The 72,089-nt window shown below is 40.7% G+C and overlaps 3 protein-coding genes across 7 annotated transcripts in view; 2 read left to right on the forward strand and 1 right to left on the reverse strand.

The window, feature by feature from the left end:
• Positions 1 to 20,877: 20,877 nt before the first annotated feature.
• Positions 20,878 to 37,130, reverse strand: fbxo8 (F-box protein 8). Of its 2 annotated transcripts, none has more exons than XM_068726650.1 (8): positions 36,814 to 37,130; positions 35,079 to 35,181; positions 33,117 to 33,200; positions 31,537 to 31,681; positions 30,935 to 31,061; positions 30,576 to 30,694; positions 30,100 to 30,296; positions 20,878 to 23,846 (listed from the first exon to the last, which is right to left on the reverse strand). In XM_068726650.1, exons 2-8 carry the CDS (start codon positions 35,179 to 35,181, stop codon positions 23,659 to 23,661), a joined length of 963 nt encoding a protein of 320 aa, XP_068582751.1. In that variant the 5' UTR covers positions 36,814 to 37,130; the 3' UTR covers positions 20,878 to 23,658. The 2 variants fall into 2 exon arrangements, with proteins under 2 accessions (XP_068582751.1, XP_068582752.1); XM_068726651.1 differs by lacking the exon at positions 36,814 to 37,130 and adding an exon at positions 36,300 to 36,386.
• A 102-nt stretch (positions 37,131 to 37,232) lies between these two features.
• On the forward strand, positions 37,233 to 46,387 carry cep44 (centrosomal protein 44). 4 transcript variants are annotated; one of them, XM_068726645.1, is made up of 11 exons: positions 37,233 to 37,338; positions 37,476 to 37,573; positions 38,862 to 39,009; positions 39,170 to 39,307; positions 40,731 to 40,805; positions 41,642 to 41,836; positions 42,698 to 42,826; positions 43,874 to 43,972; positions 44,626 to 44,694; positions 45,613 to 45,650; positions 46,025 to 46,387. In XM_068726645.1, exons 2-11 carry the CDS (start codon positions 37,482 to 37,484, stop codon positions 46,107 to 46,109), a joined length of 1,068 nt encoding a protein of 355 aa, XP_068582746.1. In that variant the 5' UTR covers positions 37,233 to 37,338; positions 37,476 to 37,481; the 3' UTR covers positions 46,110 to 46,387. The 4 variants fall into 4 exon arrangements, with proteins under 4 accessions (XP_068582746.1, XP_068582750.1, XP_068582748.1 ...); XM_068726649.1 differs by lacking the exon at positions 41,642 to 41,836; XM_068726647.1 differs by lacking the exon at positions 37,233 to 37,338 and having other exon boundaries at positions 37,488 to 37,573; positions 38,944 to 39,009.
• An 18,889-nt stretch (positions 46,388 to 65,276) lies between these two features.
• Positions 65,277 to 72,089, forward strand: part of dctd (dCMP deaminase) — a 21,973-nt gene continuing 15,160 nt past the window's right edge. Inside the window, exon 1 of the mRNA XM_068726652.1 lies at positions 65,277 to 65,411. Within this exon, the coding sequence (XP_068582753.1) occupies positions 65,380 to 65,411 (32 nt within the window). The 5' untranslated portion in view covers positions 65,277 to 65,379. The remainder of the gene's footprint in view (positions 65,412 to 72,089) is intronic.

The raw sequence follows: 72,089 nt of genomic DNA on the forward strand, positions 1-72,089 counted from the left end.
TAAATACAACAACCAATACTACAGCTATTACTATGACTACTTCTACTACTTCTTCGAATTACTAATACTTCTACTACTAATAATACTTCTACTACAACTACAACTTCTACTACTACTTTAAATATCTCTATTGCTACTAATACTTCTACTTCAAACAATACTTCTACTACAACTACAAATTCTACTACTACTACAAATATCACTACTACTACACATTGTTTAAGCCACAGAAACCATTCAAATATCAAAATTTTCAGCTCTTTCAGGAGAGGGTGATATGACTTTTCATATTTATAATCTTTACATTTTTGAATTATTAAGCTTTTTGCAATTTGTTTTGAATAAGATATCTATGGAGAAAATCTTCAAATCCTGTTAAACTTCAACTTTCAAAGCCTTCTTCTTTCTCATATTTTCAGCTACTGACACCATAATTAGATGTGTCAACTAGAAGGGTTTTCAGCAGTGCAGTTTAAATGCTTTTGGGCTTCAACATTTTTCAAACAGGTACTCTCTCATTTCTGTATTTTCAGCAATGTTTTTGCAATTCATTTCAGCTTTCAGCTTTCAGCATTCCAATGCATTTTCAACAGGAATTGCATTTTCTAGTTATTGTTGGAATGCTGATTCAGCATTCCAAGTATTGTTATCCTAATCTTTATTGTTGGAATGCTGATTCAGCATTCCAAGTATTGTTATCCTAATCTTTGTTGGAATGCTGATTCAGCATTCCAAGTATTGTTCTTCGAATCTTTATTCAACTATTTCTTCCGTACGTATTTTGGCACTTAATAACTTCCACATTTCTTAAGCTACAGAAACCATTCAACTATATAAATGTTCAGCTTTTTCAGGAGAGGGGTGCTATTTCTCATCATTTTTCTAATCTTTCAACTTTTTGAATTATTAAGCTTTTTGCAACTTATTTTTTGAATGGGATGTCTATGGAGAATATTTTTAAATCCTCTTAAACTTGTTCAACTTTCAGATCCTTCTACTTCCTCATACTTTCAGCTACAGACACCATTTAAACTTTCAAATGTTGAGAAAACCCTGACCAATGATTGTATGTTATAATCATTTTGATATCTTTTACACTTTTTGAATAGTAGCATTTTTGCTTTCATGTGTTTTTCAGTCCTTTTCTGCTTTTATAATGGGTGTGTATTGCGAAGCTTAGAGTGCGTGATGTCACCGCTAGAGTGAAGAGAAGCCTGAGATTCCTGTGAAAAAAATATTTGTCTTTTGCGACTGACTCCTCAATTTTCACTCTACATGCATAAATTTTGGATGGAAACGTAGCTAATCTTGTCCTTGTCGTAGACATATGACTTTGGAATCCCACAGGTTTACACATTTGGCTCAAAAGCCTTTACTTGAGAGGAAAACCAACTTTCTCATCCATAGACCCCAATGTTAAAACGTACTTCAAAAAAGTCTTGCACAGACAACCGTACCCCATTTGTAAATCGCCATTGAAGCCACTTTTTTTTACACTACAGATCCAATATTCGCATGATCTGTTCTTCAAGTCATCCTTGCACTTCAGTCTTAATATCGGATCAATAGGGGCTATGGTTATGGGAGTTTTGTGGTTTTGTTTGACAGGTGTTTTCCAGTTTTTTTTTCATGAAAAGGCGGCAGGCTCACAGGTGTTCGTGCTTGAGCTAATTACTAATGTTTATAAACACACAGACTCACAGACTCTCCAACTGCTGTGTCGTCACCATGGGAACCAATGACACACACACACACACACACACACACACTCTCTCTCTTTCTCTGTCTGTCTGTCTCTCTCTACACACTCAGGACATATAACTGTCTGTCTGCCTCACTCACTCACTCAGTACATATAACTGTCTGTCTGCTCTTCTCACTCAATCCAGATGACTGTCTGTCCACCTGTCTCACTCACTCACTCAGTACATATAACTGTCTGTCTGCCTGTCTCACTCACTCACTCAGTTCATATAACTGTCTGTTTACCTTTCTCACTCACTCACTCAGTTCATATCACTGTCTGTCTGCCTGCCTGTCTCTTTCTCCCAAACACTCAGTCCATCTGATTTTCTGTCTGCCTGTCTCTCTCTCCAAATAACTCAGTCAATGTAACTGTCTGTCTGCCTGTCTCTCTCTCCAAATCACTCAGTCAATGTAACTGTCTGTCTGCCTGTCTCTCTCTCCCACTCACTCAGTACATATAACTGTCTGTCTGCTCTTCTCACTCAACCCAGATGACTGTCTGTCCACCTGTTTCACTCACTCAGTCCATATAACTGTCTGCCTGTCTCACTCACTCAGTTCATATAACTGTCTGTTTGCCTGTCTCACTCACTCACTCAGTTCATAGAACTGTCTGTCTGCCTGTCTCTCTCTCCTACACACTCAATCCATCTCACTGTCTGTCTGCCTGTCTCTCTCTCCCACTCACTCAGTACATATAACTGTCTGTCTGCTCTTCTCACTCAATCCAGATGACTGTCTGTCCACCTGTCTCACTCACTCACTCAGTACATATAACTGTCTGTCTGCCTGTCTCACTCACTCACTCAGTTCATATAACTGTCTGTTTACCTTTCTCACTCACTCACTCAGTTCATATAACTGTCTGTCTGCCTGCCTGTCTCTTTCTCCCAAACACTCAGTCCATCTGACTGTCTGTCTGCCTGTCTCTCTCTCCAAATCACACAGTCAATGTAACTGTCTGTCTGCCTGTTTCTCTCTCCCACTCACTCAGTAAATATAACTGTCTGTCTGCTCTTCTCACTCAATCCAGATGACTGTCTGTCCACCTGTCTCACTCACTCAGTACATATAACTGTCTGCCTGTCTCACTCACTCAGTTCATATAACTGTCTGTTTGCCTGTCTCACTCACTCACTCACTCAGTTCATATAACTGTCTGTCTGCCTGTCTCTCTCTCCCACTCACTCAGTACATATAACTGTCTGTCTGCTCTTCTCACTCAATCCAGATGACTGTCTGTCCACCTGTCTCACTCACTTACTCACTCACTCAGTACATATAACTGTCTGCCTGTCTCACTCACTCAGTTCATATAACTGTCTGTCTGCCTGTCTCTCTCTCCCACACACTCAATCCATCTGACTGTCTGTCTGCCTGTCTCTCTCTCCCACTCACTCAGTAAATATAACTGTCTGTCTGCTGTTCTCACTCAATCCAGATGACTGTCTGTCCACCTGTCTCACTCACTCAGTACATATAACTGTCTGCCTGTCTCACTCACTCAGTTCATATAACTGTCTGTTTGCCTGTCTCTCTCTCCCACACACTCAATCCATCTAACTGTCTGTCTGCCTGTCTCTCTCTCCCACTCACTCAGTACATATAACTGTCTGTCTGCTTTTCTCACTTAACCCAGATGACTGTCTGTCCTCCTGTCTCCCTTACTCACTCAGTACATATAACTGTCTGTCTGCCTGTCTCACTCACTCAGTACAAATAACTGTCTGTCTGCCTTTCACACTCTCTCACACTCATTCATTCAGTCTCTCTATCTCTGTCTTCCTGTCATTCTGTGTTTCTCTCTCTGTCTTTCTTTCTGTCTCTCCCTCTCTCCCTCTGGCTCTCTCTCTGCTACCACTACTGCTGCTATTCATGCTACTACCAGTACCAATACTACTACAGCTATTAGTACGATTGCTACTAGTACAACTTCTACTACTACAAATATCACTACTGCTGACATTTTTTAAGCCACAGAAGCTGTTCGAATATCAAAATATTCAGCTTTTTCAGGAGAGGGGTGATATTTTTCATATTTGTAATCTTTAAACTTTTTGAATTATTAAGCTTTTTGCAATTTGTTTTGAATGGGATATCTATGGAGAAAATCTTCAAATCCTGTTAAACTTCTTCAACTTTCAAAGCCTTCTTTCTCATACTTTCAGCTACAGACACCATAGTTAGACGTTTCAACTAGAAGGGTTTTCAGCAGTGCAGTTTAAATGCTTTCGGGCTTCAACATTTTTCAGACAGGTAGTCTCTCATTTCTGTATTTTCAGCAATGTTTTTGCAATTCATTTCAGCTTTCAGCATTCCAACGCATTTTCAGCAGGAAATGCATTTTCTAGTTATTGTTGGAATGCTGATTCAGCATTCCAAGTATTGTTCTTCGAATCTTTATTCTTCAACTATTTCTTCCGTACGTATTTTGGCACTTAATAACGTCCACATTTCTTAAGCTACAGAAACCGTTCAAATATGAAAATGTTCAGCTTTTTCAGGAGAGGGGTGCTATTTCTCATCATTTTTCTAATCTTTCAACTTTTTGAATTAGTAAGCATTTTGCAACTTATTTTTTGAATGGGATGTCTATGGAGAATATTTTTAAATCCTCTTAAACTTGTTCAACTTTCAGATCCTTCTACTTCCTCATACTTTCAGCTACAGACACCATTTAAACTTTCAAATGTTGAGAAAACCCTGACCAATGATTGTATGTTATAATCATTTTGATATCTTTTACACTTTTTGAATAGTAGAATTTTTGCTTTCATGTGTTTTTCAGTCCTTTTCTGCTTTTATAATGGGTGTGTATTGCGCAGCTTAGAGTGCGTGATGTCATCGCTAGAGTGAAGAGAAGCCTGAGATTCCTGTGAAAAAAAAATTTGTCTTTTGTGACTGACTCCTCAATTTTCACTCTACATGCATCATTTTTGGATGGAAACGTAGCTAATCTTGTCCTTGTCGTAGACATATGACTTTGGAATCCCACAGGTTTACACATTTGGCTCAAGAGCCTTTACTTGAGAGGAAAACCAACTTTCTCCTCCATAGACCCCAATGTTAAAACGTACTTCAAAAAAGGCTTGCACAGACAACCGTACCCCATTTCTAAATTGCCATTGAAGCCACTTTTTTTTACACTACAGACACAATTTTCGCATGATCTGTTCTTCAACTCATCCTCCCTCTCCAGTATTAATATTGGAGCAATAGGGGCTATGGTTATGGGGTTTTGGGGGTTTTGTTTGACAGGTGTTTTCCAGTTTTTTTCTCATGAAAATGCGGCAGGCTCACAGGTGTTCGTGCTTGAGCTAATTACTAATGTTTATAAACACACAGACTCACAGACTCTCCAACTGCTGCGTCGTCACCATGGGAACCAATGACACACACACACACACACACACACACACACACACACACACACACACACACAGTCTCTCTCTCTTTCTCTGTCTGTCTGTCTCTCTCTACACACTCAGTACATATAACTGTCTGTCTGCCTCACTCACTCACTCAGTACATATAACTGTCTGTCTGGCTGTCTCTCTCTCCAAATCACTCAGTCAATGTAACTGTCTGTCTGCCTGTCTCTCTCTCCCTGACAGTCAGTCCGTCTGACTGTCTGTCTGCCTGTCTCTCTCTCCCACTCACTCAGTACATAAAACTGTCTGTCTGCTCTTCTCACTCAATCCAGATGACTGTCTGTCCACCTGTCTCACTCACGCACTCAGTACATATAACTGTCTGTCTGCCTGTCTCACTCACTCAGTTCATATAACTGTCTGTCTGCCTGTCTGTCTCTCTCTTTCCCACACACTCAGTCAATCTGACTGTCTGTCTGCCTGTCTCTCTCTCCAAATCACTCAGTCCATCAAACTGTCTGTCTGCCTGTCTCTCTCTCCCACACACTCAGTCCGTCTAACTGTCTGTCTGCCTGTCTCTCTCTCCCACTCACTCAGTACATATAATTGTCTGTCTGCTCTTCTCACTCAATCCAGATGACTGTCTGTCCTCCTGTCTCCCTCACTCACTCAGTACAAATAACTGTCTGTCTGCCTGTCTCACTCACTCAGTACAAATAACTATTTGCATGCCTGTCTCTCTCTCCAAATCACTCAGTCAATGTAACTGTCTGTCTGCTTGTCTCTCTCTCCCACACAGTCAGTCCATCTGACTGTCTTTCTGCCTGTCTCTCTCTCCCACACAGTCAGTCCATCTGACTGTCTGTCTGCCTGTCTCTCTCTCCCACTCACTCAATACATATAATTGTCTGTCTGCTCTTCTCACTCAATCCAGATGACTGTCTGTCCACCTGTCTCACTCACTCACTCACTCACTCAGTTCATATAACTGTCTGTCTGCCTGTCTCACTCACTCACTCAGTTCCTATAACTGTCTGTCTGCTCTTCTCACTCAATCCAGATGGCTGTCTGTCTGCCTGTCTCACTCACTCACTCACTCAGTACAAATAACTGTCTGTCTGCCTTTCACACTCTCTCACACTCATTCATTCAGTCTCTCTATCTCTGTCTTCCTGTCATTCTGTGTTTCTCTCTCTGTCTTTCTTTCTGTCTCTCCCTCTCTCCCTCTGGCTCTCTCTGCTACCACTACTGCTGCTATTCATGCTACTACCAGTACCAATACTACTACAGCTATTAGTACGATTGCTACTAGTACAACTTCTACTACTACAAATATCACTACTGCTGACATTTTTTAAGCCACAGAAGCTGTTCGAATATCAAAATATTCAGCGTTTTCAGGAGAGGGGTGATATTTTTCATATTTGTAATCTTTAAACTTTTTGAATTATTAAGCTTTTTGCAATTTGTTTTGAATGGGATATCTATGGAGAAAATCTTCAAATCCTGTTAAACTTCTTCAACTTTCAAAGCCTTCTTTCTCATACTTTCAGCTACAGACACCATAGTTAGACGTTTCAACTAGAAGGGTTTTCAGCAGTGCAGTTTAAATGCTTTCGGGCTTCAACATTTTTCAGACAGGTAGTCTCTCATTTCTGTATTTTCAGCAATGTTTTTGCAATTCATTTCAGCTTTCAGCATTCCAACGCATTTTCAGCAGGAAATGCATTTTCTAGTTATTCTTATTCTCCATCTTCCACATCAGAGTTTGCCGCGAAACTAGTCCCACAGCGTTGCCAACACCTGCTCAAAAAGTAATTCAACACGTGCGGCTTGATCGGGAATCGTGAGCTATGACTTTTATAAGAAATTCGTCCAGCGGTTTCCCCGAAAATCGCGATCTACGATGAAAAATCGGCCCATTGACTTGAATGGGATTTCGGCGTGAAGAAAGCAAAAAAAACACTTAACTTTGGACCCATGTTGACCAGCCATACTTTAACGTAGAAACATGATTCAAAGTTTAAAACGTAGACAAATTGATGGACGTTATTGAGCCAAATGGACATTTTGCTAGCTAGCATAGTTTTCATGAAGTCACCGATTTAGTTTCAGCAAAACTTTGGGTCTGTTTCAGATTTTATAATGGGTGTGTATTGCGCAGCTCGTTAAGTGCTAGAGTGATGACATCACGGTCAGAGTGAAGCAGAGCAGGAAAATGTTCTGTGATTTTTCCAAACAAATTGCTCCCATTCCCACAATTTTTACTCTTTATACACCATTTTTGGCCAAAAAGCTTGGAAATCTTGTGCTGGTCGCAACAAAGTGTCTATGGAATCCAACGGACTTACACATTTGGCTCAAACAGCCGTAGAGCGACATGAATTCCAACCGACTGCTCCATTAGACCCCATGTTAAATCAGAAAAGAAATTTGTCAAAGAAAGCAGACGGTACCAGTTTTGTAACTTGCGCTGGCGCTCACATTAATAACACTATGAACATAAAAAACATACCAGGGCGTTCGGCAGAGTCTTATCTCTCTCACGGTGCACTTATTTTATTGATTGGACTCATGGTTTTGGTATAAAGTGCATTTGTTTGACAGGTGTTTTCCAGGGTTTTCTCATGAAAAGTCTACCAGGCTCACAGGTGTTCTTAATTCAGCTAATTACTGATGTTTATAAACAAACAGACTCACAGACTCTCCAGGCCCTGCGTCGTCACCATGGCAACCAGTGACACGCACGCACGCGCTCTCTCTCTCTCTGTCTGACTGTCTGTCTCTACACAGAAGGATTTACAAATAAATGTGACTCACAAATGCACGCAGAACAAATATATTTCTGCATTTGTATGTATTTGTGTGTGGATGTTTTCTATTTGTTTGTGGATTTGTGTGTATGTGTTTGTGGATCTCTTCACATTTGTTGGTGGGTTTTTTGAGACTCCCCTGCCTGGCCGAATTCACAAATACGTTTTTTTTAACATGGACCTATCTGTAGCCAATCAGATGTCAGCCTCATTTTCAAGCAATCACATGAGCGCAGCTCCCCCCTCCCCTCCCCACGAGGCTGCCAGCTGTGTTCACATCAAACGCAGGGCGAATTATTCGCGCGATGAGATTACATACAAAGTCTTTGCACGGACACGATGAGACTGCAGTGACACAAATTTTGCGCGGCGCGTTTGGGGCGTTTGGAGCGGCGCGTTTGGAGCGGGGCGTTTGGGGCGGCGCGTTTGGGGCGGCGAGTTTGGGGCGACGCGTTTGGGGCGTTTGAAGCGACGCGTTTGGGGCGTTTGTGGCGATGCGTGTGGGGCGTTTGGAGCGACGCGTTTGGAGCGACGCGTTTGGAGCGATGCGGTTGGCGCGATGTTCCTCCTGTCATCACTGACGTCCTGTTGTTGTTGAATCAGGAAGTACAAACTGTAGCCATCTGTGTTCACCCAGAGCTCTACGCAGGGACGTGCGGTCAGGGTGTGATGATGAAATGTAAAAAACAAATAATGCTAAAATAAAATAAATATTAATATTTCTCTACTGATCTGCGCTATAAATGTAATTTCTGTATTATTCCAAACATTTTTATAATCAAAATCTCTGAATTAGCGCATGTCCTGTTCAAACAGAGAGGAGACAGTGAGGTGAGGCAGTGACCAGCTGTTCCTCACCTCAGACTGTGAATCCCTCACTAACTGGGTTGAACGCGTGCCTTTTGCTGTCTCATTCCTGCACACACTGTAATATTTGTAGACACTTTTATTATATGTCCTTTCTTTCCATATAATAGGTACTGTATTTCACGTCTGTGTAGAACATATTTAGTGTTGCTGATCTGACATTAAGGGGAGGCAAACACTACTCTGCCTCAATGAAGGGTGCGCGAGAGCCCAAGGCTCGGGTTTATTGCCTCAATTAACACAGAGCAGATCGACCCAGGCAGGAAGTCAGACACCGATAAGGGATAGAGCATCCGGTAAGTTTTCAAAATAAAAGCATCAGCTTTAACTTGGTTTAACTTTTTCAAGAGTATGAATCTAAAATGCAGAAAAGAGAGAAGCATTATCTCAATCGAACCTCAACGATACTGCCGGTAACATCAGCGTTTATGTATATATTGCGACGTCTTCGGGCAGTAGAAGCCACACTGTCAAAATTTCTTGCGAAATTTTCTAGTTTTGTTATATTGTTTGTTTACAGTCACTCCTCATCAGAGATTGAGGATACCAGCCAGATGCTGCAGTCAAGTCCTCTTTCAAGGTCAAAGGTCAAATCACGGCAAAACCCAGTTATCCTATGATCATCCTACTGTAATTCAGTTTCCGGTAAGATACCGTAAAAGCAAATTACGGTAGTATGCCGTAAAAAAGTTAATTACTGGCATCCCTGCTGCCAGTAAGTTACCGTTAATTTGTGGTGAAATAATTTAGAGTGTACGCAGAGTAGCCTTTGGAAATGTACATAGTAAATGCTATTACAAATGCAGTCTTACTGAGCACAACGTATCAGTATAACCCTACAGTGTGTGTGTGTGTGTGTGTGTGTGTGTGTGTGTGTGTGTGTGTGTGTGTGTGTGTGTCAGGAGTGAAGTTAATAAATTGCCAGTGAGCTAAGCCCCTCTGAGAGTTTTTTTTTTTACCCATAAAGCATCTCTGCACCACTTAGCTCAGCTCACCTCTCCCTCCGCCAGGGGAGGGATCAGAGAGAGAGTGAGAGAGCAACAGAGAGACAGGGTGAGAGGCACCATGTGAGACATCATTCCACAGCTGGTTAACAGATGGCTGGAGCTGACACACATGCATGACCTTTTCTCATCTACGATGTATAGCTAGCAGACTACAACTAAGACAGCAGCTAACTACAAACACTGTCTGGTAACATATCTGCTTACCGTTGATCGGCGACAAACATTGAACTGTATGTCTGAAAAAATGGGCTGTCAGGGTTGGCAACTTTCTAACTAGATTTAGAGGCTTTTGGAGCTAGCACTGCTAGCTAATTTGAAAAAAGTTGGCAACACTAGGCTGTTTTTTTCAGTTTGATAATTTTTTTTTAAATCTAGCGTACTCTAGTTTGTTTCTACAATGTTACCTACCCAAGCTTTAAGTGACACTTTTCAACGGAGCTTAACTGTTATCTGAATAAACCTACATTTTCCAAGATAGGTCAATGAAGGAAATGAGGCTACCTGTCTTCCATGATCCCAGTTGGATGAAGGTGCCTACATTTTCAGGAATGCCAATGGCTCTAATGGCATTGTTGGTCTCAGAAAACCACTTTGGTTCAGACTAAAATATCAACAACTGATTTCCCACATTCCCACCCTGGCATGCTAATGTAGCATGCTAACACTAAAGAACCAGACTAAATCTTAACTAATATGGGGAACATAGTAAACATTATACCTGCTGAAAATCACCATGTTAGCATGCTGATGTTAGCATTTAGCTGAAAGCACTGCTATGTCTAAGTCAACATAATCTAACAAAAATACATATTTACACATTTTTGTGAGATCTGGCATAAGTATAGACTCACAGAGACACTAGCACAGCTGTAGACTTTTTTTTGTTTTGGTCATCCATATTTTCAGTTAATTTGACTGGTCCCCAGTTGATGAATAGTAAGGATTTTTAATGACCCCTGACCTTTCCTGTAGCACTACCATTAAGCTAAGTACCAAGAAGTACCAAAATAAGCAGATTCCCATTTAGCTTACTGAGCACTCATGCTCCCTAGAGAAAGGACCCTTTCCATTTTGGACACTTCCTGAGCTTCCCTTTAGTCTCATCTTAATTAAGGCCAAAATGTCAACATTTACACATTTGATATATTTATTTGCTAAGTATATTCATGTTCCCAAGGTGAACCCCTTTTTGATTTCATAGCCAATGTGTCCTTTTATTGAGTGCCACCTTTACATTTTCAAACATATTGGTGGCACTCCATATAAAATTCTCACTACATTGTATTGCAGCCTTCAGTCTTCATTTCTTCTGGTGTGGTCATCTATTTCACACCATCTATGACACAATCTTTTTTCTGCACTCCAAGGCCAGATAAGTACACAATGTGTGCAGTGAATACGTTTTTCTGACTTCACAACTTGAGATGCAGTTGTAACAATGTTGGAAGCAGTGCTGGATTAGGGGGAGTGCTGTATTTTGCTTGGTTGGCTTCAGCCATGAGCAGTCCAATCATCTCTAACAGTGCACTTATGCCACAACTCAATATTTCTGTGATGGAAACAAACAGTCTGGAGTGGATCTGCTAGAAAAACGTCTCCCAAGTGGAAACTAGGATTTATTCAGCTTATCCCACTTAGCACTCCGTCTGGCCTGGAGCCCTTGTGTTGCATCAACTCACAATGCAGAGCTTTTCTTCTGCAGTTATTTTTAGTGTTTACATTTATTTTTGACTTTGTATTATTTCTTAGTGTTACTTCATTTACATTTTTTAACTTGCATTTTTTATGAAGTTACGGCATTTTTTTTGAAAATATCTACAGAGAAAAAGATGGAAAGATATAATAATAAAAAAAAATAATCCTTCATCAGACAGCATCAGCTGCTGTCTCCCTTCTCTGGTGTTTATACGTCTCAGCCTAATCACAGGATTTTTTTTCATTCACATAATGCTCAGTGCTCACCTCGTTCAATTTCCTCCTTCCTTCCTGTGACTGTGATGAAAATATAAGCTAGCAGCTCTCTGCTGTCCTGGAGCTGCACTTGGAGCAGTAAATCTACCGGTAGACGGACACAGGGAGACAGAGAGAAAACGTGATCTAACAGTGTTCATGTCCTTGTGCGTTTTCTGAACTAATAGATCATCATTTAGAGCGTCTCCGCTCGAGCTGCGTGGCTCTGCCAGCTGCTGCTGAGTGTTGCAAAACATCTGACAGTGCTGGATTAGGGGGAGTGCTGAGGCATGGGCAGCGTAGTCCTCAGCTGAGAGCAGAGAGTCTGGACAACAATGTGGATAACAGCTGCCCAGATGGGCAGACAAAAACATTCTTTCAGTTTTAATCTATACACTGATAATTTTGTTTGAAAATTAAGATCAGTAGCCATGCTTCTTTCAAGTAAAGGGAGCAAGACCTGGTTGTTTGTTTGCTGACAGTGTCTTGCTCTATGTGCATGGTTCAGCTCAATGTCTGGTCATTAGATTGTTCCTGGTGCATTAAGGTTGGTAAATACATATTGATTCATGTTGATGTGAATGACATACCCATCCATCTCAGCAAAGCTCCCATCACTGTTGTGTCTAGATAAGGTAGCTGCTTTGTGGAGATTAAATACATTTTTTATGCTTATCAATTGTTCTGCACTATTTAATTTGATGATTTCTATTTAATTTCACTACATTTTAAAGAGACACATGGTGCATTTTACTCTTCTATGCCATTGTGATGTTAATACTTTTGCATGGTTTTAATGATTTAAAAAATTGTCTGCGGTTCTTATTGGAAAGTTCATCAACAGGACTGAACAAGTCTTCACTCCTTCACAAGCAGTCAACGTTTTTATATTGTATACCTTTTCTTTCTCTTCTCTTTGATGTTCTTTGTCTCTCTCTTTCACTGACTCCTCTCCTCTCTGCTCACACTCCGCTGCCTGTTATTTTTCTCTCTCTCTCTCTCTCTCTCTCTCTCTCTCTCTCTCTCTCTCTCTCCTTTTTAATGTAATTGTGTAATTCAACAAGATTAGGAATCACAGCGGGACTCCGAAAAAATGTGAAACTAGTCAAAAAAGTGTGAACACTGAAAACTAAATAGAAAGTAGGCCAAACTCATATCAAGTTAGACTATGCTAATGCAGTTTGGTCTCCACGTTGCATTCATTTGGCAGACACTTTTGTCCCAAGAGACTTACATTTTAATTTTTTCACTCACTATAATAAATATGTGCATAAATATCTACATAAAATAGGTAAATTATTCTGTAGGAAAATGTAGCATTGTCCTGTAGACAGTAGACTCAGAAACTATGTCTCTAGCTCAATTGATATGGTTGACAACAGCAAGCTTCCACAGTTTTTTATCATTTCATCTGGTGGTTCGCAAGAATTCTTTGAAGAATTTCAGCTTAATCCAAAAACTTTAGCTTGCAGGACCTTTTGACAAATATCTTCATTAAATTATCACAGCCTGGCAAAAATAGAGGGGATAAAATGTAAAACATTAACAGTATCCTAACAATAATTTTCAAAATTACAGCTGAAAGTCAATAGGATGGTACCACAATGGACGGTATCTATACTAATTTATACTTATACAACTAAGAGTATGGCAGTGCTGAGCCTGAGCCTTATTTTAGTGTCTCATATCACTCTGTGCTAAAATTAGTAGCTTAATTAGATGATTTTTTTCAATTAGATGAATGTTACCAGACTGAACACAAATCAAATACAAGGCACAGTTGATGCAGGACTCATTGTAAATGTCACAGAAATGAAACCGTATCTGTAGGGGAAGCTTTGTGTTAATATGTAGCCTACAGTACGTATCTGAACATACTGTCAACATGAGCAACCTGGATTGAGCACTTTGTCAATATTTTAGTCAATTGAACTTTTTTGTGCAAATACATAAGCTGATATGACTTACATTATAGTTTGTGTTGATACAATAGCTTTTCACAGAGTACACTAAATAGAGTCACCAATGTTCTGTTTGGCCACATAGAAATGTTTGCCATGTAGATAAAAAGTTACCCTTGCAGTTACTGGACAAAATGCAAAATTAAAAATAACGATATAAAGAGTACAGGCACAGGACTCCTTTGGAGAGGCCTGCTGATGGTGGTCACATCATTATATTTACCATCAGTCACACGACATGAGGAGGACGTTCAGGATGTGTAGCATAGAAACTCGCCACATATTACAGAAAAGGCAGTTTATTACCTTAAAACAGCTACAAGTGGGAAAAAGGAATTTATAGAATGAAATCTTGATAAGACTGTTGGCAGTCATTGATGTACAGCAGAAAAGTGACTTTCTGGATCATCAAATGAATAAACATTCTGATATCTCAACGTTACAGTTTAATCAAATCAAACTTTTCCCTTCATACCAAACAATATTTTCCATCTGTTATCTACATAAGTGGCCTCCATGCAGAAAAAAAAGAACTATGGCTCTGATGTTTTGTTAGAGGACAATTCACTAATAATCTGTTGTTTCATTATTTGTATTCAGTAAATAAATTAAAGTGTGTCTCTTTGATTCATTTGAAAGCCTTTTCATTTTGATTTTTGTTTATGCATTCTTGCCTTTTAAGCACAGTATTGCACACTGATGAAATAAAACATTTAAATCACTCTCAGAATTGAAATTTATTTTACTCTGCAGTTTCTTTCTGTTCAGTAATCGTCACACATGCTCTAAAAATGTAATGAGAGAAAATAATGAGATTTTATAGGATCTGCACAAGGTTGATTGGATATTGGCACAGATGCTGTCTACTTGCACCAGTGGCATTTTCATTCACACTTTTTGAAATGCAGAAATTTTGACTTGTTAGCTATTTTTCCATTGCAGAAAAATACAATATGAATCATCAAGATTAAGTTGAGTTGGAATGTTTTCTAATATTTCCTACTGGCACAATGGCTATGCCAGCGGTAATGTTTTCTGGTTCACCAGTATGGGTCTTACTGGGTTGGACTCTTCTGCTGTGCTGTAATCAACAGGGTAATATCTGTTGATGCATATTCATATTTAAATTATTATGTAAATAAGCTAATATGAAGTTAAACAAGTGAATACATTTACACAAAGACCAGATCACTGCTGCTACTCTGGAAAACCAAACTGTGTAACTGTAAAAATGTAACCTACTGGCATTACAGTTTAAAAATTAACCATTTATTACTGAAATACTGTTATCCATCAGATTTGATATCACTATTTACAAGGTTACTATCGCTGCAAGTAAATACATTATTGGACCTGTGCCCTATAAGAAGTTAAGTGTAAGCTTTGTTATCTATTTTTAACATAATATTGTTCCACCTACAGCCTGTTGTTAAGGCTTTTTTTGTCCTAACTCACCTTAACTACAAATACATTCGTCAGAACCATATTTAACATCTTTATAACCACTTTTACTAATCATAATAACAATATAACATGAGAGAATGATCGCATAATGAAAGTACATTTATTAGAGAGCATATGCAGTAAAAGCTGTGCCTTGCAGAAGGCTGTATAATGACTGAATGACAGAAACAAGAGCAGCAGCAGAGAGACAGAAAGCAGAAATGGTGTAAATCTTCCTGTGTTTGGAGGACGTGGTTTCTGTGGTTTTGATGGCTCTGTTTCAAGGGCTTTAGCTTTGATTTAGCTCACAGTGACAGAAACAGCAGTTAAGTGGCCAAAGGTGTGTGAGAAATACTTTATAACCTAACCTGGAATTTTAAACTAATAGAATATATAATATAATATAATTTCACTAAGAGTTTGATTTGAAAATACACAACAGGTCAGTTTTACTATTCTGGGCTTGTGGAATCAAGGGAGTGGAGACAACAACGCTCATTAAATATGTAAATATAAAAAAGGAAAACCACACATTCAAAGCAAAATAAGAATCTAAGACATGAAATCAAGTTAAATAGATAATAATTACATTCAAAATAGAGGGCTACAATATAAAGATGAATAGAACATAAAATAAAGTAAAAATGTGTGGTAGACAGTATTTCATTATATATAAATATATATACATAGCATTAAAGTTTCACACATAAAAGAACAAATAACAAATATATTTGATAGTTGGTGATCATAAAAGCACAACTATACGTATACTTGTGCTTCTATAATAACGACTTGATGGGATATATATATATTTGTGCTTTTATGTGTGAAACCTTTATGCTGCTGTCTTGGCCAGCACTCCATTGGAAAAGAGAGTTTAGATCTCAACGGAACTATCCTGGATAAATAAAGGTTAAATTAAAAAGAAATTAAATAATTAAGTAATATTATTAATAATTCATATTCTCTCACTAGTGCATGTTTTTGTATATATACATATATATATACTGTGTATATATATACTGTGTATATATATATATATATATATATACTGTGTATATATATATATATATATATATATATATATATATATATCAACTTTACACATTCTCGTTCAACTCAAACACAGCCTTGTGGCTTCAAACAGCTTGCTAAATTGTCCTGTTTAGAAATGGTCACAGTGTGGCTATTTTTACCTCTGTTTGTTTCAATTGCTAAGTCAAAATATCAAATAAAATTTGTAAATGGTTAGATCCCTGGTTCAAATGAGAATTTTTTTTACTGTTTTCTCCTTCATAAATAGACTCACATTCACATTATTCCAGTTTATGAAATATAAAAACGGATTATCAGTTTTGTCTAATGTATTCCTCTGTTGTGAATGTGTGCGCTTTCCCCCTTATTTATGTAAAAATCTTCACTGTCATTTTTTATCTATGTGATGTATTATGTAATTGTGTGATCAAGAGTTGATGCTGAGCTCTGAACTTTTAAATCCACCATCACAACTCACACACACACACACACACACACACACACACACACACACACACACACACACACACACACATTTACACAGACCATCTGTTTATACACACACTACTGTCTGTTAGTATTCATATAAAATGGCCAGCAGTCATTCCAGGCTCACAGCTGGCAGCAATGTGACATACATTAATTCTGCTTTTTCCCCACATTTTCTTTGTTCCACTCTCTCTGTAAATCCTCTGTAACTGCATCAGCATCTCTCTGTCATGTCTCTCATCGTTCCGTCTTAATCCTTTTTTTTTTTCATTTGAGCTTCTCCATCTCTGCTTCATGTGGCTGTGCTTTTCATTTAGACGTTGCATTTTATTAGACTGCCTTAAGTGGCTGCTGGATGCTAAAGGCTTGTGTAGTAACCCAATTACAACGTCTATTTACATGAGATCTGATGTAGCACCAGGGACAGTTATTCCACCATATCCTGTGTTCTACACAAACATCTTAACTTTAATTATATTTTGCAAATGCTGCAATTTAGTAAAACTTTCAGTCTGAGGCCATATGCACTACTTAAATCTTCTGCCTCCCAAGAACTCATCACACTAGAACGCTCCCTGTAAAATTCACATTTAATCATTGGAAAAAGCCAAAATTTGCTTTACATCAGGTTCTGTACCATCAACAAAACCTCTGTTTCTGAAACGCTGTTATTTTTCTTCTAACAAAAAATATATAAGCATTTAAATAATATAATATAAATAATTCTTAACATTACTTTTTATATTGTATACATATGTATAATTTGACCTCTGCATTGACTGAAGCACCAGGTAACAGATTGAAAAAGTATTCAACATTCAATAATATAATTGTTTTGAAATTAAATATTTTGTTACAATGTTTTAATATAATAATGTTTTGGGCACTGATTTGGTTTGGAGATTAGGGTTTGATGTATGTTATGAATTTATTTTTAATTTATCTTTTATTTACATACTGCAGTTTGTCTCTTTTTTGTGAATCATTTCAATGTATTTTGTTAACTTGTTAAATGTAATTTAATATGTAAATGTACATAGATACAATTTAAAAAGTTTAGGGTATCACCTTTCTTTTTTATTATCAAAATAATTCTTATCACAATAACAATTTTTAACAAAGCCTTTGTATAGAAGCAATAATAATTTAATGTGTCATAATAATGAAGCTATTTGTATGTATTATTATTACTTGTAGCAGCAACAGTAATAGTTAGTACCGTAGGAGCATAGGAGCAGTACCTGTAGTGTCAGCACTGTGTGAACCGACCTGCAGGTTGTGTGTGTGTGTGTGTGTTGCAGTGTCAGCAGCAGTGGCTGCTCATGCTGATGAAGTGCAGAGGCTCTGGGGCTCAGGAGGCCATCCATCATCTCCATCAAGCTTAAGTGAGGCTCTCTGGACGGGGACGCCACCAGACGACGACCTGGGCCACCGGTCTGAGCTGGACTAAATAAACACCAGCCCCTTCATCATCATCATCATCATCATCATCCTCCTCCTCCTCCTGTGATCCAACTTGGGTCAACAGCAACAGCAGAGAGAGCTGGTGGGTTATATGGTATTGGGTGGATGATTTTTTCATTCATTTTGAACATCCGACAATCACTCCACCAAATCACAAGCTCTGACAGAATTTTATACATCCTGGGAACATGGCATTGGCATTGAACTTTTTTTTTTCAACTAAGAGTGAGCCTTCTTATATTGTATTGCTGTTTTACAACTGTACAGCACTTTGGTAAACTTTTCTTGTTTTTAAATGTACCCTATAAATAAACTAAACTTGAAACTGCAAGTCGGCACGCGCTCAGTGCCGACTGGCAGCAGTATGAAGGCAAATCACTGTCAAAATCCGAGAGCGCAAATGAGATTCACGCGTGCGGCTGTTTGATTTGTGCGTGCGTGAATCTCATTGGCGTTCTCGGATTTTGACAGTAATTTGTATCATATATTTTACCTTGACGAGCGCTTTTACATCACTCCGCGAGCGAAAGTCACTCTCGCGAAACTTTACTCTGCTCGCTAGCGAAACTTGTAGCTGCTCGCTCACTCACAGTTTTTCTTTTTGACAGTAAGTGGGCGGACCCAGTCTCCATTGTATCTCTACATCTATTGGTTACAATCCTCGTCTTTGGACAGGCCAGAAAGAAAAACTGCTCGCGAGCAAGCAGCTAAAAGGCTCGCGAGCGAGAAGGTTAAAGTTTTGCGAGCGAGCAGAATAAAGTTTTGCTCGTGGAGTGATGTAAAAGCGCTCGTCAAAGTAAAATATGTGCGCGGCTGTTTGATTTGTGCGCGCGTGAATCTCATTAGCGCTCTTGGATTTTGACAGTGATTTGCCTTCATACAGCAGGTAAGGACAAAGTGTATGAGCTGAAGTGCAAGCAAGCGTTTCAATTATCCTGTAAACCTGGACAAATCCTGGAGTTTAGTTGGGTGGCGTTAGAGAGGATGTGAGCAGTAGGTAGATTTCTGAACCACTTACCCAACCGGGAAAGTGAAAAACAAAACATTAATGTTGAACCCTGGCAGGTCACTTCAATACCTAATTTAATTTGTGAGGAATTTAAAGTTTAGAAGCATTCCTAGTATGTTTTAAAGCACTCCTAGTGGTGGATATTATATGTCAGTGTTTACTTAAGGTTTAAACCAAAGGTATAATTATTATATAATATGTTTGTTTGTAAGTTTTGAACCAGGAAGTGTGGTCATTTCATACATTGAATGTATATTGAGTGTCTGTGAGGGGGGTTTGAGGAATGTGAGAAGGTGTGAACCTGCGGGGGATGGAAGCGTGCTGGCCGAAGGAAGGTGTCTGCCCAGGACAATGGGTCAAGAGCCAAGGAGGAGCTCATTGGACTTCAGCCAGTCGTGGAGCAGATCGATAGGCTGAGGAATGTGACTCTTGGGAGACAAAGAACTGTAAATCCCAGGAGAGAAACATACCTTCTCTTGACCATGATGCAGATATACGTATCTGTCTCGTGGCCCGGACGGGGCCTCACTTTCATGAAATTATTATGTTTGTTTTGTTATTAATAGTTTACTTCAGTTTGTAATGTTTCTGTACTTATTAAATTGATTTGATTTTAACTTGGACCAGCTGATTTTTTGGCCCTGCTCTGCTGACGAAAGACGCAGCAGTAGGAGACATGCGGCCTCCTACTGCAGAGAGTTGAGACCTTAACACATTCAAACATAAATTTGGAAAAAATAAATGAGTCAAATGTTTCATATTCAAACCAGTTCATTACAAAAGTGTGTCAATGTAGCGTACTGCTTGTTATGACTGATAAGCTGTAGGTGAAAGTCTTGATGTTGCAGTATGAAACATAATGAATACTCCTTTGCACGCGCACACACGCACGCACGCACGCACGCACGCACGCACACACGCACACACGCACACACACACACACACAAGGTCAAGAGCCAAAGGTCATATTGTGTCTGAAGAGGATTTACTCTTTTGGCTGTTTGATCTCAAACATCCGCACACACACACACACACACACACACACACACACACACACACACTGAAATAACATTACGATCCGATTCCGGATTCACATGTGCTGTTGAATGACCTGGACCAGACTAATACATATCTGTCATTCTGTTGGTGTCCTTTTATTAAAAAAAGGGATCTGATTGGGTCTGATGATGTAAATATATATTACTTGGTTGTTTGAAGACCTTTTCTGGAATTTGAATGTATTCTCAAATTTTTGCTTACATTTAACATTGGATTTTTTAAAAGTAAATAGTATTTACTTTTATTGTATTCTCGAAGTGTGACTGGTTGAAAAGTACATATTCGCTACTGTTCGGCCCGTGACTGCTTATATTTTTGTGATTATGGAACATAATCAAAAAAGTTTGATGGCTGCATTATAATTTTAGAGTTTAGTATTGACATGGAATCGTCCTCCCAGCATCAGTTTTGATACCTTATATATTCCTTTGTGTTTTATTAAAACGATAGAAAGCAGAGAATCTTGAAATGTCTGTAATCAAGCTTTACTGTGAGCTATCACCATCATCTAGTGAGGAAGAAGAGCCAGATCAATCACTGAACTAAATGTGCATCACTCAGTGATACAATGAGTGGTGAATGATTACTGTGTAAGAACTGACTCTCTATTTCTACCTTTTCGACCGTCGAGCTGTAGAACTGCAGGTGGTTGAAATGTGTCAGTAAAATCAAACCCAGATTTAATGATTCAGATAATTGAAACAATTTCTCAGTACATTTTGTCAGTCATAAAGTCTTCTGGTAACCACAAAGAAAGAAAAACACACAACAGGAAGTGCATTTTCTTCATAATTTAAAGAAAACAATGAGGTTATAGCTCTAAATCAGAGATAAATCAGCAATAAAGAATCGTCAACACTATTAATGTTGAGAGTTTAGCCACGGTGAGAATTTACAATCCAATGAAGAGGCTCTTATTATACAGAATTTACCTAGAAAACAAATGAATACATGTTGGTTGGTATTGCAGCTAGCTTTCTAGGTCGGGATATAGAACCTTGATCTAAAAAACTGCTTCATGTTGTCATTCTGTTGGTTCCTATGGTTACATTCAGTGACACCTAACTGTTGCGGCTACATACTAGCTGCTGGGACTCGAAGCCACTGGCACAGAGTGACTATTATGCTGCATTCAGGTCTGATGGGCACCATTGTTGAACTGATTTAATTTTTATGAAAATGTCATTGTGTCATCAATACGTCTTGATCAAAGTATTTTGTACAATTCCATTTCTCCAGATTGGCTTTCACACACTAATACCACTGTAGCGTCAGACGCCACATCTTCTCACCTCTATATGCTCCAGCTTCCACTATTTCAAAGAAATCCATTGAAAACAACTCGCACATATTCCTGCACTGACAAATGTAATCCATCATTTCACATTACACATATACAGTATATGTGCCCATTACTTTACCACGCTACTAATTGTGGTGATAAATAAGAGTATTTTCTCTTTTTTCATTTGTCACTTCTGGAAGAATCACACTTTTTTTGACAGCTGTAGTGGTTGAGGTGTTTTACAGTCATTATAAAACTACATGTCTAATGTAAATTGATGGATTGTGCCTATGCCATGGCAGCAATAACTTTATCGCTGTGGTAATTAGGGGGATGAATGTGTGCATTGTGCAAAATATGAAATTCTAGCAGGATTATTCTGAAAACACACGAACTTCATGAACCTCATACAATTTACTGCACAGGCTTCAGCCAGTGATATTGTCCTTCTGTGACAATTCAAGAGTCAGAATGGTTTACTTCACTTAACATCGTCTTTCTCTCCACTGGACTTCAGCCATTTCCTTGATGATGAAGCCAGAAATAGAGCCAGGTCCATCACAAACCCGACTTCCCAAATACTACAGTATCTACCATCCTCATAAAGCAGCGTAACAGAGCAGCTGCTGTGCTCTATCTGCTGCACAAGAAGCATGTCACCTCCAAAAGCAAAGCACTGTGATTACAAATGCCCCTAATGTAATGTGTGAGTAACCACTTTAATACATTCAATTTTAATCATAATCTGGACAAAAGCTCACACGAAATATTAGCTAGTCGGTTCCTACAACACTGAAAATACTATATGTCACTTTGCTTTTACCTACATGTGCGACGATCAGAATTATTATGAAACCATCCATTTTAATGAATGCAGTGTTTAGGATTTACATGTACATTTCTCATACTTGGAATTTTCTCTTTAAAATTCAGGAGTGGACCCGTCATTGGAGTCATAAACAGATAGTGTGACTTTCTCCACAGCGGAAGAAAGCGCTCATCTGATTTATTAGTCATACATTTCTTAATCTGAATGAATTTGGAGTTTTAATATGAGACCGAAATTAAATAGACTAAGACGAACTCATACACATAACCAACGCTGCAGCCAGGATAATTGGTCAACCAACACACAACCTCGCAGAGCTTAACAATAAGCATTGCTAGCATTCTAACCTCAACAGAGCAGGAAATCACACACCCACTCAATCACCAGCTTACCCTCCTTTCCTCTGGGTGCAGGTACAGAGCACTGAGGTGTAGATGGACTCGTGTTGGGTAAAGCCTGATCCCTGCAGCCATGCAATAAACAACAGGCCTCGCTGAATAGACCTGAGTATGTCCTGTTGTCTGTCATTGTAAGTTGGTACTGTTGAGCTGTTGTAGGTACGTGCTGTGGAGAGAAATTTACCCTTTCGGACGAGAAAGTCCAAAGTTTAAAGTCTTTGTGCAGTTTGGTGAATTGGAACACATACAAGCAAACCTCAAATGAAAAACATAAGAGAGATTAAGGATAGGAATAAGACAGTTTTCTTGCATGAAAGTGTGTAAGATGAAAAAAAAAAGAAAAAGAAATTCAGTATTAGCCACAGAAAAACAGATCTAGTCACTTAGACATTCTGGTTATTACCACTTGACAATGCATCAAGGTCATTTGATTTGCCGAATAGCTCTAATGTTATTGGAAATGCTACTTGATATATTAGTGAGTGGAATTAGCGTCCCCTGTGTCACTTGTCCCACTGGTGAACGTGAAGCCGCTGTCCAAGTGGAAAACAGCAGCACTGTCCCGGGATCTGTGAGGGCTGTGCTCCTCCTCCTCCACCATCAGTAGTCGCCATCCGTCAGTGCAGTATCAGAGCTCGTCTTCATTGTGCCACAAAAGGGCTGAAAAGGTTAAAAGCCTCCTTTGCAGTGACACGGTTTGAAAGACTGATGTTTCACACCTTTGATTAAAATCAAATAAGCACAGTCTCCCTCACAGTGCAGTGGTGAATTTCATTCCATTTTCTATCCTTTATCGTAAGATTTATTGGTTGTTGTGAAAATTGTTAAAATCCATTTCCACAGTGTTCCATACTTTCATGTACAGCAACCCAATCACCGGTTCCGATTCTTCAGTGCAGTGTGAGGATCTCTGGGACATCTGGTAGGTGGAGCTACGCGGCCACATGGCCAATCAGGTATATGTTGTCGTAGAGGTGGCCTACAAAGTCATCCGAGACGTTATGTGCCGCTCGGCGAGTGTTCCTGATAAACTCCCTCTTGGACATTTTGTTTTTGACGTGGGGGCTGGTCAGGTCGATGGACAGCAGGATCAGACTGTAGCACAGCACATACACCGCATCTGCAGAGATGATAGAGGTTGTTTTTGTTTCTCGCCAGCTTTCACGCAAACTCAGGAGACTGAGGCTCTAAAGAGAACAGGTCATTTCTGTAGTGTTCACACTGAGAACTCAAAGTCCCACTAGAGTCCCATAAAGGCTGAAGTTTCACTGGTCAGATAGAGAGACTACCCTGTCATGGATTTCAAGCATGTTTAATAAAGTCAGGACCTGAGCCTCACCTCACCGTAAACCAAAATATTACTGAAGGAAGAGCCACAATAAAAGGGGGAGAAAAGGGGCAGTAAAACCAACAAGATTTATCAAATGACGTCCTAACATGATGAATAAGACACATACATCTATACTGTGCTACTTATAAACTGCTCTCTAAGGAGTGAAGGGGTAGAACAGCAGTGAAATGAAAGAGATGACTTGAGAAAGGCAGCCATCCATCCATCTCCAGCCTTGGGCTCGAAACCATTTCACTAATCCTACTAATCATTTGAGAAGGTCCAAAGAGTTAACAGTAACTTAGTCAGGGATTGGTTTCTGTACAGTCTGCTGACATTAGCCTAGCCCTCAATTGGTAGATGCACGGTCCAGTGACAATACTGAAGCCAGGGATTACTTGAAAATAAAACCTTGATGGTTTCCCCCTCATTTTGTGGTTGGGCCAATGAGTCAGAATTAACTTCAAAATTATTTCTTCTGTCTGAGTTTTTGGCCCTCTGACTTCAGGGTTAAAACATAGTGACGTCCAGTTATGGTCAGGGTAGGTTGCTATTAATAATCCAAAGAGGACGTTTCTGAATATTCCGATGACCCTCTGACCTCTCTTGTAACATAAAATCAAAATTCTGACCCAAACACCAGAAATATAAATCAAATCACTCTTTCGAATAGACTGAATGTATTTATGTTCTCCAGAGGATAAAGCCTCTTTCATTTGGGACAGTCCATGAGCTTTCCTCTAGCGCCACCTTCAGGTCAAAGTGTCACTGTACACAACTGTGATGACAGTTTGTTTACACGGTTGTGTACAAATGGATTGCTTTAGCTTACCACAGATGTACTGTGTCTGAATACATCTTGGCCACTAAGTAACAAGAAATTGCAGGATAGAAAAGCCAAAAGCCTGTGCAATGTAACATAGATCCATTCCGCCCAATTCAAAATAATAGTTCTTTGGTGTGACAATGGTTACGAGGCTAAGTGGAAGGAGATGGAAAATGAATGCAAAGGTATCCCAGTACAAGCAATGATCGCAGACCACAAATTAATGTTAACTTATCGTGCCCATCTGAACCCCATTGTCTCATTTACCCTGCACACCTGGTTTGATGTTATAAAGCAATTCAATTTGTGGACCCAGTTAAGAAAACTCAGATGGCTTGCATATGACACAGAATTTAAACCAAATTGTATAGATTCTAGATTCAGGCCCTGGACCAACCAAGGTATTACTGCTTTCTGCACAATAACGGAGAAAAACACATCACACAGTTTTCAGATATTGAAGGAAAAATACAATTTAGAAAAGTATGATTTTTTCAGATCATACTTTTTTTAACCCTATTTACAGTTACGGCAGTACTTTATAAAATAAATTAGGAAACATGGGGTAACTATGGAACCTAATGAAATAATTAACGAATAACAATTAATAGTATGGGCATACAATGGCAGCTCCAAATCAGTAATTTCAAAACTTTACCAGGGGATTACAAAGGGCAGAGGAACTACCAAAACATATATCAAGGAGAGATGGGAGAAAGAACTAGAAGATAAAATACCCAGTCAGCAATGGGAGAATATGGGAGAATATGTGTGAAACCGCGTTTTCTACTTCCTGTTCTATGTATCGGCGTGAATTTGGCTGGAAGAACCTTGTTTGTTTCTTTACTACTCCTAAAATGAAGACATACTTAACCACAATAAACCATACATGCTGGAGAAATTGTGGGGAGGGGAGTGCAAACCACCACCCTATCTTCTGGTGCTGCCCCAAGATTCAAACATTCTGGCAAAACATTTGGAGAATTATGCATATTCTTGGCCAGCAGATCCTATTCACATGCAAGTCACTTTATTTGGGTGATCTACCAGAAGGAATAACAGGAAAAGACAGGTACCTCCTGAAAATATTAACGGTGGCAGCAAAAAAAGCAATTACTCGAAAGTGGCTACAAAACGACCCACCCTCAGTAGAAAATTGGACTGAAATCATTAAAGAACTTCACGATATGGAAAGGCTAACTTTCCCTAAGAAAAGACGCATATATAGCAAGATGGACAAAATGGACCAAATATTTGTCAGAACAAGGAAATTGGCTGGTGACTTGCCCTCCCTAACCTCACACAGGTTTTTTTACTCTGTTTAGTGTTGATGCTCATCATCTCTTAAGATGACAAGTACTCTCTTCAAACAGGATGCTACTCCATGTGTAATATATTTTTTGATATCTGTCGTTGGGCTGAATTTATGGTTGACACGAGTGTCGAACAACGTTGTTGGTGTGTTCCATGGTTGTTTTGATGTATTTCTTTTCTCTTATTTATTATTGATGTTTAATTTGTTTTCTTCCTGGTCTTTCTTTGCCATTTGCATGGTTTGTTTTTATTTATTTTTCTGTTTGTTTGGGATTGGTTTTGGTTAAAATAAAATATTTAAGTATAAAAAAGTTTAACATAGAAAGTGTCAACAGTTAGCGATAACACATTTATTTTAAAACTCTAAAATGTAAAATGTCAGCAGCAAATATCTTGGTCAAAATTTCTAATCTAAATAAATGTTTCTGTTTTCAGTTAGGCTTTACATAAGATATTAAATACTTGTCCTGGCATGAAACATTTCATGTGTGTACATTTTGAAGATAAATCCTCCCTTGACCTGGAAAATGTCCACTACAACACAACATCATTCACAATCTGATTACAATGAAACTTACTATACATGCTTCCTAGATCACAATCCTTTGTGGTTAATGCATGGCATTTCCTTTTTTGTTACTCTTTGGCCACCTTATCAAGACTGTCTAATTGACATGAAATCAATCTTCTGCCATCCTCACATCAACATTTCTATTTTACAGTAAATAGACTTTGAGATCATAGAGATTTGTCAAGATGTTGCTGCACTGTTTACACAGAGTTACCTGTTCCTTTATTATCTCTGGTTGTATTACATAGTGGACAAGGATTGCTTTATGAAAGACGCAACATAGCTCAGACTCAGTCATTTCTGTCCATGGCTGCACACAGATCCTGTTACACACATTTGTCTAAACCAGACTTGATTGTAACATGTTGTTGTCAGGCCTGCTGCATACTAGTACTAAAAGTCCTCAAGTGGTTCAGAATGCTGCAGCTACAATTTGACCTAAAACTAGACATTTGACCACATTACACCAATCTTAGCTTCCCTACCTCTGTCAGATCAGTCTTTAAGGTGCTTCTGAAGACTTACAACATTCTAAATAGACATGCACCATCATACCTGCATGAAGTCCTTTAAGCTTATATTTGTCCCTGTTTCCGGAGTTAAAAAGCAGACATCAGACAGTCCAGCTCAGTAAATTTGAATTCAAACTCATAACTCATCTTGTCTCTTTTGCACTTTCAATTCATTGCTTAACGGGCCAGTGAATATCATTTCTATGTTAACTATGTTTTATTATTGTATAATCATCTGAAACTAAGAATCGTTGTGTTTTCGTTAGCTTAGAATGAGCTTTTCATATCTACAGTGCTGTGAAAAAGTATTTGCCTCCTTCCTGGTTTCTTATTTTTTTGCATATTTGTCACACTTAAATGTTTCAGATCATCAAACAAATTTTAATATTAGACAAAGATAACCTGAGTAAATACAAAATGCAGTTTTTAAATGATGATTTAATTTATTAAGGGAGAAAAGCTATCCAAACCGACTTGGCCCTATGTGAAAAAGTAATTGCCCCCTAAACCTAATAACTGGTTTTGTCACCCTTGGCGGCAACAATTGCAATCCAGCGTTTGCGATAACTGACAATGAGTCTTTCACATCGCTGTGGAAGAATTTTGGCCCACTCTTCTTTACAGAATTGTTTTAATTCAGCCACATTGGATGGTTTTCGATCAGAAACGGCTTGTTTAAGCTCATGCTACAGCATCTCAATCACATTTAAGTCCAGACTTTGACTAGGCCACTCCAAAACCTTAATTTTGCTTTTTTTGAGCCATTCAGAGGTGGACTTGCTGGTGTGTTTCGGATCATTGTCCTGCTGCATAACCAAAGTGCACTTGAGTTTGAGGTCACGAACTGATGGCTCCACATTCTCTTTCAGGATTTTCTGGTAGAGAGCAGAATTCATGGTTCCGTAAATTATGGCAAGTTGTCCAGGTCCTGCAGTTGCAAAGCAGCCTCAGACCATAACACTACCACCACCATGTCTGACTGTTGGTATGATGTTGTTTTTATGAAATGCTGTGTCAGTTTTACGCCAGATGTAACGGGACGCACACCTTCCAAAAAGTTCAACTTTTGTCTCGTCAGTCCACAGAATATTTGCCCAAAAGTCTTGGGGATCATCAAGATGTTTTTTGGCAAATGTGAGATGACCCTTTGTGTTCTTTTTGGTCAGCAGTGGCTTTCGCCTTAGAACTGTCCCATAGATGCTATTTCTGCCCAGTCTGTTTCTTATTGTTGAATCATGAACACTGACCTTAACTGAGGCGAGTGAGGCCTGCAGTTCTTCAGATGTTGTTCTGGGGTCTTTCCGGACTGATACATGGCTATTACTTTGTTTCTCATCTGTTCTTGAATTTCTTTACATGATGAGCATGATGATGAGCATGATGTGTTGCTTTTTGAGATCTTTTAGCCTACTTCACTTTGTCAGACAGGTTCTATTTAAGTGACTTCTTGATTCAACAGGTCTGGCAGTAATCAGGCCTGGGTGTGGCTAGTGAAATTGAACTCAGCTTTCCAAAAAATCACATTTGATTCATGATTTATCAAGGGGGGCAATTACTTTTTCACATAGGGCCAAGTAGGTTTGGATAGCTTTTCTCCCTTAATAAAAGAAATCATCATTTGAAAACTGCATATTGTATTTACTCGGGTTATCTTTGTCTAATATTAAAATTTGTTTGATGATCTGAAACATTTAAGTGTAACAAATATGCAAAAAAATAAGAAACCCGGAAGGAGGCAAATACTTTTTCACAGCACTGTACATAGGGAGCAGGTCCTCTTCACGGAGTCAGCCATGTTGCATCGTCATGTTTCTACAGAAGCCCTGAATGGAAAAACCAAACACTGATTCTGGAGCGGCCCTTTTGTGTTTTTACGTTACCTTGTTTGCCACCGCAGCACTCCGATATGCTTGTGAACCTGTGGTAACATGAGACGCAGAGTGCAAAAAGTAGGCACAATCAGCCACCGTTGCGCCTAAAGTATGTTTATTATGGTAAGGATGGCCTCTGAGCGAGGCAAACGGCCATACCATGGTTTTGCACTCAGTGGCTGACGTTACTGCAGTCTTGGAAAGAGAGCAGCGAGCGGAAGTGTATATCTGTTGGTTGCACTGTGCAACCTCACCACTAGATGTCACTAGATCCTACACACTGGACCTTCAATGATTGATTTCTTCAGATATGTACCTGCTACCATTAGGCTCATGGTGGATCTTATCAGTCTCACTGAACCTGAATTTGGTGCTAAATTTGCCTATTTGCTATGTAAAGATATAGTGGCTTAATGTCTACCTGAGGAGAGAATGAAGTCGCTCTTCCTCTGTGTGTGGTTTACTCATCTTTTTTCCCTTCGGTGTGAATGGTGTGCTTGAATTTTGCCTCTAGTGTGTTTCTGCTTTCTGTCCTCCTTTTATGTCTCCATGGTGGACAGGAGGCCTTGTGGCTCAAGTTCTATCTGCTTGGCACCTGAACTTGGTTGACTTCATCCCGGATCATATTCTTCACACATGTTTACAATCAATCTATAATTTTGTCATCCTGATTTCCCATATTGTAAGTTTGCTATATTGACTAAAGTTAAACGATCATCAAATAGTAACAATCGCAAGAAATTATCTTTGTGAAGACACTTTTGTTGTTTGCTATGAAGCACAGTTTCCTAAGTCCGCCAAAGACCCATAACTATAACTATTGTGTAAGTATTTAATTATTACCAATAAGCATAGGACCTACAAGCCCTTATAGTTAATATACAGTATGTGTTCAGTATTTATGTCTGTGTGTGTGTGTGTGTGTGTGTGTGTGTGTGTGTGTACTAACCAGGATTGAGGCCCAGCTCTCGGACAAGGACAGGGTTACAGGTACAAAATCTGTGGCTGAACTTGGTGATGAGGGTCTCCAAATACTCTCCTCTCTCCTCTGGTGCGTGGATGTGTCTGAAGAAGTCCCGCAGAGCGTTGGGAAGGAACTGGTTGCTGAAGTTATGGAGGGTCACCAACTCGTCCAGGACGTCCCGCCTGCACATCCATAGACACAAATACACACCAAATGGCATGATGGGACATTTTTATTGGTACACAGGTAATGAAAGTTACTGAATTATCAGATTTGGAATTCTTATTTCACGGACAAGGGGCACCAATAATGTATATTTAATATCATAGCAGACACATTAGATAACCAGAAAAAGAATAAACTAAAATCATACATCTAATTATTTTAGGGCATCGTTTCAGACTTTCTTAAGGCAACACAGAAGAATCATTTCTGGGTATTCTGTGTGGTTCTGCGTTAACCTCTCATCCAGGTAAATCCTCAGCATCTTCCAGTGGAGCCGTCTGGTGTAGAAGATGAACTTAGCCAGCTCTGTTGGATGATCCACTAGTATACCTTTAGACATGAAATAATTGATGCCCTACACAAACACACACACACACACACACACACACACACACACACGAGAGATAGAGAGAGAGAGAGAGAGAGAGAGAGACAGACAGACAGACACACACACACACACACACACACTTTGATGATGTCATCATTCTGAGCCTCTGATGTTTCACTTTTCTCTCACTTCAACTTCAAATACATAATTTTGTCGTGATATCACTGTCCCACACACCGACACACTGCAGAAGTTGTCATGTGTTACCTCCTGTGCATTAGCATTGAATGTCAGGCAGCCTTCATCTAGTTGTAAGTACAGTCTTCTATATGAGAAACCAGCAGGTAGTCTTCTGTTGTAGATGGAGCAGTGTCCCCATGTGGACTTACACAGCCTGATGGATCGACACATGTGGGTTAAAGGATAGAAACGAATAAAAAACAACATAATATAACTTTACTGCATACATGTGGTGAAAAACAAAAAGCTGTCTGGTAAGTTGACAGAAAACAACTGACAAAGACAGCAGTTGACGAAACAAGTTTTTACTACCTTGAACTTTCTCCTCAAAGTCTCTCTGTCATCATTTATTTGTATGTCAGTGTAGCAGAGATCACACAATGCAGTTCAGAGATAGACGCTATTCATTTAAAGTACTGTCAACAAACCCTTAAATTTGGTGGCCAAAGTATATTTTTGGTTAGCCAAAAAACTTCAGCCTTCCTTAACTGTGACACTTCAATAAATGAAGACATTAACAGAATGGAAATACATACTAATCTGTTTAAACTGAAAACTCAGTGTCTTAGCTGTGAGCCCTCGTTTCCCTTAACCTGTCTTTAGACAGGTAATCTTATTGAGACACGCACCCTTGCCATAGATATTCGTCGTTTCCCAGGTCCTGCCACACACAGCCAGCCAGGCACAGGTCAGTAGCATTCAGGTATGACAGGATGGTGATGCCTAATTCGGGTGGCAACATCTCCAAATCTATAAAACCATGTTGTTCCTTACCTACAGTAACAGAGAAAAAGGAGGAGGAAGGCAGAAATAGAAAACAGGTCAGTCAACTTTTTTTTACACGTCCAGCTCCCTCGTCTCGAAGTCAACAGGTTTTATGAATGGGTTTTTGGTGAGATGCCTGGTCTGTCTTCAACACAAGCTTAAGAGATTTTAACGTTTTGTTCTATGACATAAAATACGTCAGTAAATATCCCACTCCAAAATTGTGAAGCTTTTACGTGTCTTAAAAAAGGCAGTTGCTAACAAGTGGCTAAATGAGACTACAGAGGTGGTTGGGGACATTAAAAGTCATCACGCCGAACACAGAAAGTCATCTACTCACTAGTCAGCCTCTACAGCCTCATTGTGTGTATACTCACACTTATGTGACCGTGGTGTAGTTTGTTTATAGCATAACATTATCTTGTGAACAAAACGTCTAAGTATTGACAACATTTGTCTGCCACAGAGTTTATTTTCTACAATAATCCAAAACGCAATGGAAAAATCCCATTGGCTGTTTGTTGAGAAAACGAGTGCAATGCTAACTTCCGGATTGGCCCACAAAAATACTTTATCCCTGCAGCTATTGCTGTTAGAGGACAGTAATATTCCATTTCCCAACCCTAAAATTAATTAAAGAGCAGTGCAGAGCTTTTCACAAATAAAAAGGATAGAAGGAGGTAAGACAAGCGCTCAAAGAGATTGACTGCTTTGTTGCCTCATGACGTCTGTTGAACACACCGCAAAAATAAGCAGCTCTCTCTCATTGGCTGCCTTAAAACTCCAACCCATTTCACAGTTGTAAATGTAAACAGTCCAGATGTGTTCCAGTTTAGTTCCTGTTGCAGTGTATGTGAATGACATAAACTGACAGGAAGTAGACCTGGTCCCATTGAAACACTCTATTCAATATGTGGACGGACACATTGCAAAAAGTACAGGTGATGGTTGGCCACTCATGGCCCATATCATACTGAAAAATAAGAATGGAGACTCCTGTCCTGTACCTTGGTGGAAATGTTGAGTTTGGTTTAGATTTAATCTCATTTATCAACCACAGCAAGAGTAGAAATATTGCTTGCACTAAACTTGCATTCCATAAGACTAAGATCCTTTTAGCACTTTTTCAAGCCTAATCCTAATGTACTAACTGGTGTTAAAGCCCTTAAGTCACCTCAATGAAGTCAAATGAAGGCAGCAAAAATGCATGAATCTTGTTGGATTATCTATCTCTGTTTGGAATATATCATCCTGTACGTGATTCAATGGAAGTGATGGCTTCTTCTGTAGGTGGGCAACCAATCCCTGTTATTTCTAACTATGCTGACTGTATGCACACATCATCATCAATAATGGAAAGAAGAGGGGCAACCAAAGATCAGTGAAAACATTCAAAATACATAATAAGAGCGAGCGTTAGTAGCTAGAATGTGTGTGTTCGTACCTCCCATGCGTGTTCTCAGCAGATGATAGATGTCGGGGCCATAACACGGCTGAGGAGCTCTTTTTTGGGGACCTCCATCTCTCCCTAAAAGAAGATACATTCATGTTTCTACTTTTTTTAATTCCATCACTTTCATGACTTGCTTACTGCTATTTAGCATGACAAAGAAGCGGGAGACTATCCCAACATGCATTTTGGTTTAAGACTGACCAGACACACTGAGTTTTTGTCATCACTTAACTTGATCTACCTTATGGACCATCCCGACCCCTTAGGTCGTCTGGGACCGGTCTACTTTCTGTTCAGTCAGAACTAAACACGGAGAAGCAGCGATCAGCTTTTATGCTCCACAAATCTGGAACAAATTCCCAGAAAGCTGCAGGTCTGCAGAGACCCTCAGCTCCTTTAAATCAAGATTGAAGACTTTTATGTTTGCTGCTGCCTTTAATTGAATCACATTCAAGGATATTAATCAATTTCCTCCATTTCTGCATTTTACTACTGTATTTTATTTCTTAAACTGTACTGCAACTTTTATTCTATTTTTCAATGACTGTTTTTAATGTTTCAATCAATGTTCCTTATGTTTTTAATGTTTTTATGTGAAGCACTTTGAATTGCCTTGTTGTTGAAATGTGCTATACAAATAAACTTGCCTTGCCTTGCCTTGATTAATAGATAAATTCAGTCTGATTTATTAGTATCTTTGGCGCTTTTTTATTCTTATAGTTTTGTTAATAATATGTTCATAAAGTATGGTTTTACTGGTGTCTTTCTTCACAATGTACAGTATTTACTTTCAGTTTATTGTATAAATTGTAAAACCCTGAATATTTGACACTCATTATAGTGTATATGTATGAAATGAGGTGCTCGTTGAATTTCAGATGAATGAAATTAGTGATTAAGTTCAAACTTGTTTTTTGCTCTACTCGCCTCCTTTGAGTAAAACGTTTGCATTTTTGCCAACATGGAACATTACTTACTGTAAGCCACTACAAGAGATTAAACTTGTGAAGACTTTTGTTTGCAAAATCCTAGGAGCATAGCAACAAGAAAGAGACACATTGCTAGGGGCAAAACAATTACAAGAAAAACAGCTTTGAGAAACACCAAAGAATGACAGGTGGGGTCAGATTTATAGCAGACAAAAGGATGAAAGTATTGTAATCCTGGAAACAGAAAACTATTAAGAGTAAGGCTGATGGAGACCAAGCTAATGAAGAGGATGCAACTCTGTAACACTAACCACTGATGAAAACCACTTGTTATTGCTAGTTGTTAATTGGATAATACAGTGATAGATAAACATCCAGTGTATTTTTATCCACTTCATTGAAAGAATTACTCTCACTTTTGGCAGTAAACTGAAGCTTTATGCGACATGACATGGTGCATGTCATTTTCAGTTCATTCTGTTATTTTCTCTGAACAGCAATGATTCTGCAATGGGTGGAAGCTGCACAGATTGAGTTAGATTTATTTCATCGTCAATTTACTGTGTTGTTTTTTTTTAAATGTCTTAAGAACTTTTATAAAGGTACACAATGACCTCTGACTATGATTTACCTGCCCTTTTTATTTTTTTGTGTCTCGTGGAATTACTGAAGGAACACACCGACTGTGATTATATTTTTGACAAATAACACAATATTTAGTTTCAAAAAGTCTAGTCAAACAATTAAATAAATCTATATTCTTTATTTTATTAACATTAGAAGTACATAACATAAACAGGAAAAAATAATGATATTTTTAAGTTGGTGCTTGCTGTGCTAATATTGAGTTGAAAGTTTATTTATATGGACTGAAACCCAGAACCTTAAATAAATATATAAATAAACCTTAATAACAAACTCATATTGTGTCAGAAATTAAACACAACCTTTGTGATAGCAGCAGTCACACACAAACTTTAAAATCATCAGCCAAAAGTAATTAGTTAAGAAATGTGAGGATTACCTTGGTCTTGTCCTCCACCTCCTCGGTCAGCCAGTCGATCTGCAAGCTCTTCCTGAAGCTGCAGCTGTTGTCTGGGAGGCAGCCTCCACAGTGCTTGACCCATCTATATGGCAGCACAGTAACACAGTACAAGCAAGTCACTTGGATAATGATATAATATAATAATATGCTGTAAAACAGCTGACCCACGTGTATGGTAATAAGTGACACACTGTGCCTGCACACTCGTTCTCATTTATACCTCACAGGAGAGGTACTGCTCATGATCAAAGGGTATACTGTGAGCAGCACATTGGACAACTGCTTGTACAGCAGTATGTTTACATGCAATAATCTGCTCACATTTGTGATGATGTACTTCAATATCCCATTTATGTATTGTGCATAAACAATATGTTGGTTACATACATCTGACTAAACTAGTTGTGGTTTTCCAAAAGTCAACATCTTATCCATGTGTATGTCAGTGAGTTACTAGTTAGGCAGGAAAACAATTAATATAACCTGTTATGATCTTCCATTACTGGCAACCTAATAGAGCAGGCAACTCCACAAGACAGTGTGAAAATCAGTTCAGGAAAAAAAGTCCACAAACACTTTGATTGAAGATGATCACAAATAAGATACGACTCACTCATATAAGAATACCATATGCCAACTGTACTTCAAACAACATGTACTAACCACTGGGCAGAATGGGTCTCAGATTGTTATAATACATTGTCTTGTATTTTATCATTTCGACTATCAACTAGTGAATAAAATAATTCACCACTAGTTTTATACAACAATCTGGTGTTTACAATGGGAATGATATAATGTGTTATTATCATTTCCTCTGGTTAATTTGTTCGCACTGCTTGTCTTTCGTGTTAAAGCTTATGTGCTGCTGAAAAACACTAAACACTGGTAAAACCAGACTGTTCCATTTAAGTCTCAACTATTGCATAGGAATTCTTAGCACTGTACAGTGTTCGATAGACTCAATCATGTCTATGATAGTATCTTCTTCAATAAAATACAGCTACCATTCAACAAAGTCAGATTATATTTGAGTCAGCTACAGTTATTTTACAATTCAATGCATAATGTTCTACAATTGCTTATTCACTTCATTATACTATAAAAAAAAAATCAATAAACGAAGTGATAATGTATGAGGGCATGCTGTATATTGCATTCTATAGTTTCCATTATTAGGCAACATTTCAGAGCTCTTACAATTAAGAATGCATGTAACCCTTCTGACACATCATCAGCATATACTTAGAGCATTGTCACAACTCTGTGCTGATGAACTTCAGAATAGAAACAAAGCAGAAATGCACTGCCGGCCGGTCCTTCTTCCGTAACTGCCCACACTTCTTTCCACTCAGCCTGTCTAACGTCAGCTGTGTTGCATAAACAAATCCATTACACTGTTGTAAACATCAACGTTGGAAGTTCGAGTTAGCAAGGTAGTCTGACCTTCATTCCCGCCTTCCCGTCTATATCATTGGTCACACATATCACAACAGCGTTCAAAATGGAACGTCATTGGCTGAATTAGCTTTCACTCACAATCAGATCTTACAAATCCCCGAGTTAGCTTACAAAGCTAGTTTAAATTGACGAAGACTGCCGACCCAAACTGATTGATTTTGCTTCACTATTAAAGGACGTTAGCCCTATTTCTTTTTCAAGCATGGTGCAATATTTCCTAATGAGTACGATACAGTAACCCTGAAGTACTTACCTGAGTTTAGTAATTCCTCTGACAACCCGACCTGCACACAAGTACAGCTGGAAATACGGTGTCCTTGCTATCCAACGTATCCAGTTGTCATGTCACTTAGCAAAGTACAATTAAAAATAGAGCAGTTGCTCCCGTGCTCAGGAGGAACCTTTCATGTCGTTGTTCTACCACTACCATCCTCTGTTTTCTCACTCCTCCTGTGCCCTCTGCCGGTCATCACAGAAACTGATGAACTGAAGGAAAATTAAGACTTTTACAGTGAGTCAACATCATTCGTTTTCTTTGTGAATACGCGCTGCCTATGACAAATTAATAAACTAACCTCAACGGGAAAAAGGAGAGAACAGTGTGCGTACAGTTTACGTCACTGACGTCAACCTGCGTGCAACAGCCAATCATGTGTCGTGCTGTTGATCACCCGGTAGAAACAAAACGACTGTTCCTTCGTTTCCCCAGACGGGACGAAATAAAACTTAGCTAGGCAACACTAGAAGATTGCAGCGAACACATTGGAACTATAACACGGTAATTTGCATATTCAAACACGACGTAAAGGTTGTCGTTAGTGTTGTCTAATTTTGCGTCGACCGTATTTGTGTTGCCACAACACAAGCTGACTCCAGTTAGCCGTTAAGTTTGGCGCGTCTCTCTCTTTGTTACAGATAAAGATGCAGTCCACTGGAGATGTCCAAGGATGTCTTCGTAAACTGGAAACTCTCCTGCGGGCGATAAAGTACCCAGGATATGTCGACTACAACGGGTAACAAAACAACACATATCTGCCTGATGGACGCTTTATAAAAGCACAGCAACTCCAACGTACATAAAGGTGTCCAGTGCTAGAAGCCCATATAACACCACACGTTAATATTTAACTAACTAACGTTAGCCTGGCGTGACATGTAACATTAACGTACAGTCAGTAGGAAGCTAACACTAGTGGTAGCAGCAGTCAGCGAGTTTAGCTAACGTTAACCGCTAACGCCACGGTGTTGTCAAACGGAATATGAAAGATTTAACTGTTACATGCGTTACCGTTACATTTCTAACAGTTAAATAATACCGATGTAGTTTACAGTCGCGGACAACTAAAACATTGTTTTCAATGCTCAAAATGACACCTTTTTAGTTGTCTTACTATGCTTAACGTTGCGTGTAAGACTTTATCTGCTGTTTGGTTCATACAAACATCAGTATGTGGTGGCCTCTGCCTCAGGTGGTGTAATCTGCAAAAGTAAATAAATGACTTACCTTGTTAAAGACATAGAACATGTCCTAAAGTCCCCAATGACTTTGTGTGGAATACCTAAGGTAACGTTGCCTGTCGACCACAAGGCATCACTATTGTCCCAGTGTAATGTAATGACCATGTTCTGCAAAACCTTTATTCCAAAAGGAATTGCAGTTTGTCTCTTGGCCACCATCCAAACCTGCATATTGTTTGTTTGTTTGCATTCAATATTTTGCTTTATTTTGTAGAAATATACCAAACCATGATGAGCATAACACTTCCATGTAATAAACATAAGAACAATGTGTTGAAACTGTAAACTGTGAGTTGACATAAACAAATGCAGTGTGTTCAGATAAATATGTATTTGAATATAGTCTATGTCAATGCATATGTCTGTCTACACACATGGTGTTTCTGAGCAGCCTACCCTGGTAGACAATATGTTTGGTCATCTAGTCTAGATTAATTCAGATCAATAAAAATGAATTCACAATTACCTTTCCACATACAAAGAGTTGTATATAAATCATCAGTACGTCACAGTTTAATTGCCAATGAGTTTATATTCACTTCATTAAGCAAATTATGTCTGTTGACTTTGCCAACTATTGTCTAATACAATTCTGGCACCATATATAGAAATTAAATGTCAGTCACTTTTTGCCCAAACACAACTGTGTATGAAGTTGATTTTAGGATGAGTTGTGACAACTGCAGGATTTTTAGCAGCGTGGACTTTACATATCAGATTCTCTCTGTCCTCATTTGCAGTTTTTCTCACAGTTTAGCACGTTGATCTTTGTTTCTCCACCAGCCTTTCCAAAGGAGATCCCTCTGCTTTTCTGCCAATTGTGAGCTTCACCCTCACCTCCTTCTCTCCACCTTTTGCTAAGCAGCTAATGGAGGCTGGACTGGAGCTGACTGGCAAAACTGACCTCCGATTCACTGACACTCTTTATAAGGTAACATACACACATTCTGAGCGCTGTGTCTTCACAGATGCAGCTTTGCAAAATGTTGTCAAGTTTCTCAATTCCCATTCGTCTATATTTTGGGCGATACAAAAATTGTTTGAATTGAACCTGTCGTTCCACTATGAGTGTGTGTTTTGTGTGTGTGTAGGTTCTGAGGGATATCTTCCACTATAAACCCATACTGACCAAGCAGCAGTTCCTCCAGTGCGGTTTCTCTCAAAGGAAAATCTCTGTCATCTGTGACATCATTAACTTGGTCCTGAAGAAACACAACCAGCTGAAAAAGGTACAGAACTTTTTAATGGTTTATTTTTATCTACATGTGTGTCTGTGTGTCTTGAAAGCAGATTGCATAATCTCTAAGTGTAATTGGTAACATTAAAGGCAGCAATGCAGTCTGCCTTCTTTTATAGAGCAATCTGAGATTTTGGATCTTGAAGATCCTTAAATTCATCAGTTCTGCTTGGTGACACCAAACTTTTGTTAGCATTTTTCATTTAAAACAAAATGTAAATAGTAATCGCATCACTCCATATGTAACGTACTATCCCACACTCTATCGATTCAAAATTTGTACTTTTGTTTGAATGTGGGAAAACATGACATGACATTACATTTAAACTGTAATGACCTTTTCAAATGCAAAATATGAATACGCAACACACCTTTTCAAATAGTTTACCTAGTGGTCCAGCAGAGCATGCTCTTCAAATTTACTAACAGCTTGACTTGTTGCATGTTTTATTGATCTCAGTCCATCAGTACATAAAAGGACACTAGCAAGAAAAACCACGCTTATCAGATAACTACAACAACGAGACACCTGAGAAGCAGTACGTGGAAGTATTTTGAGTTCTACACCGGAGATGGCAAAATTCTGCTGACTTACTGTGAATCTCCACTGGAAGCACGACGTAAGCGAGTCATAAGTGTTCTGACATTTAATCAAAACACTGACTCTGTTTCCGGTAAACGTCTGTCAGTAGCAGCTGCTGGGGAGCTGAGTGGACAGCGGCCCGCTAACGTCCCTTCACCAGACTGACCAACAGCAGACATTTACCTAACCAAAATAGTTTTTATGTGGGAAGAAAACAATAGTGTTTGTAGGGCTATGTGTAGATTGAGTAGGTGTGGATTGATTGTTCCTCAAGTGACAACGTCAAAAAATCTTTCAAACGCTTTCAATGTGGATTGGATGTTGTTCTACAACGACAACAAATCTGTGGACTCACCTGCTAGCTTTCCATATGCTGCCCATTGGTATTGTATCAAGGTTTTCAGGAACTGGAGCCCATTCTGATGATATTCATTTAAGCTACACATCCAGACGTGGTACCTTTTTCTGATTTGCATATTTATTTAAAACAAACGCAATACAACAATGAGGCCCCTGGATTGATGGAACACACTGTTTTTACAATAAACCCCTATTACAAAGACAGACCTGGCAGGGTATTTTCAGTTGGTCATAGTGGCCTGCCACTTAAATAAAAGAGTTCCAGTCACACTACCAGGGGGCAGCCACGCAGAGCCAAAAAATGTAGCAGTAACTCAATCCCCTAGACCTAAAACAAATCATTTGGACTGCTACTATCTGTGCGGTGACAGTAGGGAAGTTTAGAGGTAAACAAAACAGAAGACAAGCGTCATTCGACAAACAGCAACTCTGTAACATAACCAATAAGATTGTGTGTTTATGTGCGTTGTAGCCAAGAGTAAGATGTCCTGCCTCACACAAGGATGACCGAGGAGAAGCTCATCCAACACTGACTGATGCAGACACTGTAAGTATCGTGTAAAGTCCAATAACACCACTAAAAGTACACCGTGTCGTTATAGTGTTGCACACGACTCAATGATCTAGATAACGCACCCCTAAATTCTACTGTAAAAACAAGACACCACGAATTGAACTAGCCACTTGAAGCTCCACACTTACTGTTACTCTCTGACAATTCAGTTTCAATATATATTCAAATGGTTCCACCCCAATCAATCAAATAACACATGGTTAGATAAAGAACAAACAGTGACGCCTCAGAAAGGAGATACTGGCACACACTCTGACCTTACAAGCCAAAAACTGTATTTTCCGTCGACACATCAACAGTTCAGTGTTGATGTGTAGAAAATATATATTTTCCCTTTTGACTTGTTTCATTTGAGGAACAGAGCAGGTGTATACCCATAAAAAATAGACAGTTATGCATATTCTGTACAATTTAATAAAACAAAAGGCAGCTTTCTTGACACTATAGATACCTAGTTAATAAAAAGCCAATTACCTAAAGACAAAACAAATTAGTTGTCGATTATGATTGGATCCATTCTTGAGTAGTTTTGTTTTTGTAAATGCAATAAGCTGTTCATCAGATTGGCATAAATTGTGAGAGCCTTGAATGTGCTTGTCAGAGGGTGTGTTTTGTTACAGAGAAGCAATTCATACTTTTAAACCTGAATTAATGTCACTGAAATATACAGGAACATTAGCAAGGATGTCAAGTAAATGAGCAGGTAGGGGGTGATATTTACAGAAAGATGTGATGTGTCAAATGAATGAAGAAATGTGCATTAGGAAATTGTCTTCAGTTAAATACTATTGTGTTTTTATGCGTTTAAGGTGTCCGAGAGGCCATTTTTTGTGAATCGCGTAGAAAATTCCTCCACTTTTCCTAAAAACTCTTCCAATGCGGAAGAATTCTCCTCCCATGATGTAACTTGTACCTCTCATAATGAAGTGTACTCCTCCAATTCTCCTGGAAATGGGATCACAGAGCTGGCAGGACGTGAGGAGGACAAGGATAACATTCTTTACGTAAGCCTTTATTTAACCAGTACAAAGACTAAAGCCGGGTTCTGACTACAGGAGTTTTAAAATCATGACACGCATAAGAAGAAACTTCACAAATGTTCTTCTCTCTAATCTCAAACATGCACACACTTCAAGATTTGAATGTAATGGCACATGACAGACTACAGGGTATTATTAAGATTCTCTCATGTGATCCAATGGGGAAGTAGATGTAAACAAAACTGGCCTGATGTGGTTCTACAACTTGCTGTAGAAATTATTTGCAGTGAGAAACAACAAAAGCAGAAGGCTAAAAGAGTCTGAATGAGAAAAGCAATGGGGAAACGTGGTCAACACAGGTTCTCCATTCTTCAGCGAGAACTGGAGGTGAGATTTTTTTAAGTGTGCGTTTTAATGTCTGTCAACAGTGGTGTGCTAGCTAACGTTAGCCTCAAGAGCTAGAAAGTTTACAGTTGCCTGGAAACGCCGTCAGCTGCGATGGCTCGTCTCTCATTGGCTATTATGGTTCTATTATTATTTCCGTTAGGAAATTAGTGAGGCTGCGACCGGTTCGGAAGGATTAAGACTAGATCTGTAATCCTGTCACATTAACAGATTATCTGGGCTGAACATCAGTACAGACCAATACTGGATTTTCCCTCCAATTGTCGGTGGGGGGGATTCAGGGTTGAATTGGCCCTAAACTCCTGTAGTCTGAACTCATCTTTAAGCAAAAGCGACCTCATGGGGAAAGCTACAATGCTGTGGTTTGAGTTCTGTACCGGAACCTTGAAAGGCCTACAGTTCTGAGGACCACTGGATCAACCACACATCTTTGCAGAGGAGTTGAACATGTGTAATGTAACTGTGTCTCCTGTCTGTCAGTCATCAGAGGTCGAGGGAAGGCTCTCAGCACTGGAAGCTCAGCTAGGCAGTCTTCTGTCTGGGATGGTCAGGCTCAATATCCTGGAGAAACTCCTGGAGAAACTTGACAAACACAGAATCACAAACAAGGTTGATATGACATTCTTTACTCTACTTCTTTAATATTTTCTTTATTTGACAGGCAGCAAGAAAAATATATAAAATGGGTAGCTCAAGTCAATCAATCTGTTTGGTTCATACGGGACTCAAGCTCAAGGAATTCCCGTCGGCCCGTAGCCCCAAAAAATAGGATTGGGAAGGACACTTTATTTGGGATAAGACTTGAAAGGAAAATACCCTGCTACGTTACAATGAACAGAAATGAAGGAAACAATTGAGATTAGGGCCATAAGTGGCCACAGGTGTGAAACCTCTCTCCAGAGCTACTGGTTATTGAAACTCGGACCAGAGAGAGCAGAGCAACATCCTCACCAAGCATCACACCTCCGCTTAACAAATACAGGCAAGCCTAATACAAGCAGTTATCAAAGTCATCCTTCTGGACACTTTTTGAGATAAATAGCCAAATTGAAATCAATATAACAATAGCATGTGATGAAAAAATAAATATGCTAGCTTCCTGTGTAGACTACGCTCCATAGCACCCGCCTCAAAATGTGCAGCCAGCCAGCCCAGGAGGTACGATTTTAAGATAAGATATACTTTATTGTCCCCAAGGGGGAAAATTGCTTGGGCAGTAGTGCTGTACACTGCTGCAATCCTCTCAAAACAATACATAGTCAAAAGATATTACAGTTATACACCAAAGACAAAGTAGAAAAACATGTCAAATGGTGGCCATGCCCTGATAGATCCAAATAACTATAAATACATAGGCATCATAAAACAGGTAAGAATCGTGAAAGACGTGAGACAGAATACATGAAACCACATAAAACAGTGCCTCCTTCCTGTGAACCACAAAAACAAGGATTGACCTGTTTTCTTCATTGTGAATATTATTCATTAATAAAAACTTTTAAAATTGAAATGTGGCTATAACTCATTATGCTATCCTTGATGCCCGTTTTCATAAAAGTAATAGCTCATTTCAGCCTGTGATATGTTGTGATTGTATATTATATTATTGTACATACCATTGCAGCCACCATTTCTATTTATCATGTTCTACTCCAGAATGAAGGAGAAGTCATCACTATATCCAGAGAGAGCTGGGAAAATCTGATGAGCAGAGTGCTGTTATTGGAGACTAAACTAGATCTGAGCAATATACAGGTAGTGTACATGCTATTTTAATCTCCTCGTAGAATGTTACACTGAATGGTCTGTTTCTGCCTGTTAATATGTTTATTTTACTAAACAAGCCTTTTCACATGACAATGGTGGGTTGTAACAAATTGCTAATCAAAGCTAATGCCCTGTATTGTATACACTACAAGATGAAAACCCTGAAAACACTTGATTTTATCTGGAAAAGGTCAAATAGCCTGTCGTAATGAACACTAGAATGTGACCAGGATCAATACTGTAATAAAGTGAATGTACATTCCACTCCAAAAAGTGGATTCACTGTCAAGTCAGTCAGTCATGTTGATGTACCAGGAACGTAGCTGTTCAGTTGCATCAAACGGTTGCCGTGACAGTGAGGTAAGCATGTGCATCTGAATAGACTGGTACATGAAGAACTTCAGTCTCATGATGCTCCATCTTACCCTCAGTCAAGGACGGGAATGGTGACAGATGGTCACTGCACTTACCAGATTATACAACTAAATCTGTTCACAGTGGGGAAACTGTTGTATAGGTTAAACTAAACCTTCAGAGGTGGTGAAACTGTGATTAGCTTGAAACTAGCACTAAACCAGTTTTAAAGGATTCATCTGAATCCATTTTAAAATGACCTTTGCTTTCTCGTCTCTTTATCTTAGTTAAGTGTCCCGCTGCCATGTCCGTCATCTGCCTCGTCCTCTTCTTGCACCATGTCTGATGCTTCAAAGGTGAGATGGAGCAAAGGGCTCGTCTTGCTGTCACTATGGATACAAAAAAAGATTAGATTTCAATTATTAGGTCATTATTGTGTAAATGACTTTACCGTATTAGTTGTATTATATCGTTCACATTATATCGTGCTGCATGTTAACATTTGGGGATTGTTGTCCCTGACCGTGCATTTAAATAAGACGGTCACAGTATTTACAGGCGGTGGGCAACAATAAGAATACCTTCCAGTTCCCTCTATTTAAAAAAACACAATAGACTTTGGTATTGTACTCAGTTGAAGTGTTGTTTACAGTGCTATTTGGTACACTTCGTGTGGAGTCGATTTCAGTTTTTTACCGGTCTGGTCAGGTGTACACGCTTACACTGGTTTCATTTCATGCAAACTGGCTGAACCGTTATTTTTCATTATGACACATTATGGCTTACTAAAAAGTAGCCTACATCAGCAACATGTGCCGACAGAACGGGTGCCTTTCAAGTGGAGAAAAGGTGATGACGTGCCCTCTAAGGTGCACCGCCGGTGGAGAAAATGTGATGCAGGGCGATATAGGCTGCCCTATATGTTGGAAAACTCTCTGCATGCTGCTGATTAGGGCTGCACAACTATGGGCTAAATGGTAATCACAATTATTATTGATCAGTATTATTTATCACAATTATAAATTACATTTTAGGGACAATATATCTGTATTGCAGAGAGCAGTGCTTTTACTTTCATGTTGTGCTCCATTCTCGCTGATTAACAAATCTTTGCATTAAAATGAGGTTCTTCTTTTTCTAAATCCATTACATTTTCACGTTTTGCCAATGTGTGGCCAAACAAGTAATATACTGTATGTTATTGTCATACTCTGGACTGCAGCACAACATTCAGGAAAGCTTTGTTTTCTTGTCTGTCCTGTTTCTTTTTCCAGGAGGACCTCAAAGACAGACTAGAGAGGATCACCAGCATGTAGGTTTCTCCAGACTTCACTGAAAAGGAGTTCACATTCACCACCTCCTGTTTGGGAAATCAGTCTGCTCTCTGATTTTCATTCATTTATGTTGTTTGTTTTTAGCTTTCCCTATTTCTGTTTCAAAATGTGTACACAACTTAAGTTCCAAATCTGGCTAACCTTGTTAGCTGTGTTTAAGATCTGATAGCTGTCACACAGGGGATTTTAAGTTATTGATATTTTTGCTGTATCCATCCTGCTTTGATAATAGCAGTATCAGTTGCCCCTCCAACCTTGAATCTTATGAACGTTTTTTTGATCTAGTTGGGTTTATCAGAATAATTCAATAATTTTTACAAGTTGTGTGTTTGTGTATGTCTGAACATTTTAGGTTGAAGAGCACCTCCAGTCTGCTGAAGAACACATCATCTTCCACAACACTGCAAATGAATTATGACAAATATTCATCAATTTAGTTTGGGTTCAATGAAATATTTTACTTTTCTATTGTTTTGGCATTGTCAATGTTCCTAACTTAACCTAATTATCACCATTATCTGCCTGTCAGCTTGCTTTGTGTTTTTCCTAGCAAGCTATCTGAACTTTAGACAAGATAATCTACTGTTAGAGCTTTTAACGCCAGTCTTAAGGGAAATGACTGAATGAATGCCCAGGAATAAAGGCCTCGGCTGATGAGAGTGCAGTCAATGATTTTCTAATTATCACAAATAAATGCACAAATGTTAAAACTGAAGGTGATTGTTTGAAGTGTTTTTCATTTACTGAAATTGGTAACTCATTTCTCAGTATTGTGTTCACTTTTTTCATAACTCAGTCAGCCCAACAGAAGTCAATGTTATCTATACTGTGGATCACTTTTCATTTCTTTGACAATGAACACATGAAATCTTTCAAGGCTAATAAACCAAAAAATAACCAGAAACTACAAAGAACAACTTTGTAGACACCTTGTAAGCAAAGCAAACTCATTGACAAGTAAGGAGATGAACATTAAGAGATCATGGGTAGATCCCAAGTCTCTTATTTGTCATTTCCTCGATCCTCGCTTGAACCGGAAGTTGTTCTGCTCTGCCATATTGACGGCCGTCCCAACACTCTTATTTCTGATCTGAGGAGCGAGGAGGGATCTCTGAGGAGCCATGAGCGAGGACGCACGAAAACAGCCTTCCAGGGGTACATCCCAAGTCTCTTAATTGCATCCCTGTTTCACTCACTTGGGTCCTTTCCTTGCGTCTTAGTCCCTCCCACCAGGGATGCATAGAGGAGACCATGTGAGGAGAGAGGAACGAGGACATATGTTTTAAGAGATATGAGACGTCCTTTCCCCTGAAGTGTCACATGAAGCGACGTCTGTTCTGATGACAGCGGCCGCTGATCATCAGCTGTGATCAGCCGTCAGTAGGCTTTAACAGGTGGAGAGACTTTCGATAGTTTGTGTCTGCACATATGATCACTGTACTTAGTAATAGTAACTAACAATACTAATAACTAATAGACACAGTAATCATCACTGTAGAGGTGTTTTCTCTGTTACCTCTTTAATAAACGGTGTCCTGTTTATAAGCACAGAATCGATTTCTACGGCAGAATGCGTTTGTCATATTTATGACTTATTTGCGTCTACGTTTTGAAATTGTGATTGTGACGTGATTATAATAATTATGATAACCCAGAATATGATTATGGTTTCTCTTAAATGACATAACTCATCAAACCAAACACTCAGGAATGATCAGCCTCACGTGACTGAATGAAATGATGATAAATGATGTAAAAAGCTTTCTCTGACTTAAATTTTTTCCCTCAATAACTTTTACATTATAAAAGTTATTGAGGGAAATATCAGATCATGAAAATACAAATCTTTCTAACAAATGGATAAAGTTGTTTGTGGTTCTTTTGTTGTTCTACAATGAACATATATTTAAACCAAATACTGAATCAGAAAACATCAAATATAAAGCTTGAGTTTAATCTGCGTTGAAAAAAATCTGATCAATCCGATAGGCTGCAGCGTCCAATCACATAACTGATGAACAATGAGGGCGCGTGTCCGCCGTTAAAACACTTCCTGGAAGCCTGTTCTCGTGGGTCCTCGCTCATGGCTCCTCAGAGATCGAGCCTCTCTCCTCGATCCTCGCTCCTCCGAGCTAAATAAGAGCTTTGGGACGGCCGTCAATATGGCGGCGCAGAACAACTTCCGGTTCAATCGAGGAGCGAGGAAATGACAATTCAGGCCAAATCCCAATGTCCTCCCTAAACCCTAAGCCCTGAACCCTCAAGGACTTAATTGACGTCACCTGGTAAGTGGTTGAGTGTGAGAGGCTGCAAGGGCTCGAAATGGTGTAAATATGAATGGGACAGCACTTTGCTGCAACATATCACGTTACCATGAAAACGACAAAAAATAAGATGTATAATTGTGGGTATTTATTTTATACTTTGTACTCTCTGATTTGAACTTCTTCAGGCTCTTTACTCACAAGATGAAAGGTAATTTCATATAATCTATGTACTTGTTTTTGTCAAAATATCTTCAATAACAAAACAAATATTTGATGGATAAATAAATAAATATCCTCTGATTTCAAGTTTATTTTTTGTTTAACCCTTAACGTTTCTGTGTAAATATAATAAGACAGGCTAAGCAGTGAGCCGTACTCTTTGTTTACCTTTTTTTTTAACGTCTCCATACGTCCACTGGTTACCCCGTGTTTAACGTCACGTTGCTGTGACTTGTGGGTAATTCCCTTAGGCTAAGTCAGCATACCATGCTGACTTACGGAAAGGGTTCATAAAGGGCTCAAAATGTCTGCCATAGAGCCCTCAAACACTTGAGGATTTGACAGTGGGACATCCCTAAACCCTCATGGACTTCGCGGGAGCGTGCCTCAAAGTCTGTGAGTCCGTAAGGGGGGACATTGGGATTTGGCCTAAGAGACTTGGGATGTACCCTAAGAGACTTGAGATGTACCCCAGGAAGTGTTTTAACGACTGACACGCCCTCTCATTGTTCATCAGTTATGTGATTGGACGCTGCAGCTGATCGGACTGATACGATTTTTTTCAACATGTAAACAGTGAAGACAGATCGCAGATTAAACTCAAGTTTTATATTTGATTAGTTTTCTGATTCACCATCTGGTTTAAATATCTGTTCATTGTAGACTGTACAACAAAAGGACCACAAACAACTTTCTTCATTTATTAGAAATATTTGTCTTTTTATGATCTGATATTTCCCTCAATAACTTTTATTATGGATACAATTAAAGTCAGAGAGAGCTGGAGAGATGAAACACTTTTTACATAATTTATCATCATTTCATTCAGTCACGTGAGGCTGACCATTCATGAGTGTCAGGTTTGATGAGTAATATCATTTAAATTTCCTCCAAAACATGGAACCTAATAAATTAATTCCAATTTTCAAGAGAGATGACTCCAATGAGGGTGGTGTCATCCACGAACTTAAGGAGCTTGCCATTACATTACAGCAAATGCTTTTATCCAAAGCGACATACAAGAAGTGTATTCAACATTGGTATTCAAGATAACTACTAGTCACCAGAAGTCATAAGTGCATCTCCTTTTTTAAACAAGCATCTAAGAGCATAAACCAGAGAATAAACCAGCACAAAAGTACAGTGCAAAAACAAACCAATACATTTACAATAAGTGCAACAAACTAATACGAATACGATAAGTGCTAAGTGGAAGGCTCAGGGTAGTACTTCTTGAAGAGGTGAGTTTTCAGCCTGCGCCGAAAGATGGGCAGCGACTCTGCTGTCCTGACGTCAGTGGGGAGTTCATTCCACCACTGTGAAACCAGGACTGGTACAATGAGAACAGCAGAGGGGAAATAACGCAGCATTGGGGGCAACCGGTGCTGATGGTCCGAGAGCCTGGAACGTGTTTTCCCAGCTTCACATGCTGCTTCCTCTCAGACAAGATGTCTGTGATCCATTTGCAGGTGGAGTCGGCCACGTGCAGCTGGGAGAGCTTGTCATGCAGCAGAGATGGGATGATGGTATTGAAGGCAAAGCTGAAGTCCACAAACAGGATCCTGCGTAAGGAGTCCAGATGCTGGAGGATGAAGTGAAGGGCCATGTTGACTGCGGCTCTGTAGGCGAACTGCAGGAGTGGGTCAGTGAGGGTGTTGAGGTGGGACAGGACCTTTCAAAAGACTTCATAACTACCTAAGTCAGGGTGGCGGCGGTGGCTTTGATCCTTCGGGACAGGATGATGGTGGAGGCTTAAAGCAGGCTGGTATGCATGTCTGTGAACAACAGCTGATCAATCAACACAATGCTTCAGGGTGGAGGGGGAGACAGAGTCTGGGATTCTGACTTTTTTAAATTTTTTATTATACTATACTATATCATATTATATTTTTCTCTGCATTTGACCCATCCCTGTAACAGGGAGCAGTGGGCTGCCCATGACAGGCGCCAGGGGAGCCGCTAGAAGGACAGTGTCTTGCTCAAGGACACTTCGACTCAGAACACGTCCCAGTCAAGGATCGAACTGCCGACCCTCCGGTTCCCAGACAACCCTCTTAGCCCAGTGAGATAGTCACCCCCAAACAGCCTGTTGACGTCTCTCTCCAGAGCCGTCATTGTGGTGGTGGGGGGGTAGAGGTCCTGTGCTTGCAAATCATATAGCAGCGCATGTATATTACTTTTGTGAGCGCTTTTCACATTGCAAAATTGCAGCCTGCGAGGAGGAAACCATGCTTTGAGCGCGAGGGGCGTCCCCAAGGGCGTAACTACTATCACTGCTCTTCTGCTCGCGAAGCATTCACCTGCTCGCTCCCAAAACGTTCACCTCCCCTCCTTGACAGTAAGTGGGCGGGGCCCAACAATTGTTGTCTTTAGATTGGCCGGATATCACTCTGACACAGACGCTAGGTGGCGGTATAGAGGTGGTTTTCAATCTGCCACTAAAGACCACTTCACTACATCTCAAAGGTATATATTCTACATTTGTCTGACAGGTTTTGTAAACTTTTCAGAGTAGAGGCTGATGAAATATAAAGCATGTTAATAGCGTTTTGAAATACAATTACTCAATTGCGTTTCAAGTTGCACAGATTGATTTAAATTCCCTCCATCATTCTATTACATAAAATGTGTTTGATAGTCAAACCTCTTGTGACAAACAGCTCAAAGAAACTCTTTGATCTTAATTGATTAAAACATAATGTGATCATATTTAATCATACTGTTGTGTTTACAGAAGTTAAGAGATATAATCTAGTTGTATACTATGAGCAAGAATTGACCTGGTCAAGGATCTGGAGCCAAGGTTAGGAACCACTGTTTGTATATTAACTGTTTGCTAAGTGACTTTCCAAACTTAAATCACCGAAGTAGTTAGTGGATGAAAAATTATTCAGATCCTTCACTGCAGTAAAAGTACTAATACCATACTGATGAAACAATCCACTAAGAGTAAAATACCTACAGTAAGTTACTATCAGCAAAATGTACTTTAAGTAAAATGTACCCTGTCAGTGTTTTACTATTATATGTGATGTTTCAGGGTATAAATTACTGCATTAACGTGAATATTGCATGTTTTTAACTCCTTTATATAATATTGGTTAGTTTAATCTACAGCAATGCATCATATAAGATCACCTGTTTGTAGTGTCAGTAAAGTACAATATTTACCTCTGACATGTAGTGAAGTAGTGGCAGAGTAGCGTCTATGAGTGATATCCGGCCAATCTAAAGACGAGGATTGTAACCAATTAAATTTAAAGATACAATGGTGACTGGGTCCGCCCACTTACTGTCAGAAAGAAAAACTACTTGCGAGCGAACACCATAAATTTCTTCTAGAAAATACTGTGTGGAGCACTAAGCGCATGGTTTCTGCCGAACCGTCCATCTCCTGTGAATTCTTTACTTCTTTAGTTTTCTTTCCCCCACTCATTCCAACAAAGATTACAACGATTTGTGGGACAAATAGTGAATTAAGGGGGCTAGTTTTAACTTGCTATTGGGAGCTCAAAATTAAGCAGCCATCTTCTCGCCTCCCCAAGGCAAGTTTTAAGATACTTTCGCATTGGCTTCCGGAGGTTGCCGCCTGGTTCTATTTCATCCTTACTGACCGCCAGAGGCAGTGTTTAACACTGGATATCTTCTGTCTCGCAGACAGAAGATATCCAGACAGTTCTTTTTTTCCACGGCTGGCAGAGCGCTTCCACTCTAGCTAATCCAACAGCGGCGTGCTAGTGTGATAGAATTACGCCGTCGGGCCGCCCTTCACAGTTAACGGAGCGCCCTCGCTCCGGCTAACTTGGTGCTAACTAGACTACGGTAATACTCGGATGGTGTCCATTGTTTTTGTAAACATCACGGCTATCGAAGTTAGCAGAGTGCTCTCACTCAGGCTAACTGGTGGGACACCAATAGTTACAGCAACTGTCCAAGTGAAGAGAGTGTCCTCGCTCCCCTCTCACTATAAAGACTGTTTTTTCTTTGGCCTGTTTCCACAGTGGCAGAGTGCTCTCGCTCAGGCTAACTGGTGGGACACCAATATTGGCAACAACTGTCCAAGTGAAGAGAGTGTCCTCGCTCCCCTCTCACTATAAGGACTGTTTTTTCTTTGGCCTGTTTCCACAGTGGCAGAGTGCTCTCGCTCAGGCTAACTGGTGGAACACCAATATCTGCAACAACTGTCAGAGTGAAGAGAGTGTCTTCGCTCCCCTCTCACTGTAAGGACTGTTTTTTCTTGGCCTGTTTCCACAGTGGCAGAGTGCTCTCGCTCAAGCTAACTGGTGGGACACCAATATCTGCAGCAAATATCCTAGTGAAGAGAGTGTCCTCGCTCCCCTCTCACTGTAAGGACTGTTTTTTCTTGGCCTGTTTCCACAGTGGCAGAGTGCTCTCGCTCAGGCTAACTGGTGGGACACCAATATCTGCAACAACTGTCCGAGTGAAGAGAGTGTCCTCGCTCCCCTCTCACTGTAAGGACTGTATTTTCTTGGTCTGTTCCACAGTGGCAGAGTGCTCTCGCTCAAGCTAACTGGTGGGACACCAATATCTGCAGCAAATATCCTAGTGAAGAGAGTGTCCTCGCTCTCCTCTCACTATAAGGACTGTTTTTTCGTTTGCCTGTTCCACAGTGGCAAAGTGCTCTCGCTCAGGCTAACTGGTGGGACGCCAATATCTGCGACGACTGTCCTAGTGGAGAGTGTCCTCACTCCCCTCTCACTGACTGTCCCCTGCCTGTTCTCGTCAGCAGAGCGCTCCCGCTCAAAACTGACTTAGCAGCCCACACCAACTAGTGGAACAAGGGTTCCTCCAGAATTGCGGCCATGTTTAAAACCTTTTACAAACGAGGCCTATTTGCAGGCCTCAGCTAGAATAAAGATAAGAAATACCTAATTAAGTGTATAATTAAATAAAAAAAATAAAAAATAAAAAAAAATAATAATATTTTTTTTTAATATATTTTTGAGATGAGAAAAATGATGGAACTATCAGAATACATGTTACAGGTTCACATAAGCTAAGGATGGAACACAGCACAACTTGGAAAACTCAAAAGCTCGCCCTGGAAAAACAGCAGTTTTAGGATATTGTTTTTTGGAAAGTATGGAAATCCAAGACTTTAAATATGCTGAGCTCTTAGAACAACTGATATAGGCTCTATATACACAGCTATACATAGATACAGTGAAACATTTATAAAATATAGAGCATATAAAATTAGAAAACTGATCAAATATTCCAATATTTGAATAAAAAAGTATTTTTTAAATTCAAAAACACTCTATATCACTTCTATGTATCACTCCTGATGTTCAATGAATCAAAAGACAGAAGATTGGACCTTTTTTGAGTGTTTTAAGCTCTTTCTAAGCCCTTTTTAGTTGTTTAGTTTAAGGTCAAATACTGCTTCAGATTCAGCCCTTCTCTCTGTTCAGGGCTGTATCTCAGCCCCCCCTTTCTCCGATTTTCACCATTGAGACATCCTTCGAACCGTAGGAGCCAATAGAATTGCCTGGAATTGAAAGCTAGATGATTGACAGCACTATTAGCCAATAAAGCTCAAAAACGTCCCATCTGATGGCAGATCTGAAATCTAATTTGCTGAGCTTCCAACCCTCCCCAAGAAGCCGAGGAGTGTCGGAGAGACACGAATCGAACGGATTCACACGGAGCACATGCAGCTGGACATAACAAACAGTGGAAGTACGGAGATATTTCATTTTTTCGCTGAGATTCGACCAAAAGTGAGTACAATATTTGATGAAAGCTGTGTGACTTTTTGTGTTCGAAGCTGAATATCTCTGCGATGGTTTACCGGAGAGAGAAATGGAAACTATGTCCGTAATCTCCGTCAAGCGGACGTGCTTTTTCATGCTGCATGTTCGTAGGTAGCACGTTGCTAACGGAGTGTAGCAGCTGTTTTCTCCGGTCTGTCCCAGTCATATCGAGTATGATTTATGATATTTTGTTATTTGTTTGCTTGGCTGATGGGAGATGTGTTTGTCTCATGTAGAAGTGACCTAGTTCATGTTGATCCCAGGACGCTGAGGTTTCTGCAGAACTATAACATCATTATATTCGTTCTTCGTGGGTTCTCTGCCAGTTACTTTTAACACAAAACTCTCTAAGTTTTTATGTACTCTGCGTCCAAATGGGGGACCCTCGGGTGCATCTGGTAACTCTCCCGGCTGTAGGACCTGTATGGCTCCTCTTCAGCCAGAGGACGGCCATGACCTCTGCCCCTCTTGCCTTGGCCTCGAGCATCTGAGGGAGGGCCTCTCGGAGAACTCGTGCATGAACTGTGGCATCATGCCTCGAGTAGTAAGGGCTGCTAGGCTCGCCGAGGTGGAACACCTGATGGATGAGGACGACCTCCCCCTGTCAGGACAGCTGAATCCAGCCCAACCTACCCATTCCAAACGCCGGGCCACAGAAGCTGCAGGGGCTCCCTCCAAGAGGGCTAAGCCCAGCAGGCTGTCTTCTAGAGTGGATCTGCTGACTGCTGAGCTTGCTCAAATGAAGTCGCTTCTCCTGACCCTCCACCCTAGTGCAGGGGGGTCTGAAGCACCAGATCTATCCACGGCTGAGCTTGATCCAGAAGAGGACGTTATCTCACTGGCAGCGTCAGCCAATCTCTTTACTGAGTACAGTGAAGGACGGCCCTCCCATGCTTTGGGGCCTGGCTCCCGTTCTTCAGCTCAGAGTTCTTCAGAGGGAGCAGTCGATAGCACCATGGGGTCTATCATTCGCATGGCACTGGCACGCCTGCAGTTAGATACACAGCAGCCGGAACCTCCGCCTGCGAGTGCCTTCTTCAGGGGCGTTCCCGCCCCCACCACCTTCTCTGTTCCTCCCTCCGAAGAATATCTGAGGGAGCTGCATGCATGCTGGAGAGACACTGGGACTCTGTCCCGTCTTACATCGGATGGACGAACCCTGGCTGCCATGCAGGATGCGGCAAAATTTGGCCTTGCCCGTATGCCAGCCGTTGAGCCGACTATTGCGGCCCTCATAGTTTGCCCTGAGGAGACCCTGAGGCCCGATGCCAGGTGCCCTCGACCCCAATGTCGGGTCACGGATGACCTGCTATCCAGGGCTTATGACACAGCGGCACGCATGGGCCGCATCGGCAACTCCCTCTCCCACCTCATGCTTGCCCTCTCAGCTTCTCTGCAGCAAGCTACTCTCGACGCTTCCGCCACCAGCCTCAGTGATGCTTCACTGCAGGCGTTTGCGCTCATGTCAAGGGAACTTGGACGCCTGATGTCCACCCTGGTCCAGACTCGCCGCCAGGTTTGGCTAGCACAGTCTCCCCTGTCGGAGACATGTAGGAGAACCCTCCGTACTGTCCCAGTAGAACCTGGTGAGCTGTTTGGGGCATCTGCTATACAGGCGCTTCAGCGGACCGTTGAAGCTAGCCAGACCAGGCAGCAGTTCTCTAGCCTTCGCAGAGACATGCCCGCACCCCGCAGACCTAGGGGTCCCACTTCGGCCCCCCGAGGCCGTGCTCAGCCCCCAGCTCACACCAGTAGCCATCACAGGCCTCAGCGTCCCGCTGGGAGGCCAGCTCGCTACCCAGACAACCCTACTTATGTCCCCCCCAGACAACCTCCGAACTTGCGGACTAACAGTCGTCCCCCCAGAGCCTCCAGAGGCAGGGGGGCCAGGAGATGATGTCTCCAGGCCGGCCGTCGGTTTTTTCTCTCAGCAGCAGATCAGCTACTGGGCAGCTCATGCTTCAGACCCCTGGGTGGTGTCCACCCTAACCCAGGGGTACAAGCTTCAATTCCGACGCCGGCCCCCAGCCTCCAGCCGGGTCAAAATGACCAGCATCACCGACCCGGCAAAATCCCTAGCCCTTTACCAGGAGTTAGCTGCGCTCCTGGCCAAGGGCGCAATCGAGAGGGTGGACCCCCTGTCACAACCCGGGGGGTTCTACTCAACTTACTTTCTCGTAAAAAAGAAAGGCGGCGGACTGTGCCCAGTCCTAGACCTGAGGGGACTCAACAAGTTCCTAAAGGTATTACCATTTCACATGCTGAGCACAGCAGACGTCCTTTGGGCAGTTTCCAGGGGAGAGTGGTTCACGTCTGTCGACCTGAAGGATGCCTATTTCCACGTTCCCATTGTACCTCACCACAGGCAGTTTCTGCGTTTCGCCTTTCAAGGCCGTCACTTCCAGTTCAGGGTGCTCCCATTCGGACTCTCCCTCTCCCCACGGGTGTTCACAAGGTGCGTTGCTGCTGCCCTTTCCCCCCTGCAATCACAGGGCATGAAAATATTGCCGTACTTGGACGATTGGCTGATCTGTGCACCATCCCGTCTTCAGGCAGCACAGGACACTGCTCGCCTCCTCTCTCACATGGCCCGGTGGGGCCTCAAGGTAAACATGGAAAAGAGCTCCCTGACCCCTTCCCAGAGCATAACCTTCATTGGTGTGGCTCTGGATGCAGCCACTATGAGGGCCTGCCCGTCACCCCAGCGTGTGGACGACATCCTCCACAGTCTCTCCTCCTTCCGAGGGGGCAGGCGGTTGCCCTACATTCTCTTTCTCCGCCTGTTGGGCAAACTGACCACTGCCTCAGCTGTCGTTCCCTTAGGCTTGCTGTCACTGCGCCCCCTGCAGAGATGGCTAAACAGCCTTCACTTGGACGCCAAGTGGCACAGGCACAGGGCAATAGTAGTGGGAAAACAGTGCCTACTCGCTCTATCCCCATGGAGGGAGAGAGCATATCTTGCAAACGGTGTCCCCATGGGCTCGGTCCCATTCCGCCGAGAGGTGGTCACAACAGATGCCTGCCTCTCAGGATGGGGTGCAGTATGGCAGAACAGGACTGCTCGAGGGCAGTGGTCAGCTCAAGACCGCATGGAACATGTCAATGTTCTAGAGCTACGGGCTGTGCACCTAGCGCTCAAACATTTTCTGCCAAGCTTGAGGGGAAAGCATGTGCTTGTCCGGTCGGACAACACCTCTGCTGTGTTCCACATAAACCATCAAGGGGGTACCAGATCCCTAGAGTTACTACGGGTATCCCGTGCCCTTCTGACTTGGGCTGCCCCTCGCCTTACCAGCCTTCGGGCAATGTACCTGCCGGGAGAGCGGAACCAGGTTGCAGATTTCCTATCCCGTCACAAGCCTCCAGCGGGGGAGTGGCGGCTTCATCCAGACGTGGTACAGAACATCTGGGGTCTCTTCGGCAGAGCAGAGGTGGATCTCTTTGCCTCGGAGACGTCGACCCACTGTCCCCACTGGTTCTCCCTGACAGAGAGGACCAGTCCTCTTGGTCAGGATGCCCTGGCTCACACGTGGCCAGAAGGGCTTCTTTATGCCTTTCCACCGTTCCCTCTGATTTTGCCAACGCTTCTCAGAGTTCTTCACCAGGGCCACAGACTCTTGCTAGTGGCCCCCCTGTGGCCAGCCAGGACTTGGTTCTCCCTACTGCACAGACTCTGCTGCAGGACACCCTGGCGCCTCCCCGACAGGAGGGACCTCCTGTCACAACTTGGAGGCCAGATTTGGCATCCCGATCCCAGCCGCCTCCAACTATGGGTCTGGCCGCTGGAAGGCCCGACCGGCTGCTGACTGGCTGCATAGAACCAGTCAGAAGAACTATCCTGAATGCCAGAGCACCATCTACCCGTCTGCAGTACGAAAACAGGTGGAGGCTGTTTTCTGAATGGTGTGCAGTGCGGAACAAGGACCCAGTACAGTGCCCCGTGCCTGCTGTACTTGAGTTTCTGCAGTCCCTCCTAGATAAGGGCTGGTCTCCCTCTACCCTGAGGGTATACGTGGCGGCTATTTCGTGGCAACATGCTATGGTCAACAATGACACAGTGGGGAGCCACAGACTGGTGTCCCTCTTCCTAAGAGGGGCTCTGCGATTGCGTCCCCCGAACGCCCCAAGGGCCCCTGCATGGGACCTACATTTGGTGTTGGACACCCTATGCTTGCCGCCTTTTGAACCCCTGGCACAGGCGGAGCTGAGATGGCTGGCGACCAAAACAGTTTTTCTCCTTGCCATCACTTCAGCTAAACATGTAGGCGAGCTGCATGCCCTGTCGGTGCTGACACGCTCGCATATCAACCAGCCTATCCAGCTTGCACAGTTTGACCCCCCATCAGGAGAGGAGAAGTCAAGGCTGCTGTGCCCAGTGCGGGCCCTCAGAGCTTATGTGGAAGCCACCGTGTGCATACGGCGGTCAGAGCAGCTCTTTGTCTGTTATGGTGGGCCTAAGAAGGGCTGTGGTCTTTCAAAACAGCGCCTGTCCCACTGGATAGTGGAGGCCATTGCCTATGCATACAAGGCGAGCGACCGCGCTCTCCCATCCGGAGTGAAGGGCCACTCTACCAGGAGTGTCTCCACGTCATGGGCAGCCCTGAGAGGTGTGCCTGTGGAGGATATATGTGCTGCGGCCTCATGGGCATCTCCAAGCACATTTACCAAACACTACAGAGTCAACGTTGCCACCCCTCACCCATTGGGGAGGGTTCTTTGGCCAAGTTCCTCTGCCTGAGCTATATGAGGTATGTACTTGTGCTTCCTCGTGACTCTGTTGATATAAGTCATCCAGTGTTAAACACTGCCTCTGGCGGTCAGTAAGGATGAAATAGAACAAAAGTTACGAACGTAACTACGGTTCTATGAATCCTGGATGACCGCCAGAGTTCTTGGTCACTCGGAATCCCGTGAGCTCGCGAGAAGATTTTGTAGGACTGATCTCAGGATGACACCGGAACTTATAGACGACGGGGGTCATCCGAGGTCACAGGTGACTTTGTTGATATAAAGACTCGACCTGCGCATGCGCGAGACAAAAGATTTCCAGTGTTAAACACTGCCTCTGGCGGTCATCCAGGATTCATAGAACCGTAGTTACGTTCGTAACTTTTGTTCTCTCCTCTCCAAGTTTGATGTCAGCAAATAACTGTAACATTAAGTTGCTATGCTAGCTTGCAATGCATTTGTCTCTAGTCTGTTTGTGTTGCTAACCGAGCTAGGCAGTGCATCTCTCGGTCTATCTTTATCTTGCTTGCTTGCAAGTCACTTCCAAGGCTATTCATTGACTTTGTTTCTGATAAAAGAGAGTGAATTACTGATATTTATGAACTGCAGCTCGGAAAAGATTGCTGCGTCTCGCATGAACATGCAATCGTGAGTGTACATGACATTAAACTCCAGCAGCAGCCTCTGTGGGGACCAGTCCAAAATAATATATGGGCGTGATGACCCTCCACAGGTGCACATCATTTTAAAACAAGTCAATGATTATCTAGTCTGACAATCCAGGTTTAGTTACAACTCTGGATTAATGCAAGATAGAAAGCGATGGATTAACAGTTAAAATGCATGCACATCTCTCTGTAAATAATAACCATCAAGTAGCTTATTCAGTCAAGCCATAGTATAAATTGTATAATGTGTAAAGGGGGATCTGGGGAAGCCAGTTTGAATGGGCCTGATGCCAAATGGGCCTGATGCCGCTGTAAATCTAAGTACAGATTTGGTATTTATAATTCCAACACAGTCTCACGGCAGGTTGTGATAGAGTCACAAAATGCAATCTATTGGTTTTGTGTAAAGGGACAAAAATTTCACGCCTTTTTTTTTTTTGGACAACATTACGTTAAAAACGAAAGTTAGGTTAAGGCAACAAAACCACTTAGCTTAGTTAAGGAAAAACATCATGGTTGGCTTTAAAATAACGTTTAGGTTTAGGCAACAAAACCACGAATAGTTAGATTGAGGCCACAAAACCATGAACAGTTAGGTTGAGGCCACAAAACCACGAACAGTTAAGTCTAAGCAACAAAACCAACAGTTAGGTTGAGGCAACAAAATCTACATGTTATCTTTTCGACAATTTCTTATTGAAAATAGTATATTCAATAAAAGTTTGTTTATACCATATTCTTTTCTGTATAGGTCTATGTATTTTTAGATCGACAGATGGAGCAAGCTGTTTTAAGGAGGAAGGATTGTAGTGGAAGCACTGGGGTGTCAGGTGTGACTGTGTGGCAACGACAAATGGTTAACATTGCTCACGGGTCAGGTAGGAGGGCCCCTTGGCAAAATTTAGCGTAGCCCCAGGAAGGTCAGTGTATAAGAGACACAGAGTTTTCTAAATTCTAAATTCAAGATGTAATCAATGTGATAAAGTCAAATAAAAATGTAATCCAGTTCTGTGTGTTGCTATTATAAACTAACTTGCATCTGTCAATGCCATAGACCATATAATACGAAGGTCAGTACCCTGTCCACAATCCGAGTTTCGTCTCCTTCCTGTCCAGGTATTATTTCAATTGTGAACAGACCATTCTAGGTGCACAGATTAGGAATTGTTTGAATCTATTAAATATTAGCAGTACAATCTAAATTCAAGATGTAATCCCTGTTATAAAGACAAATAAAAGTAATTTTTTTAAAACTAACTGGGTTCCTCTGCCCCCTCTCATCCCACCCATCTTCTCCTCTTTCTGTCTGGACAGAGGCTGTCTGGCCTTCTGCATGAAAGATAAAAAAAAGTAATTTCAATCTCCAGAATCGGAACGACTTCAGTAAATCATCAATACTGGGAAGTGATATATCACTTATCTTCTGATATGAGCTGAATTAATAGTCTCCCATTTACTATTTGTTTTTATTGGGCCTCCAGTGTATCCATTGTTCTCCTCTTTACGCCTGGACGGAGACTGTTTGGCCTCATGCATAAAGATGAAAAGTTGTTTGAATCTCTAACATCTTAAAACCAACAGTAAATCATCAATAAAGGGAAGTGATATATACTCTCTGATAACGGAAGGATTACCAGCATCTCATATCCGTTCATGGAAAGGTTTGCGTTTGCCCTCCGGCTTTCTTTTAGCCTCCCCAATTGTGGTTTACCAGAGTCTGGCATCTTCTATTTGAGTCCACTTGACTCTAGTGGAATTTCCAACTTGGTATATTTGGTGGGACTGGGACTTCTCTTTGGGTTAGCTATCTTCTCTTGGGCCTCAGGTGGAATCCTCAGTGGCAAAGTCCGCTGGACTCTGCTGGATTCCCTTTCAATGGCCCTGGAGTGACCAGTACCAAAGCTCCTCAAATGGTGAACCACCTTCTTGTGGGCATGCAACTTTCTTTATGGTCTCCTCCACTGTGGTCCACCAGAGTCTGGCATCTCCTATTAGAGTCTGCTTGACTCTGGTGGACTTTCCATCGTGGCCCTTGGTTTAATAGATAATAATCTGTAACCTATTACAAGTATAAAACAACCTTCCTAAAACTGCTTGTATGTCTCTTTATCTGTTTTCTTGTTTAGATTAAATATGCTACTTAATTTAACAATAGTTAGCTAGTGTAATGGTACATGTTTATGTGGTATATATTTCTACTTACTTAGTATATATTTCTACTCAGTATATTTTATTCATGCATAAGTCATTTTTTTGTTCTGAACTTTGTTGAACTTGACCACCGTGTCTCTGTTGTGCAAAAGAAGAATTCTCCCTTGCCTGCTCACAAAGATAACTAACTGTGGTGTATGAGAATGTTCCACCGCCAAGGCTTTTGGGCCATTTGTTTTTCATTGTTGTTCCTATCAGTCTGAGACCAAAAGTCTGAGACCAAAATGTCTATGGGTGACCGTGACTAAGTGGAGAGCAGGGCCGCCTTTCAATCAGAGGGTCGGTGGTTCGATCCCCGGCTCCAGCTAGTCTCATGTCAATGTGTCCTTGAGCAAGACACTTAACCCCAAAAATTGCTCCTGTAGCTGCGCCTACGATGTGTAGATAGATACTGAATTGTAAGTCGCTTTGGATAAAAGCGTCTGCTAAATGACTGTAATGTAATCTATAACATTGGCCATCGGCCCCCACCTTTGCTCATTCTGTATAAAGAAAGCGTTCACTTTTTTCTTGGTTCTTGGTCCTCACTGACTGTATGCATTCTGTTGTGATGATTGAACCTTCTCTGCGCAGAGAATAAATACTAAGACAACCTGGCTTTCTGTATTATTTATTTCAGCAGTAAAAGACTCACGCAAAGCGGGTACAGGAATATTTTCCATGCTTTTGGCAGAAAGATTTATAAGTAGTATAAAGAGTGACAACATGGTGGGAGTATGTTGTGGTGGATGAATGGGTTGAATTCAGGACAGTAACCCAGAAGACTGGGGTTTAAGTCCTGTCTGAGGCATAGTTTTACACTTAGTTGACTTGTTATTTTCTGGGGAGTTTTGGGATTATTATTTTTTGTTTTAATTCACAGTTCGGTTAGGTTCAGGCAACAAAATTACTTGGTTAGGTTTTGGAAAGATACACACATCCTACCCTTCATATATACACATAGTATCTTATATGTGCCCAGTTCGGATGCTAATAGCATTGTTGACTACGACCATCTCAGAGATGCTCTATACACCCGGAGATAGCCATATTGTCTAGGACTAGGACTCAGAAAGGACCCAGTCACCTGCATGTCTCCAAGAGGGAATTGTGTTCCAGTCTAGCAAGTATATTATTTAATTTTACATGTTTTATAATAATGTTCTTTGTATAGTATGTTTCTTATTTGCTTCATGAATTAACGGTATAATTTACACACTTTACAGCAGCCAATGTTCACACAAACGTACTTTATTGCAAACAAAAAATGTAAAATGCCGTGCGCTCTCTCTCTCATGCTGCCCAGCTCCTAGGAGCGCATGCAGCCCAGTGTCCACAATTCAGTCCGCTTCTCCCGGGCTGGTGTTCCTCTCTTGCTGGCCTCTCTGTGTGTCACCGGCCACCACAGCTCAAGCCTGCTACTGCTTAAAGGATCAGGGATAATCAGCAACCGGTCACAGCTGTGCCAATTAACCCTGGCACTGTTCCCCTGCAGCTGAGCACAGACTATGCCCATTACCACAGGCCTTTAGTTGAAACTCCCTTGTCTTTTATTTACTGCATTGTTAATAAAATCTATATACTTGGTACAGCAGTCTCTGGCTCCAGTTTATTATGGGTTCTGTGCATTGAGTATCACCTGGTATATGCCAAAATTGTTTTCATATCCAGCCACTTGTCTGTTTAATCTGTATATTAAACATGCCTTTTTTGGACCCCTCTTAATTTCAACCAAGATTCTAAAGACCTTTTCTAGTTCTGCTTGTTTCTATTTCATAAACGCACATACAAGTTTAAGAATCTGAGGAATCGAGTTATTGGAGGACAAAAAGACCTTCAGAGTAGAATTGTGAGAATGTGTGAGTGATGGTTGGTAGGGACAGCATTCACAGAGAATGGTAGTAAATGGGTCAGGTGTTATATTTGGCTTTTTACCTCCATTGAAGAAGTCCAGCAAAACCTTAACCTTGTGACAGAAACAATCATAGTTTTAAAGTTTCGTTCCCTCTGATCATTCTTGTCCTTCCTTGTGTCCTTGACATGCTGATCAAATTAGCTGGTAAGCAATGAAAAAATGCACAACAAAATCATATAATTCCTTACACATAATTGATACTTTAGGTGCTATATTATATGTATATTTAATGAATAGATAATACAAATAACAAGCATTCAGTGTATTCAACATTCAAAACTATGTTGAATGCTTGGTTACAGTTACAAGATTAACCAAGATATACACACACACACACACACACACACACACACACACACACACACACACACACACACAATATAAGGGAGAATACCCGCATATCCTTTCTAAGGTTACAGCAGGCTGAAGCTCATCCTGGACCCAGCTAAAGGCCAATTCATACTTTCTGCTTGTCCACAAGGGTACACGTTGGTCTGTGACATAAATGCCGTTGCGCGTGCAGCCCGAAATGTGTGACTGCAGAGATTGTACGTATAGCAAGCGCGCCAACTGTGCATGGTCCAGTTTTGCTCCTCCCCAGTTAGTTCTGTAGAGAGGTTGTGTGAGGATATGCGCCGTTACCCACATTTGTATCATTTGTCTTTCAGGAAAAACTAAGACAGCCAAATGGCATTATGGTGCATTACCACTACCAAGTGGAACAGAGTGCTGATTGGTAAATGTTCATGTGTGGAACATCAGACCGATGTAGACCTTCAATTATAGTATGAATGGAACCACGTTCAGGACTGTATAAGTCTGCAGTTGTCCACGGAGTGGGTAAAGTATCTCCGAGGCTTAGCAGTGGGTGAAAGTTTGATTACACTCTTCAAATATTGAGAGAAGATTAAGATATTTGTAACATGATACTGACAATGATGTTTAAGTTATATCTTAAATCTTGAAACTTCTTCCAGAAACATGTGACCTCTAGTGCACTAATTATGAGTGGCAAACCCTCACTTTAGGACTGGCCTGGATAAACTCTCAGAGGAGAAACAGCAAACGCAGACTGGGCTTTTCCGGAAGGGGGGCTCTAAAAGAAAACTCTAAAAGCAACTCTAAATACAAGTATGAACCTGAAAAGAAGCATGATATGTCCCCTTTAAACTGAGGGAACGAAGTATATCTTAGTAAATTGTGTCCTCAGTATACTTGTTCTTTCTCTCTATGGCCCATTCCCTGGCTATTATCAACAGCAAGACGGTCTGATTGCTGCAGCTTCGGGTCTTGTGTAGATGATTAGTTTATATAGAAGATAGCGATCACTACTACAATGAAGTTACTATTTTTTTTTTATAATTGACTGTTGTGTTAGTCAAATCAGTGGCTATGGATGTGGCTATGGAAGTGTGAACTCACTTTTTGTCAAATTCTTAAATCATTTTATCATCATTTGTGACTTTGATGAAATGGTGGGGCAAACTAAACAAGCTAATTTACATAAATATGTAATAATTATGTTAATAGACGTATACCTGTTGTATCCAATACATGGCGGCAATGGATGCCAAAGATATTGAATTACTGTCCCATAAGGTGCGTGCCAGGCAGGCTGAACCATAGACTTTCTCACCGTCTGTATACTGCTCTCTCTTACATATTGTACTCTATGACTGTCACAAGTTAAGGTAAGTTATTATGCTCATGGTTGTGAATGGAGTCTTCGAGTCATCCTAACGAAAGTCGGAGTTTGTCCTGACAGGCAAAGATCGGGGCAGAATTTGCTACAAGTATAACGCGGGAGACTTCATCCTATTTCGTGTCGACGCAATGTGACGTAGTTTTCTGCCACGGTTGACTTTGATGTTCAGCAAACATAACAGCATACAAGTCCAGAGAGAAGCAGAGACACCACGACTAAGACCAGTATTTGGAAGACTATGGAAGAAGTTCAACAGCCGAAGCCAGACGGGTAACTAGCTTTACCTTTTTGTCTTGAGAGGCACAACAAGCACCGAGAGAAAGTAAAGTTACCGGTAACGTGAGGCTATGAGACAGACGCTCTGGTGGAATGGGGTCCGCCCACATGCTGTTGTATTTCTACACTGAACTTTTTACATCTGTTTTACGTTCAGTATTTCCGTTTGTAATATTTCAAACACTGAGTAAATCTGTAACGTCGCCACACACCACTCTTTCACCCTGCTTCATATTGGAACACATGCGTTCACTTTTTTAACGCCTACATCGTGTAGAAAGAAAATTACGTAAAGCAAATCTTTGATTTAACCCTCAGCCTGCCGAGAGGACTACTTTCATATCTCACAGTATCTTTATTCTATCATTCCAACTTATTATGATTGTGTCATGTCAATCAATTTGTTCGTAATGACTTCATACCATTGTTTTTTGTTTTAGTTTTATTTAGTGTTTTTTAAAATAATAGGGTACCAGGCAAAGGCACCCAATTGCAGCCTATGCTGTGATAAAAGATCCATGACAATAGATAGAGGAAATGTTCCTAGTATTTTTTTATTTTATTTATGTTGCAGGGACAATGCACACCAATCAACAGTGAAACTGTAAGTGAGCCAGAGTTAGCCAGAAAGGATAGTTTTCATCTGCTGTCCCCGGCCAGATGTTTGAAGGCAGCCTAAAATTAAAAAATTTCAAATTAAAATTCATAGATAAACAGACAGTAACGTGTAGACAAACCAATATACATATAAGCAAAAGAAAAGTGTACGGAGCAGACATAACAGGCTGCAGCATGCGTCAGGCAGAACAAACCCACCTACAGTACAAGCACATATATAACACTGAGGCACGTAACGTACACATACAAAATGGAAAATAGCACCACTGAACAAGACAAATGCACATATAGCCGAAACAGGCAGGCAGGACAGACCGTACATCAATGCTTGTACACCTGATTGGCAACAAGCCATTCCTTAAGGCTATGTTTGAATGTTTTTTTTGTGTTTTGTGCACGTATATGTGGTGGCAGAGCATTCCACGAGTGAACAATCATCGCATTTAAATACAGTTTCGTAGCCTTCACGGTTATACTGTTTCTTATATATCTAAAATTTATGAGATTCAATTTTAAGACCTTTTGTCACATGTTTTACCTGCTTTTTAAAAGAGAGATTAGAATCAATAAAAATTCCTAAATATTTCATGCAGCTGATATGGAGAGCTGTTGAGGTGTTTAATAAGTTACTCTGCAACACATTTCTCAGCAATTTTAGAAACAGCAGGGAGAATACGGATTGGCCGATAATTAGAGACATCGGTTGAATCTCCTGACTTAAAAATGGGTGTTACTATGGCTGATTTCCATCCTTTCGGAAACACACATTGCCTGAGAGATTTGTTGACAATGTTTGTGAGCAAGTGGCCCTAGAGTTCTGGAGTGAGCCTAGAGCTCTGGTGACAGTAGATTCAGAGACATCCTGAATAGAGAAGCATGGTTGACCTTCATTTACTGGTATAAGATCAAATTGACCAATACTGGAGCTTCGAGTTAAAGCGTCCACTGAGTTGATAAAGTATGACTTGAAAGCTGTACAAATTACAACTTCATCTTGTGTAAGGCACCCGTTCACATTCATTTTAAGTTGCTTCATTGAATTGCTGTTATGTTTGTCTGTTAACTTCTTTAGCTTCCATATTAACTTCTATATTATTTTAGAATTACCGCCTGCTTCATCAATGATCTTAATAAAAAAATTAGCTTTTGCTTTTCTAAGTTCTTTCGTTACCTGGTTTCTCAGCATTATGAATTTATGCCTATCATTTCCTAATTTAGACTTGAGTGCCAGTTTTAACGCATAGTCCCGTTTTTTCATTAAATTCCAGATGTCACTATTTAGCCATGCAAGTGTGTTCTTTTGATTTAGTTTAATTTTGGCTTTTTTAAGGAAACTGTTAATTGTGTTTTGTATTGTGGATAAGAAGATGTTGCTGTCATCCTCCACACTTGCACCCGTTTAAACATTTGCTCCAATCAATTCCTTGTATAGCATCCTCAAATTAATTTTGGTCACCTTTCAGTATTCTTAATTGATAAGCCTTTCTGGTAGAAGAGATATTAAAAGGTTTCTTTGTAAGTTTTCTTGTTAAAAGTATTAAATTATGGTCAGACATACCAGTTACCATATTGTGCGTTTTGATCATTCTTTCTGGTTTATTGCTAAAAATCGAATCAATCTGGGACTAGGGAAGAGTGGGTTATCCTTGTGGGTTTGTTCACCAACTAGGTCATACTAAAACTATCAATTGTACATTTTAGGGATTTTCTTCCAGACTTATCCTCCCAATTTACATTAAAATCACCCATTTAATATAACCTCTTTGTCAAAGTCACATTCCTTTAATATGGAATTAAGCCGATCATAAAAATCACATTTGGACGATGGTGGTCTGTAGAGAGAGATAAGAGTAAAAGACATTTGAGATGATAGTGACACTTTCAGACCAATACATTCCAATTTGACATTGCTTGACCACTCAATCTGGCTGCAGTTAAGGTGTTCTTTAGTGTAAAACATTACTCCTACTATGTAGCCACGTTTTTGAGAGACATAGAAAGTCCAGGTTTGAATCCACAACAAGATGTTTTATTTGATCCATTTTAGGCAAGAGACTTTGAATATTCAAATGCCCCCCAAACAGTCCTTTAGGTCTTGCGTGCATATCCCAGAGCACCCGGGCATGATTGACCGTTTTGAAAAGTGTATGTACGTAATCTTCTGATAGCTGGATTCAGGCCGCTTTGTTTCACTTTCGTTGTTACAGCGCAATGTTCAAAGTTTTCAATTTGTTGTGAGTAGGTATTCATATCAGTGTGTGAGTTAGTCAGTGGACTGAAATGAGTAACAATTGAGTTTGTATTATCGTAGGGTAAAGTGTCTCCTCCGTCGCAGTATGTGTGGATGGTGTAGGTCTCAGGACTCACCCACTTGTTGGTGTTGATCCGGACGCCAGACCGGGTGGTGGCTGGCATGCTGCTGCTGGGGCCTGGGCCTGACCCGGTGGTAGCTGGCATGCTGATGTTGGGGCCTTGGTGTAGCCTGATGGTAGCTGGCATGCTACTATTGGGGCCTGGGCCTAGCCTGGTGGCCGCTGGCATGCCACTGCCTGGGCCTAGCCTGGTGGCAGCTGGCATGCTACTGCTAGGGCCTGGGCCTAGCCTGGTGGCAGCTGGCATGCTACTGCTAGGGCCTAGCCTGGTTGTAGCTGGCATGCTACTGCTAGGGCCTGGGCCTAGCCTAGTTGTAGCTGGCATGCTACTGCTAGGGCCTGGGCCTAGCTTGGTGGCAGCTGGCATGCTACTGCTAGGGCCTAGCCTGGTTGTAGCTGGCATGCTACTGCTAGGGCCTGGGCCTAGCTTGGTGGCAGCTGGCATGCTACTGCTTAGCCTAGTTGTAGCTGGCATGCTACTGCTAGAGCATGGGCCTAGCCTAGTTGTAGCTGACATGCTACTGATAGGGTGTGGGCCTAGCCTGGTTGTAGCTGGCATGCTACTGCTAGGGCCTGGGCCTAGCTTGGTGGCAGCTGGCATGCTACTGCTTAGCTTAGTTGTAGCTGGCATGCTACTGCTAGAGCATGGGCCTAGCCTAGTTGTAGCTGGCATGCTACTGCTAGGGTGTGGGCCTAGCCTGGTTGTAGCTGGCATGCTGCTACTTGGGCTTGGGCCAGACCTGGTGGTGGCAGAAAGTTTGTTTCTTCCATCCAGTAGTTCACATTTATCTGGATGAAGAGTAGAGCCACCAATGCATTGCTGGAGTAAAATGTTAAATAAGAGGATTGGTGTGGAGCCAAACACCCCACACCTGTCCTCAGCGGCCATCTTGAAAAATATCAAAAACCTCTTCTTCTTCTTCTTCTTCTTCTTCTTCTTCTTCTTCTTCTTCTTCTTCTTTTAAGTTTTATGGCGAATGGCATCCAGCGAAAGGTGCTTTTCCGCCACCTACTGTATTAGAGTGTGGACCAGAGTATCTATCACCTTACAAACAAAAAAAAGAAGAAAAAAAAAGAGTTCTATCATTTCGGTGACTTAAATTGTTTTACTCAATCCTGTTTCTTTCACGTATTGTAGTACATTTCCTGCCCCCAAGGTTAATGCATCTTCTAGATGTAGTTCAAAGGTTCAGTCTGTCACTGTCAGTCATTTTATATTTCCTCATGTGCTCTGTTTTCCTTTTACACAATATGCAAAGGATATGTAACTAACTTTCCTAAAATAATAATTACTTTTTTTTTTCTTCAGATTTCATTAATTACATAACTAAAAACGTTTTGCTATGGATATTGCTTATTACGGTGGTTTATTACGTTTTTTCAGTTGGTAGTCCTTGTATGTTAAACATGTTAGTAGGATTACGGTTAATTGGTGTAAATGCAACAGAATAATCTGTGAATGTTGACAACTTTCAAAATCACAACTATTTCTTCCATTTTAAATTAGAAGAAAATTACAACTAAATATTCATCAACAGCAGTTTATGGGCACAGTGTGCGTTTAGGAAGTAAAGATGTGCACGCACAATGTTTTCCAGATGTCTCATAGCTTGTTTGACCTGCTGTCCGTATGTGTTGTAGGAATGAAACCATGTAACATATCGCGACATAGCTTGTCTGTCATTTTACTTGGGAGATTTTCGCAAGAAACGACTGCACTCGATATTAGACAGTCAGCTCAGGGTAGGAAATTTACATCTTTTTTAGGGGGCAATTTTTGCCCCCACTGACTGAAATCCAGGGGCATTTTAAAAAAAGAATTGGGGCACTTTTTAAAATTTTGTTCAAAATAATAAATATACTTATTTAGGCTTACAGTATATAAGCAATTGTCATCAAATGGCAATAATAAGACTATTAGGCAGTAGTCTACAGATTCAAAGTGTTTTCTTATAAAAAACAAACAAAACATAAATCAGACAATCATTAAATTTTATTCTTATTTCTTTGTGGTTAGTTATTGTTATTACATTTTTTTAAACAACTATTAACAATTATAACTTTTTTCTTTCTTTTTTATAATTATAAATATTTATTGATATTTTTTTTGTTACCTTTTACCATGTTGTACCTACCTAGTACAGGAAATACAGATAGGACAGACAAAACAAAGAACAAAACACAATAAAAGGGCTGTACATAGATTAATTCAATTCAATTTACAAACAAAAAGCTCAGCAGAGCTGAGAGGAAAATGTAATTTCAGAAAATTAAAAAGTACATATTAAGTTATATGTACAGTGGAGGAAAAAAATCCTAAATATGTACATATACATACATGAGTGGCTTATTTGTCAAATAGCACCAGTTCATCATCGTCATCATCTGTGTCACTGTCCGCCATTGGAGAAGTTACTGGTCTGACCTGCTGCCTTTTCCCATAGGGTTTTTCTTCCCACTGCGGAACCATTTTTTCACAGCAGATTCTGTGCATGCTGCAGCAAATGCACCTTCTTCTTTTGGTCCCTCCAGTGAGATAATTATTAGGTCTTCCACTGTGGCTGTGTTGAGATTGATCTGCCAGTCGGTTTTGACTCAATTCAGAAGAGAAAACGCCCTCTCTACCTTGGAGGTGGACATCGGCATGACTTGAATTATTTCAATTATGTGGAATACGTTGGGGAACTCCTCAGACCACACCCTTAGAATCTGTGCCCATAGTTCCTCCCACTTTAGACCTCTGTAATTCCTGTTGACGACCTTCTTAAGACGGGTCCACTCTGCCATTACGCTTTCTACATCGCAGCTGTTTTTCGTCAGTATCTCCTTGAAATGCTCTAGGAGCAGCAAGACCTCCTCTGTACCATACTCAGTCCAATCTTCAGGCCAGTGCTTAGGGTCCAGTTTACACATGGCCATGAGGATTGTGTTCATCATTTGTTTATGGTAATCGTGCATTCTTGCAGGCTAGCTCTAAACGATGAGCTAAACAATGAATGCCCATTAGCCATGGCATGTCATTCTTTAGCTTTGTGTAGATGCCCTGCCTGCATCCAAAGTTAACGCTGGCTCCATCTGCTCCGAATCCAACAAGATGATTGGTCCAGTTAGGGATGCCCTTGGAGATTAGCAGCAATGTAAAAAAAAAACAACTAAACAAAACACTTCTCTAAAGTGAGCCACTTTAGAGAAATCCTTGTACTGTATGTGTGTAAGTAACCTTTAGATTAATTGATAAACAATAAACTTGAGCAATAGATAATTGATAAGAGACCATTGATCATAGATAATTACCCTAGAAATGCCATGCGAGGGACACCTTTATGCAGGAATTTCACATAAAAGACCTCTTTCTCTGTTGTTGACCTGTCTGTGCTCCCATCAACAAGGACACTGATATATCTGGAAGCCAATACTTGCTTGCTAACCTCAAGCTGTATTTGTTCCTTGAGGTACTGGGTAAAAACTTGTGCTTGTTTGGGGTTAATATAGGCATCTTCCACATCAACTCCATGCCACTTCTCCAGATTCACTAGAGATGGATAATAAGCAAATGGCTTCTCGTGTTTAGTAATATGGTAAGCAATGTCAAACAGCTTGACCATTTTGCAGAACGCTGTCTTCTGCATCAGATTCACAGCTTCCACAATTGTCTCTCTGTTATTGAGCTGATTACTCCATG

Source organism: Cebidichthys violaceus, unplaced genomic scaffold (genome assembly GCF_023349555.1).
Source record: "Cebidichthys violaceus isolate CVI_PGR_0920_01 unplaced genomic scaffold, fCebVio1.0.p SCAF_4, whole genome shotgun sequence".
Classification (NCBI taxonomy): Eukaryota; Metazoa; Chordata; class Actinopteri; order Perciformes; family Stichaeidae; genus Cebidichthys; species Cebidichthys violaceus.

Bases quoted from the DNA above. Each gene is read 5' to 3' on its own strand.
- cep44 (XM_068726645.1), top strand. From the start codon at position 37,482: ATGCAGTCCACTGGAGATGTCCAAGGATGTCTTCGTAAACTGGAAACT. The intron at 39,308-40,730 runs GTACAGAACTTT...TGTGCGTTGTAG, and splicing joins AACACAACCAGCTGAAAAAG to CCAAGAGTAAGATGTCCTGC. The intron at 45,651-46,024 runs GTAGGTTTCTCC...TGAACATTTTAG, and splicing joins CTAGAGAGGATCACCAGCAT to GTTGAAGAGCACCTCCAGTC.
- fbxo8 (XM_068726650.1), bottom strand. From the start codon at position 35,181: ATGGGTCAAGCACTGTGGAGGCTGCCTCCCAGACAACAGCTGCAGCTT. The intron at 31,682-33,116 runs GTACGAACACAC...CTGTTACTGTAG, and splicing joins GCTGAGAACACGCATGGGAG to GTAAGGAACAACATGGTTTT. The intron at 31,062-31,536 runs GTGCGTGTCTCA...TCGATCCATCAG, and splicing joins GACGAATATCTATGGCAAGG to GCTGTGTAAGTCCACATGGG.